The sequence below is a fragment of the Hippichthys cyanospilos genome, chromosome 21 (genome assembly GCF_059441005.1).
Source record: "Hippichthys cyanospilos isolate Australia breed blue-spotted pipefish chromosome 21, RoL_Hcya_1.0, whole genome shotgun sequence".
In the NCBI taxonomy this organism is placed as follows: domain Eukaryota; kingdom Metazoa; phylum Chordata; class Actinopteri; order Syngnathiformes; family Syngnathidae; genus Hippichthys; species Hippichthys cyanospilos.
In genome coordinates this window covers 15,025,005-15,097,093 of record NC_142389.1, presented here as the reverse complement: position 1 = coordinate 15,097,093, position 72,089 = coordinate 15,025,005, and the positions used below count along the sequence as shown (strand labels likewise).

At 42.0% G+C, this 72,089-nt stretch overlaps 3 protein-coding genes, 1 long non-coding RNA gene and 1 other non-coding gene across 13 annotated transcripts in view; 4 read left to right on the top strand and 1 right to left on the bottom strand.

The window, feature by feature from the left end:
• Positions 1–9,851, top strand: part of top2b (DNA topoisomerase II beta) — a 178,050-nt gene extending 168,199 nt beyond the window's left edge. For 2 of the 3 annotated variants that reach the window (XM_088404453.1, XM_088404451.1), the window contains 2 exons: positions 5,425–5,513; positions 9,198–9,851. In XM_088404453.1, coding sequence (XP_088260579.1) covers positions 5,425–5,513; positions 9,198–9,341 — 233 coding nt within the window. In that variant the 3' untranslated portion in view covers positions 9,342–9,851. The remainder of the gene's footprint in view (positions 1–5,424; positions 5,514–9,197) is intronic. The other variant, XM_088404452.1, reaches the window with a different exon arrangement.
• Positions 9,852–12,539: 2,688 nt separating this feature from the next.
• LOC148406719 (uncharacterized) lies at positions 12,540–18,324 on the top strand. The gene is made up of 4 exons (XR_015864056.1): positions 12,540–14,558; positions 17,277–17,445; positions 17,528–17,607; positions 17,691–18,324. It is a non-coding gene; the product is annotated as an uncharacterized LOC148406719 (long non-coding RNA).
• Positions 18,325–25,541: 7,217 nt separating this feature from the next.
• Positions 25,542–41,876, top strand: LOC148406718 (ADP-ribosylation factor-like protein 4A). Of its 3 annotated transcripts, none has more exons than XM_088405231.1 (2): positions 25,542–25,644; positions 28,671–32,229. In XM_088405231.1, the coding sequence occupies exon 2, from the start codon at positions 28,738–28,740 to the stop codon at positions 29,344–29,346; it is 609 nt and encodes a 202-aa protein (XP_088261357.1). In that variant the 5' UTR covers positions 25,542–25,644; positions 28,671–28,737; the 3' UTR covers positions 29,347–32,229. The 3 variants fall into 3 exon arrangements, 2 of the variants coding, with proteins under 2 accessions (XP_088261357.1, XP_088261358.1); XR_015864022.1 differs by lacking the exon at positions 28,671–32,229 and adding an exon at positions 41,572–41,876 and having other exon boundaries at positions 25,552–25,644; XM_088405232.1 differs by having other exon boundaries at positions 25,554–25,644; positions 28,730–32,229.
• Positions 41,877–64,656: 22,780 nt separating this feature from the next.
• LOC148406717 (U11 spliceosomal RNA) lies at positions 64,657–64,788 on the top strand. The gene has a single exon (XR_015864086.1). It is a non-coding gene; the product is annotated as a U11 spliceosomal RNA (small nuclear RNA).
• Positions 64,789–70,867: 6,079 nt separating this feature from the next.
• LOC148406716 (tRNA selenocysteine 1-associated protein 1-like) overlaps positions 70,868–72,089 on the bottom strand; it is a 7,665-nt gene continuing 6,443 nt past the window's right edge. For all 5 annotated transcript variants that reach the window (XM_088404233.1, XM_088404232.1, XM_088404234.1 and 2 more), the window contains 3 exons: positions 71,579–71,777; positions 71,473–71,503; positions 70,868–71,354 (listed from right to left, as the gene is read on the bottom strand). In XM_088404233.1, the coding sequence (XP_088260359.1) occupies positions 71,194–71,354; positions 71,473–71,503; positions 71,579–71,777 (391 nt within the window). In that variant the 3' untranslated portion in view covers positions 70,868–71,193. The remainder of the gene's footprint in view (positions 71,355–71,472; positions 71,504–71,578; positions 71,778–72,089) is intronic.

Genomic DNA, 72,089 nt, shown 5'->3' with positions numbered 1-72,089 from the left:
CTGTGGACGTCTCCTGTTAGCCATGGCTTCTGGTTGGCCCGTGTGGTGATCCTCTTGATGTGGGTCACATCGTCCATGCATTTGGTGATGTAGGAGGTCACTGTGTCTGTGTACTCCTCAATATCTGTGATGCCGTTGTAGGTGGCTGCTTCCTTAAAAATGTCCCAGTCTGTTGAATCAAAGCAGGTCGCCTCCTGTGGCCCCACCCTTACTTCTTTCAGTGCAGGTTTGATGACTTTCACTCTTGGTCTGTATGAAGGCATTAGCATAATAGTGAGGTGGTCAAAGGCACCAATGTGGGGGAGGGGGATGGCTTTGTACGCTCCTTTGTGCTGAGTGTAAACACAGTCCAAAATGTTATGTCCTCTTGTTGCAAAGTGAATTTGTTGATGAAACATCGGGAGAACAGTTTTGAGATCAGCATGGTTGAAATCCCCAGCGAGGATGATGAAGCCGTCTGGTTGTGCTGTTTGTTGTTCACTGATAGCCTGGTACAGTTCGTTCAGCGCCGCACTTCTTTTGCTGTTGTTAGTTAGGGGGATGTAGGTAGCGACCAGCAGGATTGAACTTATCTCCCTTGGCAAGTAGAAGGGGCGACACTTCACGATCATGAATTCCGCCAGAGGTGAGCTGTGTTTGTATACTACAGTGGCATCCCGACACCACACTTCGCGGATGTAAACACACACGCCGCCACCATGCGATTTCCCCCCCTCTCCGAGAGCCCTGATACTTAAAAATAATAATAATAAACTAGAATAAATAAAGTAAATAAGAATGAAAACAAATTCACGCAAGACATTGCAAAAACTTGGCACACAGGGCAATGCAGCTAACTTACTTGCTGAGTGCCAACCAATGAAAAAAAAATAATTCTACTTAGATTGCACATACTGCACTATAACAACAGTCCTGTAACACTACCTACAACAGTTTTGAAGTTTTTTGCAAGAAAAAAACGGTACAAAAGGAGCAGAACCACTCGAAGTATGGACTTAAAGTCAAAATGTAATTTTTCGTCATTTCAAACCCAATTTATTCCAATAGTTGCGGATTTTACAAAATGGGGTCTCAATTTGACAGTTAGCAGGGTATATATTAGGAATCAGATGAAAAACCCAATGCCATTTCACTCTGGTGCTGATGGGAGGCTGCTCAAAGTACCAGAATCACTCGAAGCGAGTATGGACTTAGCAGTCAAAATGTCATGGTGGCCAGTTTGCGATCACCCAGAGCTACCCACATGGCCAGCTCAGATTTCAATACATAAACAGAGGCAAGCAAGAGCACTCACCTGGCTTGTAGAATGGCAGAGGCGGAACTAGAATAACTGGTACTTTGTCAGAGAAATCTATGAAAGAGACTAAGACAAGCCCAGCTGCTAAGCACCAACATAATAACTCAGACCAACCAAGACTGACTTTTCTTTGCTGGCAAAGGGAGGGCTAGGCTTTCTCATGTTCGCCAAAACCATCAAAAAGCCCAGCCGTCCACGCCTGCTTTTTATTCATTCAGGAAAGCATTGCACATTACAAGACATAACAAAAAGCGCCAGCTGGGCGCTGCCAACAGCTGAACCAAGTTTGCAGTTCACACTTTCCTGCGTCTACAGCTTTATCTAAGGACTGATGAACTTGGACTGCATAGATGGATAGATTGATGGATAGCAATGCATACGATTCTAGTCAAGAAATATACACATAATGATAACTTAATATATGATTTCCTTCACATACGTGCAGCATTTATTTCCTTTTTTAACAGCTGTTAAAATGTAGTTACTGTGCCAAGATATCGATAGTGAAGCATTGAGAACACAGTACTGTATTTAGCACAGTATCGGCCACTTGATTGTGACGTTGAAACTTTTTTTTTTTCTGTCAGACGAGTATCGCCGCAAATCGAGGGACACACAACGTAAAAACAAGAAAGGCGCTATAGGAGAAAACATTGACTGGTACATCCCAGAAAAGTGACAGTTAGCAGTGGTGTTTTCCTTTCCGGATCAGCTGTTAAGTGCACAAGAAGCCTACTCCCACCCCTCGTGCAAATATTTGAACAAGTTAAATGCTGGCAGTTAACACCCAGCAACCAAAAGCTTACAGAATGAGCGTAGCAACGCGATTTTTCGTGTTTGGTGTGAATGTAGCATTGTCTTGGTTTATGCTTGATGCGTGAATGCTTCGTGCGGAAAGAAGACACGCGGAATCTCGCTGGAACGGATTTTGTGGCACATTATACTCAGTGCTCAGTATTCTCCCATACTGGTGGCAGTAAATATAGTCTACAGTTTACAAACAAGACTACTCTATAACAGAGGTGGAGAATGTTAGTAAATTCAAACAATCGAAAATCGAAAAGGATCACTGAAAGTGCTTGATTTGACATACAGTGGGCCCCCGTGTTACGGATTTAATCCGTTCAGCGGCTACGCTCGTAACTCGAACTGCTCGTATGACGGGCAATCCAAACCTATGTTAATTCGTGAACGCGTGCAACGCGTGCAAAAACCTTAGGTAAAAACATCACGACTTTATACACATATTAAAAATGAGTAACATAACCTACTGTACAGTTAAATTAAATAACTAAAATATACAAAGGAAAAATGACATTTACCTTTGGGGCGACGTGACTTGAGCTGGGTGGAGGCGGAGGAGAGCAGAGACCAACCTGCAGAATTTATTGATTTATTTTCTTAAACGGGAACTTTTCTCAAAACTAGAACATATCACCGGCGATTTCCTTCTCTTTAATCCATAATAGAAGAAGCCTCTCAATTTTCTTGTCGATCGAGGTCCGTCCCCCGGCAAGGAAAGTCTTGCCCTTAGAAGATTGCCGAGCGGTTCCGTCCATACTCACGAGCAAGGTTAACTATGCATGCGCCTCCTTCGTATTTTTTTATTATCTCCTGCTTGGTTTCTATTGTCATCATCCTCTTACTTCTTCCTTTACCGCCACTTACAATTTGAGAAGCCATGTCTAACAGATAAAATTTGCAAAGTCTTCACAACATTCCTTCCTTCCGTTTTTTGACTCATTTTCTCTCCTTCCTTCCGTCCCGACCAGCTGTGCCATCAAGCTAGATAAAGGCGTTCGGCCAATAGCATATCGGCATTTCTGTGATTGACGTGACGCCGGCCAATAGCATCTCCGTGAGTGAGACCGTGACTGACACCGTGACTGAAACAGTGACTGTGACATTGTAAGAGCAATAGCATATCAGCGTTACCGTGTCATGCATGAGCAGATGCTTTCGTAAATGTATCAAAGCGAGGTCAAGTGTATGTACACATTGACTGGCAACGCGTGGCGAATTCATAGTTAAAACCATCACGAATTTACACACATATTTAAAATTAGTACCATAATCTACTGTACAGTTAATATGACAAGCATGGATAAACATAGGATAAATGACATTTTCCTCTGAGGCGACGTGACTTGAGCTGAGTGGAGACGGAGGTGAGCAGAGACAAACCCGCAGAATTTATTTATTCATTTTCTTAAACAAGAACTTTTCTCAAATTAAAACATATCACCGGCGATTTCCTTCTCTTTAATTCATAATAGAAGAAGCCTCTCCATTTTGTTGTCGAGCGAGGTCCGTCCCCCGGCAAGGAAAGTCTTGCCCTTAGAAGATTGCCGAGCGGTTCCGTCTATACTCACGAGCAAGGTTAACTATGCACGCGCCTCCTTCGTATTTTTTTATTATCTCCTGCTTGGTTTCTATTGTCATCATCCTCTTACTTCTTCCTTTACCGCCACTTACAATTTTAGAAGCCATGTCTAACAGGTAAAGTTTGCAAAGTCTTCACAACATTCCTTCCTTCTGTTTTTGACTGATTTTCTCTCCTTCCTTCCGTCCCGACCAGCTGTGCCATCAAGCTAGATAAAGGCGTTCGGCCAATAGCATATCGGCATTTCTGTGATTGACGTGACATAACTAATATTACTTAGTTTGTTGAGAATTTGTTCTCAGGACTGGTTATCTGCGCCAATACTCCAGTAAAAGAGTACGCAAGTCATCACGTTGAACTTCACATTTATTTTGGCTCATGTATGGTGTATTAAGTAGTATCTGTTGAATAATAAATCAACAACAATGTTAAAGTCAGTCAACTAACATATAAACACTTGCCGAACTTTAATCTGTGAATTTACTGAATTTTTAGCCGACATTAGTGGGTTAGCAACAACTAACAACTACTAACTATAAAGTGCAACCTCTACACAAACGAACACATAAACAGAATAAACACTCATCGCTTACTAAACATAGGCAGTAGCGTGCGTTATCAACATAAATGATAATAAACTTTAAATATGAGGTTATGTTGTCATTCACTACATCACTGTAATGAGCAGAATGACACACAGAGAACGTAAAACAGGAAACGGAAATGCAACGCGACCCGACAAATTAAAAGCATGCATTTCAAAATAAGATAACAAACGTCACAAACACTAACGCTTGAAGAATTCTTAACATAATTATTAACAAATATTCCTTAGTTATTTGATGAATACAACAGTACTGTATAATGTACTTTTTTGCTTTTTTAATTTTTTTTCCATTTTTGCACATTTTTTAATTATTTTTTAATTTGAAATATTTTTAATTTTTCCTGGAAAAACCCGCGAAGTACTGAGAACGCAATATCTGAGACAGCGAAGAGCTCATTCAAATCATATCTGAATAAATATATGTTTATTCAATGTTAATTCAAATCATATTTTAATCACTATTTTAAAGGCTAAATAACACAAACATATTTTAAGACTTAGTTCAAATGTTGCTTTTCGTGCTAGACACTGAGGCAAATTGTGTACAGTATGCATTTCAGTTCATGAAACCGATTCTAAAACACAGAGCAAACATTGACATCCCAGGCATTCCAGTTGGGTGTCTTCATTGAGGAGAAAGTGTTTCTCAGTGCAATAAACGAAGAAACTTTTGTCTTTTAATGTTGGCTACTGCATACTGATGCTCTAGCACTCATCCAGGTATTCCTAGGTATGTGTACGTATGCTTGTTGCCTATTTAAGACCCATGTTTCCAAATATATGGCACAATAAACATTTCTCAGAAATTTGGAAGATTTATTTGGGTGAGGTAATAATCTTTAGACAACAATGACAGTTGACAGGTGGTGACACAAAATTGTTCAATTGTGCAACACTGGAAATTAATTTACATTTCCATTGGTCGTAGTCCATTGTTTTTCAAATATTTTCATCATTCAGCGGTCCGTCAGCAAAAAGGCAGTCCTTCAGACAGTAAGTACCAAAGAACAGCCCTCCTCTACAATTATAAAACACCACTTGAAGCTGTCGCAAACCAAGGACTTCCCTGTTCATTAATAAAATCACAGCAGCGTTTTGTCTGTTAGACTTTTGGTTGACTTGTTAAATTCTTTGCAGGTAAAGGCCAAGGAAGAAAAAAAATGGCATCCGGCTCCGAGGATGATGATTATAGTCCAGTGAAGAAAATGGCAAAATTGGTAGGCAGAGTGAGTATCTTTATTATTGATAAAAAAAATGTTTATTAGATTATCTTTATTAGTAATGAGGAAATTACTATAGTATTAGTTAAATAAAGAAAGTACTTTTTAATCACTATTATGAATATAAAATTAATGTATTCATAATTCCCCTTCCGTACACAGAGAGGCAAATGTGCTACAGTCAATGAAAGCCAGTGAGGGAAGAAAATGTTTCTTAATAAAATAAAAAATATATCATTAGCACATAATCAGTTGCATCATTTGTAAATACAGTCTGTAATAATTTTTACATAAACATACCATTTTCTTTGTAGACCTGGAAACACCTCATCACATTGCAAAACGCGTACATGTTTTGAAGACTTTTCTTGGCAAATGTATCTGCAGTCCACCAGAAAGGGTAGATAGAGTAGGACATGTGAGATTTGATAGCGTATTGTGTAAGTCTCTGTCACAGGTGTTCCCAGGGCAGAAACATATTTACAGCGTGTCCTGGGTTGTACTCAGGGCCACCTCCTGGTGGGACATGCTTGGAACACCTCACGAGGGATGTGTCCAAGAGATATCCTAACCAGATACGCCAGCCCCCTCAGCTGGCTTTTCTCAACGTGGAGGAGCAGCAGCTGGAGCCCCTCCTGCACAACTGAAATTCTCTAAGGGAAAGCTTGGACACATGCAGATGACACACTGCAGATGATTTCGGCCAGTTGTATTTGAGATCATGTTCTTTTGGTCACGACTCACACTTCATTCCGTAGGTGAGGGTAGTAATGTAGAGGACAGGTCAATAGAGAGCTTCGCCTTTTGGCACAGCTCTTTCTTCATCACAGACTGATAGAGACTGCATCATAGCAGATGCTGCACCTATCTACTTGTCAATACCCTGCCACATCTTGCACTCACTAATCACCAAAACCCCAAAATACAACTCCTTCACTAGGGGCAGGATCTCATCCCTGACTAGTGTAAGGAACTCCACCTTTTTGCAACTTAAGATTATGTTCTCTAACTGTTTAACACTCAGCAATGAACCGATCCAGTGAGAGTTGGAGAATACAGCTTGAAGAAGCCAGTACATCATCGGCAAAAAGCAGAAGATGCAATGGCTAGATGACAAAATCAGACCCCCTCACCCTTCGAATTCTGTTCACAAAGGTAATGAACAGAATCTGTGACAAAAGGCAGCCATCTCACTGGAAATGAATGCAACTTACTGCCGGCAATACAGACCTAACACTGACATCATGGTTCAGGGGAATCGAGCAGCTCATATCAGGGGATTTGATACCCTTTACTCACAAAACCCCCCACAGAACTGCCCGTTGAACTTGGTTGAAGACCTCTAAGACTACAAAATATGTATGCTGGTTGGGCAAACTCTCATACACCCTTGTGGGTGTAGAGTTTGTCCACTGTCTATATATGGGATGAAAAACACGCTGCTCCTACTAAATCCCAGTCAGGTTTGATTTCCTCGCAGACTCTCCTCTCCAGTGCCCCTGAATATATCTTATTAGGAAGTAGGGTTGGGCACTGAGAATTGGAAATTGAGTGGGACCGGGTCATCATTCATTCTGTCGGAATCACTCAGATGTTAAATAGCTAATGTTAAATTTTGTTTCCTAGTTAGCCGTGTGAAGGAAGTACGGTCAAAGGAAGACCTTGTGCACACATCACATATGCCCCTCTTAGCAGTAACCCCTCTGCACAGCAGTTATACCTCGCTTGCCGGTTCTCTGGTGCCAGAAATGCACTTGTTGGAGAATGGAATCGAGAAGCACTTAGCAAGGCATAGCTCTGCTGTGCTTTCGACTTTAGGTGGATGCATGGGTTTTGTTTCTTATTCCATGAGCTGTACTGAACAATCACCATGTTTCAGGCTGCTCATGGGTCGTGGATTGCTCAGTAAAACTAATGTGCGCGTTCATCTGAAGCCTGGCAGAGAAGTAGTCGTCTCAAGCGGGCGTGTAAGTTGCGTGTAAGTCACTTTTATGGGATATTTTCAGCAGCTTTTCGTGAAACAAGTCCTTCACTAATATGGGTACTTAGAAAAGTTAATGAGGTTTTTTCTTCTCAGTATCTATTTTCTGCACCAACTCGTTATGTTCCAAATTGAGGTCAGCAAGCCCCATCTCCACTATACAGGCCACTATACTGTACATAGCTTGAAAGTATTTCTTATCAGTGATGTCCACCTGCTGTGGGTTCAAGGTTTGCTCCCACGACAGGCACCAGCCATATTATAGCCACAACACTCCGATCAGCCACCTACACAATATAGGTGCAAAACATGGTCCACTCTGGCTCAATCTCCCCCAACTCCTCCTGGGACGTGGGAGAAATTCTGCTTACTCCATCTGAGGACTCTACCAACTCACAAAATGTTTGGTTCTGTAAAATCCTGCATCCTCCACCACAATCAGGCAACGGCACCGTCCCTCTCTTATTTCAGCAGCAAATCTAATGATGTGACCAAAAAAGTCTATCATCAAACTGCCATCTTGAGTGTCTTGGTACCAAGTGCACGTATCGACACCCTTATGTTTGAACATGGTGATCGTTCTGGACAATTCGTGATAAGCACAGAAGTCCAGTAATGGAACACCGGTTCAGAACCGGGAAGGTCGTTACAATCACGCCCCTCCAGATCTCACTGGCATTGCCTCTGTGAGCATTGAAGACCCTCCCAGCAGAACAAAGGAGTCCCAGGAAGGATTGCTCTCCATTACACTCTAAGGATTCTAAAAGGGTGTGTACTGTGAGCTGCTGTTTGGTGCATAGACACAAAAAAGTCAGAACTCGTCATCCTAACCCAGTGTTTCTCAACTACATTTTGCCAGGCCTCCCCTAGAAAAGAAAAGCCCCCCCTCCTCCCCGTCGATGCACTGAATATAAATAAGATTATTGATGAAAAATTTTTAAGTATCCCTACACATGTATCCTTTTTAACATGAACAAAAGAAAAACGCAATGTAAATCAACTTTCAACAACTGTTAATTATTTTTATCGCGTTTATACGGGTTATAGCTCTAACACGAAAAAAAAGAAGCAAGTGCACCAAAGTGTCTGAAACTAAAAGAAAATTATGAAAATTATATCTTTATTGCAGTTACATTCCACATGACAAAAACAAAGCCTTTTTCCTGGGATCATCCGCGCCCCCCGTGGCATCACCTCGCGCCCCCCCAGGGGGGCCCGACCCACTATTTGAGAAGCACTGCCCTAACCAAAGCTTCTCGTCCATCAGGGTGAACCCAATATACAGGCGGTAAGCCAAAAAGTATGCCCACATCTGCTCTGCGCCTCTCACCTGAGTGGAAGAGATTTTAACCTCTCCTTAGAGCTCTGGTACCAGATCCCTAGCCATGCACGGAGACAAGTCTATGTCTAGTTGGTAGTTGTCTGGTTTGCATACCAGATCTGGTTCTTCCCTGTCAAATAGGTGACCTTCATGTCACTGGAGCTTCTGATGCTAGTGTGCCATTGCTTTGCCCATATTTAACTGTTCACCAAAGTCAAGTGTTATCATTGATTTGGTCTCATCTTTTTGGCTGTTTGCGGACTATGTCTTGGTTTAGGCATGATAATAAAACCACAAAAGTCTTATTATTGCCAAATTGCTAAATGTAAGTTTTCACAGTAATAAAAGGAGCAGTAATTTCTGTGTTTTTTTCTGTGATTGACAACAGAGGTCTGATAATCCTCCATCCAATGACAAGAATGACAGCAGCAGTCAGGGTGCCATGAACGCTCCCTTCCGGCCAGGCCGTGCAAAGAAGGAGGTCAAGTACTTTGCAGAGTCTGACAACGATCATGACGACATGTTCGACTAAATCCACCTTTGACAATGTTCACTCCCCTTATGTGGGACTCTTTTAATTAGATTTGTATCTGTTATTTTTAAATTTTCTTTTGTTATTGGTATTGGTTTAATCTTTTTAATGTGTAGTTTGTATGTTTACAATTTATTTTTAGTGTTAATTGAAATGTTCTGTATTTGTCTAAGGCAGCTTTTAGAAATTAAGAAAAGCTATTAATGGGAAAAGGAAAATGTAACTTTTTGAAAAGTTGAGAGTAAAGAATGAAATGTGTCACCTTTGCTAATTTTGGATTATTCAAGACTGGACAGTGTTGTACTGCATATGGAGCACTATTAACACACTCATAACAGGTGTCCACATAAATGTACCTCAAACATTGTATTACTTCTGCAAGCTTATTAGAAGGAAGTAGCTTGGTGTTTTTTTTGTCTTTACTGTAACAGTCTTTACTGTAACAAAACATTATGAACATTGACCATTTCAACTCCAACAAAAAATTGGCTAATAAAACTTAATAACACATGTTTCAACCTGTTTGAATGAATGGCAGCCTGACAAAAAACAGAGGTGGACATTCTGTGGGACTGACGTCCTGTCTGTTGGTCTGTCACACGTATTGTTGACGAATGACAAAAAAAAAGACAAAAGTGTAAATATCAATGGCCTGAAAATAGGTTTTAAGATAAATAAATATCACAATATCATACCTTGTACATTTGCAACTTGTAACATTTGCAAATTGTAACTTTTTTTCCAGCTGTGGAACGCCCAGCGTGGCAAATTCCGTCTGTCTCCCCCTGTCTGTCATATTTGTTGTATGTTGTTGGACAGTTAGAGCTCGTTAAGTCAAAATTTCATACACTAGAACAGGGATCATCAACGTGGTACCCGTGGGCACCAGGTAGCCCCCAAGGATCACATGAGTAGCCCGCAGGCCTGTTCTGCAAGTACCGTAATTGTCCAAATATAGGACGCATCTGTGAATGGGACGCACCTATACACAGGTCAAATTCTGGTATTTTCTATGTTACCGTGCATAGGACACACAACTGTTTGCCGACAATGTAAAAACTATGGCAAAACAGAATATACAGTGGAATGAAAAAGTATCTGAACCCTTTGGAATTTTTTAATTTCTGCTTAAAATCACTATCAAATGTGATCTGATCTTTGTCAAAATCACACAGATGAAACAACAGTGTCTGCTTGAACTAAAACCACCCAAACATTTATAGGTTTTCATCTTTAATGAAGATAGCATGCAAACAATGACAGAAAGGGGAGGAATAAGTAACTGAACATTCACATTTAATATTTTGTGGCCCCCCCTTTGGCAGCAATAACTTCAACCAGATACTTCCTGTAGCTGCAGATCAGTCTGGCACATTAATCAGGACTAATATTTGCCCATTCTTACAAAACCTTTGTAGAAAACGTTTTTTTTTACAAAACTGCTGTAGTTCAGTCAGATTCCTGGGATGTCTAGCATGAATCGCTGACTTGAGGTCATGCCACAGCATTTCAATAGGGATCAAGTCTGGACTTTGACTTGGCCACTCCAGAAACTGTATTTTGTTCTTCTGAAACCATTCTGAAGTTGATTTACTTGTGTGTTTTAGATCATTGTCTTGTTGCAGCATCCATCTTCATTTTAGCTTCAACTGTGACAGACGGCCTCAGGTTTTCCTGCAAAACATCCTGATAAATTTTTGAATTCATTTTTCCAGTAATGATTGCAAGTTGTCCAGAGAGAAGCAATAGTGCCAAACTCTCTGCATGCCAAACTCTCTGCATCCATAGACTTCTCAGACTGTCAATTGATGAACATCCAGACTTTTAGAGATGGTTTTGTATCCTTTGCCAGCTTTATACAAACCTACAATTCTTGATCGCAGGTCTTCAGACAGCTCCTTTGAGTGAACCATGATGCACATCAGACAATGCTTCTCATCAAGACAATTTTTCCAGGTGTGTGTTTTATAGTTGGCAGGGCAGCTCTAAGCCACTCATCAGTGATTGGGCACACACCTGACTTAAATTGCTTGGTAAAAATTGGTTTTAATTGCTCTTTAAGTATGCTTAGGCAGAGGGTTCAGTTACTTATTCATCCCCCTTCTGTCATTGTTGCATGCTTTCCTCATTAAAAGATGATAACCTATAAATGTTTGGGTGGTTTTAGTTAAAGCAGACACTGTTGTTTCATCTGTGTGATTTTAAGAAAGATCAAATCACATTTGATAGTGATTGCATTCACAAATGTGAGAAATTCCAAAAGGGGGGACTCATCTGTGCATCAAAACTCGGCTTATGTGGCTGACAGATCAAACTTATTCGAATGGTGTCGAATTAAATATAAAAAAAAATCGTACTTTTAAGATACCATTTATAGGACGCACAGATAAGATAAAAAAGTGTGACTTATATTTGGGGAATTACGGTACTTTACGCCCGCAGGCCTATTTTACAAATATCTCACATTGTAATTTGAGGGAAAAAAAGCACCATTTAGAGCATAGGTGTCGAACTCCATTCCTCGAGGGCCGGCATCCTGCATGTTTTCCGGTTTTCTTCCCCCAACACACCTGATTCAAATGATTAGCTCATTAGCAAGCTCTGCAGGAGCTTCAAAATGATCCCAATCATTTGAATCAGGTGTTTTTGAGGGAAAAGGTTCGAAAACATGTAGGGTATCGGCCCTCGAGGCCCGGAGTTCAACACCTGTGATTTAGAGTGTGATTTATTTTCATGATTTGGATAATATGTATTTTTGTATTAAATTGGGGATTTTTTTTATATATATATTCATGGTGCATCTCTATGAAAGAAAAATAACTGTGTGCTGGTGTTTTTCTTTGTATCATGCAAAGGAATGAACGTTTTATGTCCTGGCATAGTGGGATGTTGCGGACCCAAATGCAGGAAGACCGGAGCCAAAGTGCACTAAAAAAAATTGTAATTTAATATGAAAAAGACCGAAAACCAAGGTTGAACACGAATATATATTAACAAGTAAATAAAGTAACAAAGAAAAATAAACTTACAACTGAAAACTAGACCTGAAGTCCAGGAAAACAAAGGAACAGAACTCACAAGGTCGAGGAACCAACAAAACTACATCAACATTGACACTTGATCAGCAACAGTTAGACAGACAATGACCCAACAAGAACTGAAAAGGAACTGGAAACTACTTATACTCACATCAAATGAGACAAGACGGAATACGTGGACAAACAATTGGAAGAGGGAGCTGACACAAGGGAAGCAGATTAATGCACACAGGTGGACACAATCACACTGACAAGGACAGGCATGAGGGGAAAAAAATATGAACTTCAACACAAATGACATGAACAGAAAAGAACAGAAAATAAGATAAGATAACAACCAAAACACAATAAACCACCACCATTAGATGACAGGACTGAGGCCTGGGCCTAATCCTTGTAGCTAGTCTTTTGTTGTTTACATAGTTTGAATTATTTCATGGATGGCTCGGTGGAGTAGGTGGAGTAGTGGTTAGCACGTCATCCGCACAGTTCAGGGACCCAAGTTTAACCCTTTCACCACCAATGTTTTTTTTTTTTTTAAACTAAAACTCATGGCTATATTACTTGTTTGTATGTCTAGGGTCCTTGGAAAATTAGTTACAAAATTCCCACTTCCATAGATTAGGTTACAGGCCCTGGGGTTTTTCTTGTCCCATTAGTATTTTATAATGAGAATATAAACATGCCAGAGAAGTGAAAATAATCACCAAATGCCTAAAATACATAGTGATGGAATAATTGTATATTGTGGCCAGGCGAAGAAACCACACGTTGCTGTGCTAGTGGAGATCTTTACTCTTCGCATGCCATCACAAAAAACTGATCAACAAAGTCCAAAACAGCAAAGACAAAGCCAACAGGTTCAAAGCATCAAAGGATCATAGAGACATGCCTACTGGGTGAGAGACATGGTCCTAGTGTCCGCCACACAGCTCCCCCCCGAACACCCAGAAAGGCATAACGGAAAACCCCACAGGGTATTCACCAGTCTGGCACCCTGAGACTCAGTCCGGTCCTGGGCGGTGTATGTGACACCAGGGCCCCAGGTGCGACAGGAGTAAGGGTGAGACGCTCAGCGTGAAAACCATGAGGTAGCGTTGGCAAAGGGATGTTCTGAAGTTCCGCAGGAGCCGGAGTGGCAGTGCTGACCCGCATGCTGGCAGGCACAGTGGCCTCCGAGGGACGGCCGGTCACGGCTGCGTCCCAGACTGTGCCTGGGCATGAACCTGCTGCGGCACCAACACCAACTGACCCGCTCCGATGTATACTCGGACCATACCTGCGGGCATGGTGAATCGGAGGGGCGGCTGAATGATGGTGGCTGGAGGTCTACTGCTGAGGCCGGACGGACATCGGTAGTAGATGAGGCCGCCCGGCTGGAAGATCCCGGTCAACGGCCAGGGACTCCGAAATTGGACTGCACAGCCGTTCTCACCGGCGCCCGTACCAGCCTGTTGTTGGCTGGCTCGATCCCTGGTGCGCCAAGGGACTGGGCGACGGGTGAGAGGACCCTTGTCGGGGTGCTGGCTGGCTGACGTGGTACCAGCTTGCTGCATTACCTGACGTATAGTAGGCTGGTGGAGGAATGTCACGATGTGGGACGTCTGCGGTGATTCCTCGCTGAAACATTCTGACGTCCGGGGTCACCCATGTGGCGAGACTACATCTCCAACAGCCTGACGAAACTTTCTAACGTCTGGGATAATAATATGGCAAGATGACCCATCCGGGGTCACCCATTCTAACGTCTGGGGTCACCAATGTGGCGAGGCGAAGAAACCACACGTTGCTGTGCTAGTGGAGATCTTTACTCTTCGCATGCCATCACAAAAAACTGATCAACAAAGTCCAAAACAGCAAAGACAAAGCCAACAGGTTCAAAGCATCAAAGGATCATAGAGACATGCCTACTGGGTGAGAGACATGGTCCTAGTGTCCGCCACACAATATGTATATATGTTGTCATATAAAAACACATTGCTTGCACACCTCTTAACCCACTCACGCACACACACACGAACACACAAATATACACACTCACACTGGGGGGGCACTGATAGCGCCTGAAGAATGTGCGTACAGCCAGACTGGCCGGTTGCGTCAGCGTCCTCCCCGGGATTGTTGATTGACGGCATCCGTAACCAGCAACAGAAATTGAGACGGAGAGAAGAAATGAACTGTGAGTATAGTCTTATCTTGTTGGCATGCTTGGTGAAGTAAAAGGGAGGTTGAAAGCCCTGCCCATGGCCAAAAAAACAAATAGGGATGTTGAAAGCCCTGCCCGAGGCCCAAACGACAAAATAGAAAGCGGAGCAAGAGGCTTGCGCTACCGATACCTAGAATAAGAAAACCTAGAAGTTCTAGAAGATTAGGACAAGAAAAATTTCCAGTCGTGTGCGTCTTAATAAGTGATACCTAGAATAAGAAGACCTAGAAGTTCTAGAAGATTAAGACAAGAAAAGGTTCCAGTCCTGTGCGTCTTTAATGGCCTCATTATATTTTGACATAACTGTTGTGGTATGATAGAAGGTTTGTGAGACGCGAAAAGTGATTGTGAGTGTGTATGCAACAAGTCCACCAGAATGAAGCAACAGTGTCATCCCTACACAATGTTGCCTGATTTAAGTAGGTTTCGGTGATAAGCTGACGTTTTTGGCATTTGTTTTGGGGATCTAAAACAAGTTTGGCCTGTGATGAGGTTGCGCTCGAGAGGTTTTCACACAGTTTGCTGGTGTGTGACTGTGTCTTGCATGTTCGTATGTTAGATAGTTAGAAATAAAGAGTGAAACTGGTTTAAATTGGGCTAAAAAAGCATCCTTAGATCGTGCTTTATCTAGTTTGCATTAAAAGTCAAAATGACAAATTTTAGATGGTATATGGTAATGACAAATTTTAGATGGTATAAAACCTGAAGTTTGTGGGCAGAAACTGAGCCATTCACAGGGTTAATTCTCAGAAAAAAGGGGAAATATTGAAAGTAAAAATAGAAAAATATATTATGGGATTAGGAGACAAAATTTAGATTTAGGAGATTGAAAATGTTAAATTGATTGGCAATAATTAATCAGTGCTTGAAACATAAATAAAGTACAAAAGGCTTTTGTGTTATATGTGAGGCTATACCACGAGAGGATAGCCAGATGACGTTGAGTCAATTATAAATAATGTGTTTAAATAGCCTAAAAATATTTAGGCATGACTGTTGTGTTGTGTACGAGAGTTTTAAGGAGTATAGACCCAAAGAAAAAAATATAACAAAGAAATTGTGAAATTGATAAGACTACTGATTTAGTTAGAGAAAAATTTAGATAAGGAAATAGTAGCAGCCATTAAATGGCCAGTAGAAGTAAAAGAAAAACAGCGAAGTAGTCACCAAACAACAGCTGCGATGAGGATCGCAAATAATGGAACAAAGCAGGAGTGTGGAGAACGGGGAGCAATCTGAGGCCTCTGCTTCCCTTTTTACTGCAACTGTGACTTATTTTGTAAATTATCCTCCACTTTTTGGAAACAGGGATGTTGCTGTTCTCTGCCAACCACACCTGTGTAAAATTTGAGCTAACTATCTGGGTGTCGGGACATGAATTGAATAAATGAGTGATAGGAAGTTGTTTTTCATGAAACAAGTAGCAAATCCTGCATGTTAAAGTGAAGGAGGCAGAGAAGCAGAATTAGACCCTGCTCATTATCACAATTATATTAACTATAATAATTATAATAACAGTAATAAATGTCATTTTCATTTTAAATGTATTTTTACTAAATATTTATAGTTTATAAATTAAAATTATACTCCATATTATATCCTATTATATCCCACATACACATTGCAGTTGCAATGTGTATGCAGTTGCAATGTGTATGTAGTCAACAGATATAAACATCTTTGACTGTAGGCTTTGTGAATTATTAATTGTGAAGAACTATTGTCAATGTTCACATTGTTCAAAGGACGACAGGCTGAGCAGGATGAGGCCTTGGTGGACATGATTGTGCAGGACTGCCAAACATTTTCCATGGTTGAAGACAAAGGCTTTAGAGCTTTAGTTCATATGTCCTCCCCACAAGACAAGCAATCAGAGGCATGGTGGATGACAAATATAAAGATGCCAAAGCAAAAGCGAGGGCAGAGTTCCAGACAACTGTGGCAGTCACCCTGACTACGGACATGTGGACATCTGTCAATATGGACATTATATATACATGCCATTATATAGATGAAAAACACCAACTGCTCAGAAGCTCGGTCATCCGGGAGGGGCTCAGCGTCGAGCCGCTGCTCCTCCGTGTTGGGGGAGCCAGCTGAGGTGGTTCGGGGATCTGGTTAGGATGCCCCCACGGAGGCCTCCCCGGTGAGGTGTTTCAGGCATGTCCCACTGGAAGGAGGCCCCGGGGATGACCCAGGACACGTTGGAGGGACTATGTCTCTCGGCTGGCCTGGGAGCACCTGGGGATCCTTCCGGAAGAGCTGGATGAAGTGGCCGGGGAGAGGGAAGTCTGGGCTTTCTTGCTCAAGGTGCTGCCCCCGCGACTTGGCCCCGGAAGACAGCGGTAGAAGATGGATGGATGCATTGAAAAACAACTGTATCCTTTTAGGGGTCAGGAAATTTCCTCATTCACACACAGCTGAAAATTTGAAGATTGCCAAAGAAATTTTAATCAATGAATGGGGCCTAACAAATAAAATTCACTGTCTTGTGACCGATAATGCTGCAAATATGGTGTCTTGTGCTAGGCTACTACAACTACGCAAAATGTCTTTGGCTACAATTGAGCTTTCAGTGCAAAAGCATCTAGGATGGTTAGGATGATTCAGCTTAGAATTACAGAAATGTCCACATTACTACTTCATCCTTGTGCAATTCTCCAGAGCCTAAAACTGTTGCTCTTTTTAAAGGCAAGGTGCAATTTTGAAAGCATTGGCGGTGGTGATCATTCTAGACCCAAGGTTTAAATCTCTTGCGTTTGGGAACCAAACACATGCACAAGAGGCAGTTTCTCTGCTGACAGCTGAATGTGCTGGACTGCAGACTAGTTCAGAACAAGCCGCATCTAAGACATCACCGGTAAATTCCCCTCATTTTTATCAGTGCTTTCATGTAGCCCAGTCAAAGTACTATGTCTATTTCCATATATTTTTGTTTGCAGTCTACAACGGAGGAAGCCCCTGGACCTTCAACCCAAGAGGCTGAATGAGAATCTGTGGGACCTTCTGGACTGCAAAGTTGGTGGGTTGCATAAGTCTGAAATCTCCTTTGAGAAAAATACAAAAACAATGGATTCAAACTTCTTCTCTCATGATTTCTTGCAGGTGCAACATAGACTGTTTGGAATGCCTCAGGTGATGCAGCAGGGGAAGTTCAGCGCTACTTGTCTGAGCCATACCTTTCCAAAGGAGAAGACCTTTTAAAATACTGGAACTCTAGCGCAGCAATATATCCCCATCTCTCTGAGCTGTTAAGGTGTATTCACATATGCCTGCAACTTCAGTGCCATGTGACAGGAATTTCTCCAAAGCTGGAGAGGTGGTCATCAGTAAAAAGAGGAACAGACTGAAACCACAGTACTGAAACCAAATACAGTACTGCAGAAATTATTTTCTTTTAGAATAAAAATATGTAAAACACACAAATACCCATTCCAGTGTTTCAAGCATTTTATATAATTATCCATCAATCCATTTTCTATAACCTCTTATTCTCACAAGGGTCGCAGGCTTGTTGCTGCCTATCCCAACTTAGCTTACTTGGTCAGTAGGCAGCGGACACCCTGAACTGGTTGCCAGCCAATTGCAATTTTATAAAACTACCATCACAGTATCTTGTTGCACAAGCATTTTACTTTTTTGTTTTGTAAGAATGATATAATAGTGTCATACATTTTCATTATACTTTACCCAAATGTCAAATATAAATGCAATATTTTATCCAGAAGATGTCACCATACTGAATTGTGTCAAATGCTTTCAAACGCTGACACATTTCGACACAATTGTCTCATATTGATGCAGTGTTTCAGGAAGCATTGTCGTGACTCAACACGGATTCATTTGAATGCTTTTCGATACTGACCCGTTTTAACATAACTGTTTCAGACTGATTCAGAGGCGCTTGCAGCAAAAGTATCACAATACATGGTTCCGATTACCCTTTTTTTTTTTTAATGAACAATATAAACATACATTACAGAGTCAGCAACATAGTACAATATTAATGAACAGTATGAAGAAATAATATAAAAGGTACAAAATAAGTGAAAAGAAAATAAACATGGTCGGGGGTTGTATTAAATAATTCCCCAAAATATAACAAAGTGTGTTCACTTTTTTGGCTTCCTATTACAGTTAATATATCAATGTACATTTCAAAGTCAATTAAAAAAAAATAAAATTAGGAATATGAATGTGAAATTTACCAATTATTACAATAAGGTTAGTCATATAACTCAAATAGTTATTATTACATTCAAAATTTCTGATGATATCTCTTAGCAAAATTGTTATGGAATGTCCAGTTCTATTACGAATAAACATCTCAATGTCTTTCCAAAACAGAGATGTGACGAGACAATGACAAAACAAATGTGTAACTGTTTCAGGTTCAGTATTGCAAAAATTACATTTAACTTAAATTTCAGCAAATTTGGAAATAATCATATTACATGGGTAAATGTTGTGTAAAATCTTAAAATGAATTTCTTCAATTGTGTTTGAAATACAGAATTGAAAGAGGTTTAACCATGACTTACGCCAATTAATATTGCCTAATTGTGAGTTCCAAAAAGGTTTCCCTCTGGGTGAAATCTTGTTACAATTTTGAAGTTCAGTTCTTATATGTTTGTTTGTACATTTTTTGTCTGTTAATGCTATGCCTCCAACTAGTAATCCAGGCATCTGAACATTAACACCTTGCTATCCCAAATGACATTTCACTAACTCAATTAAACCTGTGGGAATAGCCTTTGCAACATAAGCAAATTCCTTGTATGAAACCGGAAACATTTTGGCTTTAAGGAAATCTACATAGCTATAAAGGTTACCTATGTTGTCAAACAAATCTGTAACAAATATTATACCCCTTTCAATCCAGTTCTTTTTATATATACTCTTCTTTTTAACAGTGATATTACCATTGTTCCAAATGATATGCTTATGAGGTGAAAAGTTATGAAGGTAACACAATTTCCAAGATGACAAAAGCTTGCTGATGGAACTTTGAAAGTTTTACTGGCAATTTAGAAACATTATAATTGCATCCCAATAGAAACTTTAAGCTACCTATCATTTTGAATATGTTGTGAGGTATGAAATTCCATCGTGATTCTGGGAGTTCCAGACAATTTTTAAGCCATTTGATCTTAAAGGTAAGGTTTAGATTGACAAAATCTAAAATCTCCAATCCTCCTTGTGCCTTCTCCAAACTGAGTATATCCTTTTTAAGGTGATGTTGTCTGTTCTTCCACACAAATTTGAGAAACAGATTATTAATTTCCTTACAGAACCCATCATTAACAAATAGTGACAAAGCAGGGTAAGTCTCGATACACCTTCAGCTTTTGACAATAATACTCTTCCATAAATTGAAAGATCTCTCTGGAGCCACATGTTAAGAATTGACTTGGTTTTCCTAATTTTAGGAATAAAATTTAGTTGTTGTCTCAGAGTTAAATCTTTCGAAACATGAATACCAAGATATTTGACACATTGTTTAACAGGAATACCAACCTTGTTTCTCGTTAGTCTCAAATAAGCATAAATTTTTGCTTTTGTTGATATTGAGCTTAAGCCCTGAAGCTTCAGAGAAAAATCTGGAAAAATTTGGCTTTGGCACAGAGTTCATTTCATGGATCAGGCTGCTTTATGAGTCCCCAACCGCACGTATCATCACAAACCATGTCAGCTCTCCCACCTTCACTCTGCATCAGGGTACCAGGCATGGTTGCCCTCTTTCCCCCCTCCTATTTGCCTTGGCTGTAGAACCGTTGGCCATTTGGCTTCGATCCGAGGAAAGGATCGAGGGTATCTAGATGCGGTATCACTCATAAGCTGTCCCTTTACGCTGACGATTTGCTGCTTTATCTGTCAAACCCCTCTACATCGGTCCCCATTCTCATAGACATATTGACTCAATTTGGCAAATTTTCAGGTTACAAACTGAATTATAGTAAAAGCGAACTGCTTCCGCTCAACCATCTGTCTAAAAGATCTTTAGCTGCCCTCCCATTCAAGATTACACCACGTGGGTTTCGTTATTTAGGCGTGTTCATCACCCCAGCCTTTGATAACCTGTTTGAGGCGAATTTCCGTCCTTTAGTGGAGAAATGCAAGCAGGACTTGGCCCGCTGGTCGGCTCTTCCTCTCTCTTTGTCAAAATGGTGGTGCTCCCTAAGTTTATCTGTTTCAACACATCCCCGTCTTTATAAGAAAACGTTTTTTCTGTCAGCTAGATCGTTTGATCTCATCATTTTTGTGGTCGGCCAAGCCCCCTCACATCAAAAAGGCTTTGCTACAACTACCAAAATGTCAAGGTGGTCTCGCGCTACCTAATTTTATTCAATACTACTGGGCATGCAATGTAGTGAAACTTATCCGCTGGTTGGACGGAGGTCTCAACACACGTCCCTCCTGGACCGAAATTGAGTTGAGATCCTCGAGGCTTCCCCTACATTCCCTCCTTACCACATGATTGCCACTCAAAGTGAACGTCATCTCTCAGAACAAGGTTGTCCTTAGCTCGCTGAGAATCTGGACCCAATTTCGTAAAAATTATGGCCTGATTGAACCATCAACTCTTGCCCCGATTGTCCGGAACCACCTATTCACTCCGGCCAGTTCTGACCTTACCTTTGCCAACTGGCGAAGCAAGGGCATGGTGCAGATCCGGGATCTCTACATAAATGACCACTTTGCCAACTTTGAGGAGTTATCCGCCCGGTTTCAGCTCCCCCAATCTCACTTTTTTCGTTTTTTACAGATCAGGCATTTCGTTCAATCCGCCAATTCCAATTTTCCCAACAAACCGCCTGAATCCTTGGTTGACCAGGTGCTTACGGTAGACGTAGACCAAAGGCGAGCAATTTCCATAATCTATAATTTAATGGGATCCTCTAGCCCTCAATCATTAGAGCTTATAAAACAGAGATGGGAGGAGGAGCTGGGTGTGCCGTTGTTAGCCGAACAATGGGCAATAATCTGCAAACTTGTACATTCTTCCTCGGTCTGCGCAAGGCATGGTTTAATTCAAAGTAAGATTCTTTTCAGGGTGCATTACACAAATGAGAGGCTTGCCAAAATTTACCCTGGGGTTAGCAATAGTTGCAATAGATGTGACCAAACGCCCGCTAACTATACTCATATGTTTTTTTCCTGCCTTGCACTTACTAGCTTTTGGCATCAGATATTCTGTACTTTATCAGTGGTACTCGGAGTCGACCTACACTTGGACCCATGCACTGCACTTTTTGGTAGTCCCCCCCCCCTCAGTACCTAACCTGTCGGTCGCTAAACGGCGCGTACTGGCCTTTACTACTTTGCTGGCGAGGCGCCTAATTTTATTTAAGTGGAAGCACGCTCTCCCTCCGACGCACAACAGCTGGCTTCGAGAGCTTCTGTCCCACATCAAGTGGGAAAAGATGAGGTTTTCACTCTCTGGCGCAAGTTCTTCCTTCAGTGAGACATGGAAACCCTTCTATGATTATTTGGAAAATGTCGTGATTTGCCCAGACAGCGAGTAGATGCCCCCCCCCTTTTTTATTTTATTTTATTTGTTTTTTATTTTTCTTCATTAATCCTTTGGCTACAGTCGTACTTGTTGATACACTGTGTGTTTTTGGTTGTTTCATGTTACGTCTGAGTGCGTGGAGTGGAATGAATGGATGTTTGGTGTTAAAATGGTTGCTGAAGATGCCTGTTTACCAAATGTTTTTTTCCTCATGCAATACCTGGTATTGTATTCCTTAAGTATGTTTACTCATTTATCGGATGTGCATGTATGAGGCTTTGTTACATGCTGTATTTCAGACACCATTGTTTTTCGAAATGTTTGAATAAAAAGATTAAAAAAAAAAAAAAACACATACCTTGGTTGCTGAGCATAGCATCCAGTGAGCATTCAATCATGTTGAGTTCAACGTGAGGCCTCTAGATTGGCTATTGCAGCTGTCTATTAACGTTCACATATACATTTGTGCATGCGAGGAAACCCACACTTAGCTCCATGAGAGCGTCCGCGATGCGGAGTGGGGTTCTCAAACTGCGAGACATCAGTTTCTGAGCAGGGCTGCTGAGCATGCCCAAAGTTGGTGTGTTTCTCCACTGCAGGATGGCCAGCCATGGGTCGTTGCCTACATTGACTGCCTTCCTGCAGATGTTTTTCACCATTTTTACAGCTGACTTGGCCTTTCCATTCGATTTGGGGTGCCTGGGAGAGGACATGACATTGGCAAAGTCCAACTCTTTTGCAAATTTTCTGAGAGTCTCACAGTCAAATTGACTGCCACAATCACTTATGACCCGGTCTGGTTGCTCATGACGTGCAAACTGGGCCTTGCATCTCAAAGTAGTCGTCTCCACTGATAGATCTGGAAGCAGTTCAATTACCCATAAATCCAAATAATTGTCGACAATAATCAAAAAGTCTTTGGCTCCCTGCTTGAACAGGTCCATGCTGAGGAACTGCCATGGACATGTTGGAAGTGAATGGGACATCATCGTCTCCCGCTTCTGCTCGTAAGAGTATACATTACATGCAGAACACTGGCTCACGTAGTCTTTGATTTCCCCGTGCATGTTAGGCCAATACAGTGTGTCCCTGGCTTGCATGTAACAGGCGTCCCCACCAACATGACTGGAATGAATGTGTCTCAACATTTCAGTACGTAGTGATTTTGGCACAATTACTCTCTGGGTCTTGAACAACACCCCATCTTGCACACTTATCCCTGATAGACCTGATAGCCCTGATTGCTAGCAGGGTTTCCTCACTGCAATCCGGCCATCCCCAGAGAACCACCTCTTCCGATAACTGAAGGCTCCCATCACCCTCAGTGTGCACAGTGTGCACTCTAATCTGGTTAAGACGCTAGCTGGTGACGTGGAGGTAGTCGGTTTGGTTAATTTGCTCGGCGGCCTCATGTGCTCAATGCAAACTGCAGATGGTCTGCTTCGCATATTCCATGTCTGTCCCCAATGATGAAGCTGTGTTCCTGCTCAAAGTGTCACTAATGTGCATATCGGGACCAGGCTTGTACACCGCCTTTAGATTGTATGCCTGAAGTGTGACCAACATGCTTTGGAGATGCTTGGGGGTAGAATATATTGAGACGAATGGGTTGTGGTCAGTTTCAGCAATTGTCTCAGTTCATCCAAACAGGTAATAGTGGCAGTTCATCCAAACAGGTAATAGTGGAACCCCTGGCAAACATGATGGTCAAGCATTCCTTCTTGATTTGTGCATAACTCTGTTGGGTCGGGGTCAAGACATGTGACACGTAGCTCACGGGCTGACCCTCCTGCATCAAGCAGCAACCAAGCCCTTTCTGACTCACATCACTTTGTATGACAACTGGCTTTTAGTAACGTCATAGTATCTCAGAATTGGAGCAGCTGTGATGAGCCGCTTATTCTCTTCAACCGCTGCATCGTGTTTGAGCAGCCAGTGCCACGGGACCTCCTTGTCCAATAGTCTCCGGAGTGGCTTGCATACCTCTGAGAGGTGTGGCTTGAATCTTGCCAGGTATGTTACGAAACCAATAAACCGTTGCAGGGCCTAGGTGTCTCCAGGGTCTTGTACATGTCTTGTACTGCTCTGACATCACATGTAGCCCCCTGAATCCAGCTGGCACCACTGAATCCCACTATGCATTTTTAATGTAAACAATTCACATTTTCCCACGTCCCTGAACTGCTCCTTTGCTCTCCGCAGTGTATGTCTTTCTCGAATATGACGTGACGAAAATGCATCCAGAATAATTTTAGGGTCCTTCCCTGGCTCCGTGGAAAGTCCCAAGTTATGTTTATATATGGCGACATTCACTGCCCATCACTCTCCGCAAACTTGCAGCCTGTACCTCCTTTGCTTTGTCCAGCAAGCCCGTTGCAAGTAAGTAGTCCTCAAATTCCGCTCTGAAGTCATTCCACTTGCTTGCGAGATCTCCACTCATCCTTATCATCTCTGGTGGTAGAATGTTGGCAGCCATCTTGGGGTTTTTGCTTAGTTTATGAGGTTCCACGGACGCTTCAATCGCCTTTTCCTGACTAGCTTTCTGAGTTATTATTTCACATTTTCCATCAAAATAAATTCGTAGCTTCCCTTAGAGCTTCTTAAAGAGGTCTTATTCCAGCCACTTTTGACACCATGTTTAAGCGCACAATGAGGAGACCAGACTCGATTCAAGCTTGAACATAACTGTATTGAGTTTTCCGTCATCAACGTGTTGTAAGTATTGCCTCCCACAGTTGGGGCATATTGCCACTGGGGGACGACGACCACAAAACAGTGACTCCTCCCCCCTGTGGCGGAAGGGGAACCCCGCCTGAAAGGCAACCCACAGTGAGCGGGGAATGTGACAGGTGTACAGTTTTGCAAAACATAATGTCTAACAATGCTCTCTCCAGTGATATTACCACTAAAGGCGGCTTAAACGACAAAACATTTTTTAAAACAATGGGGGGAGCTGGATGTTGAGCGAGCGAGAGCTAGCAGTTGAGCGAAGGAGGAAGGGCTATCGTGAGCGAGCAATCAGAGATTCAATTTTTTTTCTGTGCTCAAAATCTTTTTGCTCACTCAAAATCTTTCTTTGTAGCTCGCGTTTTTGTAAAAAATATAATTCAAGAATGCACTGATGTGTGTGAGAAAGGATTTGCGCGTGTGAGTGTGTGCGTGTGTGAGTGTACGCGTGCATGTGGCGTACATTTGTCAGTGGTCTTTAAACTGTCGTTACTCAAAGTGTTACTGCAAAACACTGTTGGACAGTATAGTACCGTTTCTTTTTCATCTGATAAAATTGCATAATCTAGCTTTTCGAAATTAAATTCCATGTTTTTTCTTCATTTTAGTGACTTGACTTGACATTTAAAGACAATGTACTTTGAAAACCCCAACCGGAAATTACAAAGTTTATTCGTATTTTGACATTTCCGCGAAAGGCGGGGACTAGGGAAACTCGGGTTTCCTCTGCTGACGTCAGAACTAGATGCAAGGAGTGGGAATTACATATTTGACTCCTGAACACCAGCGAACAATTATGGTCTAACAGTCTCTATCAATGTAAGTTTTTCGCCTGTTATACGATTGCGTCAACATTGTTTATTGTACCTATCGTCAAAGGAGCGATATTTATTAGGTTATTGAAGCTTGAGCTATGTCTATTGCTGGGTACAGTATACTTATTAAATGTCATGTTGCCTGTCGGGGCTTTAGGGTGGATTTTATTAAACAACTTTTACTACCAACTAGAAACGGAGGCAAAGAAATAAAAACGTGGTTCTCTACCGAAAACACGATAACCTGTCGCTGGTGTGTGTTGTGATTATGGGGCTGCTATCAACCGCCACGTTATCGCTGTTCGTCATCAACCATGAACTGGGTGTGGAAATAATGCTCTCCGCGGGCCCGCGCGTGTTTTTTAGGTGCAAATGCCCAAAATCACTCTATAAATGGCTTGAAAATTTTAAGCAGGTTTTACTTAGTTCTTATAACATTTTGATAGTCTTTAATTATGAGTTGAGTGCTTGGTGTGGCTTCTAACAACTTGTATATTTTAAAAGGTGTCTTCTAATACAGAGCAACAGGTGATGTGAAAGACTTAAGTAAAGTTGGCAAGATATTGGCAGATTCGGACTTTCGTGATCAATACCTCTCAGCCAAAACGTTGTCTAAACACCAAAGTTGCCTTTGTTCCTCCTTCATAACACGGACTACCAGCTACAATGTAAAAAAAAAAGACATTTGTAAAATATTTAAACCGTTTGTTTCGCTGAAAAGATGCAATTGATCTCTATGAGCAGCGGAGGCTTATGGCGTTATATTTGTGCCACAATTACGCGCGCGCGGAAAAAAAAATTTGAGCGTTGAAAATAAAACTGAGCGAGCGAAAACTGATTTTGAAAAAAAGTTCTTGAAAAGAAGTTTCTCGCTCAAAATTCCTTTTTGCTTGCTTGCAATAGCATTCTCGCGCTCAACATCTCGCTCTCGTTCGCGATTCTCCTCCCTCCCTCGCTCAACGTCGTGTTTGCTCAACATCGAGCTCTCACTCACTCGAGTCGTCCTCTGCGCTCGCTCAGTTATGCTCACGCGTTACATTTGTGCCACAAAACCAGCCAATCAAGAGCTTGTAAAAGCACATTGATTGACAGCTTGGTATCCAATGAGATTGCTTGTTGCGTTCACCCGGAACGAGCAAACGAGAGTGCGTCACATCGACGTGGGCTTATATTATTATAAGTACAAAAACTAACAAGGTATTTCTGTCAAATGATACAATACAGTAATAAAAGTAATTCTCCAGCCCAAGTCCGTGTTGACGCACTCTCGTTTGCCCTTTTCAGGTGAACACAGGACAAACGAGAGTGCATCAACGGATAGCTTACAAGCAATCTCATTGGATACCAAACTGTCAATCAAAGTGCTTTTACAAGCTCTGATTTTGGTTTTGTGGCACAAACGTAACGCGTGAGCAGAACTGAGCGAGCGCAGAGGACGACTCGAGCGAGCGAGAGCTCAATGTTGAGCAAACGCGATGTTGAGCGAGGGAGAGAGGAGCATCGCGAGCGAGAGCGAGATGTTGAGCGAGAGAGGGCTATCCCGAGCGAGCAAAAAGGAATTTTGAGCGAGCAATTTCTTTTTCTGTGTTCAAACTCCATCGGCGCGCGCTCAAACTCTTATCATTACGCGCTCAATAGTTTTTTTCTTGCTCTCAAAATCTGTTTTCGCTCTCTCAGTTTAATTTTTTTCGCGCGCTCGTAATTGTGGCACAAATATAACGCCATAGAGGCTGGGCGAGTGCGCAAGGGACCGTCTGCAAATTACTAGATGAGGAGGGGAAAAAAAACAATAACGCCACAATTTGTGATTATGAATTCAACGAACACATTAAAGAACACATTAAATTTTGGATAAAAAAAAGTGTTTGTTTAATTTTAGACAAGTTTTGTTCTTAAAAATCATTAATAAACTAAATATTCATCTATAGCTCCAATATTGTTTAATATAAGGAGTCCAAAATCACTGGGCACATTAATGACATTTTCATGATCACACTACAACACTCGTTTGTATGGCTTGATCAATATATTGATAAATATTGATCAATAATCATAAAAAAATCCTTAAATTTAGGCAGAGGAATTTAGTTGAAAAGGAGGAAATGTAGCATGAAGGGAATGACATCACTGATGTGTGTGGCGGTTTTGGAGTCTCTAACCCAACCAACGGCAGAGCTATTGATCAATATATGGGTAATTATTGATCAATAATCATAAAAAAAATTCTTAAAATTAGGCAGAGGGATTTATTTGAAAACCAGAGAATGTAGCATAAGGGGAGGGATGCCACTGATGTGTGTGGTGATTTTGATATCCCTAACCCAACCAACAGCAGAGCTATTGATCAATATATGTGTGAATATTGATCAATAATCATAAAAAAAAATCCTTAAAATTTGGCAAAGAGATTTATTTGAAAACCAGAGAATGTAGCATAAGGGGAGGGATGCCACTGATGTGTGTGGTGATTTTGGAGTCCCTAACCCAACCAACAGCAGAGCTATTGATCAATATATGTGTAAATATTGATCAATAATCATTGATCATTGACATTGTAGCTTGTAGTCCGTGTTATGAAGGAGGCATAAAGGCAACTTTGGTGTTTTCAACGACGTTTTGTCTGAGAGGTATTGATCGCTAAAGTCCGAATCTGCCAAATCTTGCCAACTTTACCTAAGTATGTGAAAGTTAGTGCTTTGTTTTACACTTCTTTCTGTGATCCCCAAACTCATAGAGCTTCGATTTAGGGACATTGTAAAACATTGATTTTTATTTCACCCTCTGTATAGAAATTAGCATAAGATATCCTCCTTTGACATTGTGGAAATGCTAATTGTGAATATGCAAATGGGAAGCTATTCACCCTGCTGTTCTATTTTCCATTCATCTCCCTACTAGGGTAATGTCAAGTTGTGTAGTCCAAGAGAAAACACACACACACACCCATTCATTTGTCTTTTTGTAAATCATTCAAGTGCTTAATGTTTCTATGCTTTGATTTATTATACATTACCATCTTTACCCCCACAGGCTCCTGCTGCTGCACAATAGAATCAGCCTACTGAATATTAAGTAACATCTTGTTTCAGATACAAAGATGGGGAACAGATTATCAGAATTCACCTGCCTCCTGTCTTTCCAGCCTTTCCACATTGTCGTTCTCGGATTGGATTGCGCTGGCAAAACCACAGTGCTATATCGGCTGCAATTCAATGAGTTTGTGAACACCGTCCCGACAAAGGGTTTCAACACAGAGAAGATCAAAGTGTCGCTTGGCGATGGTCAGCCGACGGCATCCTTCCATTTCTGGGATGTAGGGGGTCAAGAGAAGCTGCGACCTCTGTGGCGTTCATACACCCGTTGTGCCGACGGCATTGTGTTTGTTGTGGACTCTGTGGATGCTGAGCGCATGGAGGAGGCAAAGACGGAACTGCACAAAATCACCAGGCTGGCAGAGAACCAAGGTGTTCCCGTGCTGGTAGTGGCCAATAAACAGGATTTGAGGAACTCGCTGAGCATGACTGAGATGGAGAACATGTTGGCTCTTAGGGAGCTTGGCTCAGCCACACCCTGGCACCTACAGCCGGCGTGTGCTATAATCGGTGAGGGCCTGCCCGAAGGCCTTGGGAAACTGCATGCAATGATCACAAAAAGGCGCAAGATGCTGCGACAACAGAAGAAGAGGAAGAAGAAGAAGAAGAAATAAAATATGCCATGAATGAGAACTTTTATGAACAAACCCTAACAAGCTCTTTCCAATTATTATGTAGTCTGATATCCTCGTGAAACATTTGTTCAGGTCACTTAGCATTAGGCTTCAATAGAGGACAATCAGGTCAATTTCTCCATGTGGACTTTGGATACTTGCAGTCCTGACAAAAGTAGGGACAGTCAGCCGATGAGAATACAGTATTAAAATGAACTTTTTTTTTATCAAGTCAAGTTATAATGTTAAAGATGACAAGTGTAATGCCAGTCTTATGCTGCTAAAACAATCACTATTTTATATATTTTGACTTTACCAAAGCTTATTGAATATGGATAGGGAGGCACCTTGTAGGAAGGCAATCAAATGCATATTTTGTGTCTATATAGGAAATGATGTTCACGTTGTTGCACAAAGATTATGGGTTCTAAACATTTACGTAATTCAGACAATGACCCAAAGGATACACAATATGGTATTATGATAAAAAGCTCCAAAGGTTAGTATGACCCCTGCTGTTGTGAGAGCAGGATCTTAAACAATGTGTCAATTCGCTTAAAAATAACACAATTTGCGCTTCTGATAAAGTATCCAGTCATGCTCAACATTACTGGCACCCTTTACTTTTTTCATAATCTCTACAATATCTTCAGAAATAAATGAAAGTACCACATTTATATTATCAGGGTCTTTTAATCTGATGTTCAAAGTAGTTTAAAAAAAGAAAACTGCTTTTAAACTTGTTTGATCATTTCAAAGAAATAAACAGAAAACACAGCTTGTCCAGCAATAATGGCTCTCCTCTTTGGTTGCACAGCCTTTGGTAGTGATAAACCTTTGAAACGTTTCTTGTAGTCATCTATAAGCTTCTTGCACTTCTAAAATTGGATTTTTTCCAACTCTTGGCGAAAATTTCAAGCTCTTTAATGTTTGTTGGTTTCTTTTCCCCATTTGCAAACTTCATCATACCAAAGATTTGAATAGGATTTAGATCAGGAATCATTGTTGAACATTTTAAATACCGCTAAGAGCCCTACAGCATTATGGATTCTCTACCTTTCTTAACCATTGAAAGGGGGTCTTTTCCTAAAAGGCAGTCTGTAAACAAGCTGTTGACGTGCAGGTCCAAAAACAAAAGTTTTGCTTTATCTATCCACAGCATATCTTCCCAAAAGGATTGTGGTTTGTGCAGATACTCCTTTTTAAGTCTTTTCCTTCGTAAAAATGTCTACCTTAGCCTTCACCCATAATTCAAAGTAGTGTTTGGCTTAGTGTGCAGTGAATGGTGCATGCTGAAACTATAACCCCTGACCATTTCAGATTTGGCTTCAAAGTTTTGGATGTTAGATTTGATGTTTTTTCCACCATTTGCATCATTTAAGACATTTGTCATCAATTTTCTCTATTTCTCTATTGTCCATATCCAAAGGTTCTTGACAAGTTCCATACTGTTGAAACTCATTGGTATCATTATGCACTTTTCATACAAGAATACCAAGGGCTTTGGAGATGGCCTTATAACTAGTGGAGATCTTGTGTTTGCGAAATATCACACTTGTGATGGTATCACACAGTTCCTTTGTATTCACCATTGTAACAAAAAATCAAGGAATATTGGGTGGCTTTATAAAACATTGAAAGGATGCCAATACCAGTGACACATGCTTTAATGTTTTCCTTTTTTTCCTCTGTTGCTTATAGTTTAAAATACTTGTTCAATATTTGCCCTTATTTAAAAACAAACTCCATAGAATTAAAATGTTTGACTTATTTTTTTTTCAGTAGATAGTTCACATTATGTACATTTAATTCAAGGGTGCCAAGAATGGTGAGCAGGACTGTAGCTGTTCCTGGACTACTACTTAAAAACACTATTGTTGGCAACTTGACAAACTTGTATGGTATGATTGTGGCTTTCTTGTTAGCATGGGAAGTTGTTAAGCATCCTAATTAACTTTTTTTTCCCCCTCTTAATTTCAAGTATAATTTAATGATAATTTCTAATCATTACAAAATGGTCAGTTAGCATTCCTAAACGATTTTAAACTTACACATGCTCACTCACTATTGATATTCTGCTTTTATCATCATTGCTTAATTGCTCAGTAATGTTACAAAATTCAAACTCACGATCATTGCTGTTTAGCTTTGAAGTTGCTAAAACTGAAATTCATATAATAGTTACTGCTACCGTTTGCCAGGATGAATCAGTTCCATATTTGTCCAACATGTTATTATTGTTGAGTATTGCACCATTTTACAGCAATTTTAGAATTGTGACATCCTTAATGTGATGTGATAAAGTGACTGAATGTGATCATTGGCAAATGTTGTGTCTTTATTGCCAACACAGACCTAGCTGTGCTTGTGTTCTCTGTCATGGTTATCGTTGCAAGCTGCAGGAGCAACCCTTGGTCAACCCAATAAAGCTGGGGTGTCCAAAGTCGGTCCTCGAGGGCTGCTGTCCTACATGTTTTCCGGGTTTCTTTTCCTGACACACCTGATTCAAATGATCAGTTCATCTGCAAGCTCAGCAGAAACTTGATAACGATCCTGATCATTTGAATCAAGAGTGTCAGGAAAAGAACCCTGGAAAACATGCAGGACAGTGGCCCTCGAGGACTGACTGTGGACACCCCCGCAATAAAGCATCAGTCCCCAGAGAAAAGCTGACATTCGAGGTCTTGCCTCTCTTATGAAAATACTGACGTGTGTTCATTAGGGCTGGTGTGTCTCTATGCACTTTAAATTATCCTATTTATGACTTTATAAAGGACTATAACAAAATTTGTTACGAACTGAATAATATTGCCTCAAAAGATGTATTTCATGCTATTTATTTGTTTGTTTCACATTGTTTACAATAAAGCAAATAGAAATGGAGACCCAGCTGGTTTTGTTTCATTTATTGTATAAGATAGTTGCTACTCAATTGAGATGGTAGTCCAAGCTGAGACATGTAGGTCAATGTATAACTCATAAACTGATGTGTTGGGAAGAATTATGTGAACCATCTGTAGCAAATGCAATGAGGACACGTGGTATGGATGGGTGGTATTTTGTATCAATTATGCAATATGCAATCAAATGCAACACAGAATGGCTAATGTAACTTTTATATGAGGAGCATTCTATATCCTCATGCTTTATGCTTTAACCATTCTTCAAAATGTGCACATCTAAGTAAGCTCTTGAATTTATGAGGATAGCAGGTCTTTTGCACTTGGTGCCTGGGGATAAAAGTCACATTTTCTGAACAAACTACTTTTTATTTATTTATTTATTTATATATTTTAATATAATGCCTATTCAGAACAAATGTTATTTTAAGGCACTTTCCTTAAACTCGACAGAGTATGTGTATGAGTATGATTCATTCTCCTCACACGTTAAAAAAACAAAACAACAACTGAACATAAGCTTGCACTTCCATAGCTGATGACTCCAAAAGGACTAAGAAAATGTTTGAGGCCACCATCTTCTTGAGTAATTTGGGCTTGGATTGGGGCAGCCGTGGCTTAGGCGGTAGATCGAGTTGTCTAGTCACCGAAGGGTCGCCCATTCAAATCCCACTCTGTCTGAGTCAGGTGCCATTGTGTCCTTAAGCAAGACACTTTACCCACCTTGCCTCCAGAGGTTGATAGGATGGGCTGTAGGCGCAATATGACTGCCTTGCCTCTGCCAGCCCACTACAGGGCAACTCTGACAAGATAATGCAGTTTGTGAGTGTGAGTGCATTAGTTAAATGAGTTGTCAGTGTAAGCGCCTTGAGTACCTGTGGTAGGTAGAGAAACTATTTATAAGTGCATAGTCCATTTACCAGATGGCAAAACTGGAGAGGGACAGTTGCCAAAGAGAAAGAGCAACATTTTAACGAGGGTTTTTTTGTTATTGTGCCAGATGTACAATATTACACCCAGCCCACATTGGCTACCAAGAAACAGAAAGGCCTGACACCAGAACCAAAAATATAAAAATACAAACAGAAACTTGTCATTTTTCACCAGCAATAAATCTATATTTTGCAAAGACAAAAATGTCAGGCCAATAGAACACATGAGGTTGATGTTGTTTAATGTCAATAAAGAAAGATAATCAAAAAGTTTACAGTATATAAGAAAATGAAATTGACTTTTCCACATCATTCACACAAATCATTTCACACAATCTCTTCTGATAAATGCATTTGTTTCAATGGCCAAAGGGAGAAAACTAGAGCTCAACCAAGTACCGTAAGCAAAGATCATTTGGAGTTATAACATAGTAGAGGAATTGGGTATACAGTACACTAGTATACTGTAATGTTACAGGTTCCAATTGCCTGGGATCCCAGCTAACAGTTGAGTTGAGCCCACCTGAAAAATACAGGTGGTGGGGAGGACAATGGGGAAACACCCATGCAGTTGTCAATTCAAATTCTCCTCTCATTTATTAACACAAAAGTGATCCTTTCTTTCCCCAAATAAATCATGTTCACATCATCACAGACATCGTTTTTCATGGTCACAATTTGTGAATTCAGATATTAAAAAAAAAATCTCAGTTCATTCATCTCATCCTATGGACTCTCGATTAATATTTATCTACCCAATTAAGAGTTGCTGCTTTTACATCATCACTCATGCTGTCAAAAGAAGTGGTCAATCAACTCATCTAATAATGAAAATCAGCTGCTGTTTTAGCGTGCCCTTCCCCCGATGCCAAACTACCAAACTCAAACCACTTCAGACTGCAAACTCATAGTTTACTGCATATTCATTTAAATGCATTGGGTTTATTTCAACACATCGCTTTCAATTTGGAATAAATATAAAAAATAGACTAACCTGAAAAATACAGGTTGTATGGAGGACAATGAGGACACACCGATGCAGCTGTCAATCTCAATTATCTTCTGAAGGGAGGGTGCGCATTCCCTCTTTTCAAGAGGAGCCTGTGCAACGCAACCTGACGCCTAAGGTTCCGCTTCAAAGTTTCCTACCCCCACTATACAGTACATGTAAGTAAGTACCTGCCTTACTTTCCCGGGAAAAGAGACACATTTTTGTGCTGAAAATTAAATACTAATGAACAAAATCTCAACTACATTTAGGCTAGGCCATAATTCATAGGTTGGTTGCCCCAGTGATGGGTATGTGAGTACACGACAGGGCCTTCGCTCTCTTGTTGACCTTCATAAGGGTCTGGGCTCTGGACTGTGAATATCCTCTGGCTGCAATTGAAAATCCTGGTTAATCTGTGGTCCCACTGGAACATTCTGCTCCTCCTCGTTCTCTCTTCCTTGATGGTCGGCAACACTCTGTGCTGGTTGTTCAGTCATTTGCTAACCATTTAACTCTTTCAGTTCTTGTCTTTTTGGTTGCGTAACTATTGGAATCCTTAACCAGTAGTGGCCTGCATTTCCCCTGCCCATTTTTCAGCATACCCGCTTGGGGTTTCAGCTACTTCAGTGGTCATGAGGCCAAAAAGGAGATCCACAGGAAGGCGGGGATGACGGCCGTACAGCAAGTAGTGGGGGGAAAATCCTGTCGCCTTGTGTTTGGTGCAGTTGTAGGCATGCACAATGTGAGGTAGATGTTCTTTCCAGTTGGCCTTTGTTCTCCAACGGGGAACTCTCCTCAACATTTGTAGCAGAGTGCGCTTTAGTCTCTCAGCAGGGTTGCCTTGTGGGTGGTAAGGGGTGGTTCTGGGGTGACTCAAACCTGACCACTGCCTGAGGTTCCGAAACATTTCGTTTTCAAACTCATGGCTTTGATAATGATGAAGTTTTGCTGGGTATCCGAACCTCGGGATGAAATCATTAAAGAGCCGGTCAGCAGCCGCCTTTCCAGCCTTGTTACGAGTTGGATAGGCTTGCGCAAAGCGAGTGAAGTGGTCCATTACCATTAGAATATATTTGTATCCACCTCGACTCAACTCCAAGTGAAGGAAATCTATGCACACTAGCTCCATAGGGAAGGTTCAGGTAATGCTTCCCATCGGTGCTTTTTCATGATAACTATCTTTTTTCTGTTTGATGCATGGACATTTCTTGGTGATGTACTCTTCAATTTCTCTGGCCATGAACGGCCAATAGAATCTTGTTCTTGCCAGGCTGAGTACTTTTTCCACACGGACATAACCCATCTGGTTATGGAGGTGGAAAAGCACCGCCTGCTTGTGGATGGCAGGGAGTACTAGTTGTCTTCTATTTGTGGTCCTTCTATATAGAAGTCACCCTCGATATGTAACTTGTCCATTGCCTCAAAACTTTCCATGTACTTGCATCGGTTTTCCCTTTGGCACTGTCTGGTAGTCGAGTGTCCTTCCTCTTTAGCTCCAGAACTTTTCCAATGACCGGGTATGCTTTTTGTTGTTCAGCTAGCTTTCGGATGTTAAATTAAGGGCAGCTATCCAGGCTGCATCTCCCTGCTGGGCTCTCTGGCTGCCTTCCTGTATAGCTCCTAATTCTTCTATTAACAACTCTGCAGATCATGCTTTCATGAGGGTGTCCATGTCAAGTGGAAATCGGCATTGTGTCAGCATCGATATTTGCTTTGCCAGGCCTGTACTTTATGTCAAAATAAAAATCAGGGAGTTGTCCCACCCAACGATGTCCAACTGCGTTGAGTTTTGCAGTGCTTAATACATTTGTCAAGGGAATATTGTCAGTGTAAACTGTAAAATGAAGGGCATAAAACAGATAATCCTTGAACTTGTTGCAGATCACCCATTTTAAAGCCAGGAACTCCAGTTTACGAATGTGTTGGTGATAGTTTTGTTCTGCCGGAGTCAGGGTGCGTGATCCATAAGCAATGACCCTCAGTTTTCCTTCTCTGTTTTGGTACAGAACCGCTCCTAGGCCTATTTGCGAGACATCTGTGTGGAGTATGAAGGGGCTGGTGAAATCTGGATAAGCAAGCACAGGGGTTTGTGTGAGTATATCTATCAGGCGTCCCAAGACCTCCTGATGTTCCTCATCGCCTTTCAGTGGTGTCCATGAGGATTCCTGGGCAGGTTTTGTCTTTCCTTTTGTGGTTCCAGGTTGGGATGTGTCTCACCTCACCCGCAGTAGGTCGTAAAGCAGCTTGGGTATTCGTGAGAAATCTTGCACATATAACCTGTAATAACGCAAGAATCCAAGCAACAGTCACACTTCCCCCACGGTTTGTGGCCTTATGTCTTTCAACGCCTGAACCGCTTCTATGTTTTTGGGGGTCCACCTTCACTCCTTCTGCAGACACCAGCCGACTTGGCGAAAAAGCTCACATTTTTCAGGCTTCTATTTCACTCAATGTTGCTGCAGGGCCTGTAGGACTTTACGTAACACCTGGAGATGTTTGTCAAATGTCTTTGAAAAACACAGCACATCATCAAGATAAGGGATGCAACGGTCTTCCCTAAGTGCATTAAGCATTTCGTCCATACTCCTTTGGAAGGCAGCAGGCACATTCGACAATCCAAATGGGATTCTGTGAAGGAAATCATATATTAGGTTGTTATCATTAAGTGTTTATTTCTTGTCTAGAATAGTGTGCATTGCTATCCATGTGTGCAGTCCTAGTTCATCTCGCCCCAGTCCTTAGATAAAACTGTTAACGCAGGAAAGTGTGAGCTGGGACCTTGAGCCAGCTGTTGGTGGCGCCCAACTGGCTCTTTTTGTTATGTCTTGTAATGTGCAATGCTTTGCTGAATGAATAAAAACCAGGTAGGGGCGCTTGGGCAGTTGAATTAGTGCCGGGGAACGCACGAGTTCTTTCCCCGAAGCTTTTTCCCTATGGCATGGTATAGAAAAGTCAATCTTGGCTGGTCTGAGTTACTCTTTATGCTGCTTAGCAGCTACGCTTGTCCTAGTCTTCTTTTAGAGATTTCTTTGACAGATTCTGACCCATTCATACAATCCCCAAGGAGTGGCGAATGCCATCAGCTGTCTTGATCCCTCTGTGATGAATACTTGATGATAAGCTTTGCCCTGATCTAGAATGGAAAACCAGTTGTACCCACCCAGTGAATCTGTTAAGTCCTGGATGTGTGGTAGTGGAAGTCGATCTGGCACTGTTTTGTTGTTTAGTAGCCGATAATCAATACAAAAATGTAAGGTGCCGTCCTTCTTTTCCACACAAATGACCGGGCCTGCGTACGGTGACTTGGACTTCACAATCCATCCCTTTATTAACTGTTCCAGAATGTACTCCTTCATTTTTTGGTACAGTGGTTTCGGGATTGATGCATATGCCTTTTGCACAGGGGTATCGTCATTAAGCCTAATCTCCATTTGCAGAGTGGGAATGCAGCCAATGTCACTGCTGTCACGTGAAAACGCTGCTGATTCCTCACGGAGTACTTTCTTCACCGCTTCTTGCTGGTCAATACTCAGGTGGCTTATGTCGACAGGCGGTAGCCAAGGCTGAGTAGAATGGCCTTGCTAGGAGGAGAGATTATTCATGTCCACTGATGTTCCTCCGCCGTGTATCTGGCAACCCCGCGGTCCGACTGTGGCATCCGTCTCCAGGATTTTGTCAATGTGTTGAATGGTGCCCAGAAGAGATCTTTTCGGCATAGTGATGTCATGTTTTGAGTGGTTAGCTATGGGAACTTTCACATGTGGTCGTCTGTTGCCCTGAATTTGAAGAACACCTTCCCCTACTTCTACCTGCTTCATCACTATGTTCTCTTCTGCAGGTTCATAGAGGATTAGAGGGTCAGATATGTCAAAACTCGGCGGGACTCTATGCAACACCAGCACGGTTCTTCCAGAATCATCACATTGTCTCTTCCCACTCTCACAGTAACTAGATCACAATCAGTTTTCTGCGAGACCCGAATTAAGTTTACAAGGGCTGCAACTTCATCAGTTTCCATACGCAGTGCTCAACATAAAAGTTTGATGACTGTGGCAACTGGCTCGCTAACGCCCTGCCCCTGCACAATTGCTTCCAGCACATTTGAACCAACCAAGGGCTGTGACAGTGATAATTGACTAAAAATGGAACTTGAATAATCAACTGCGGGTCTTCATTACCAGCAAGATTCACTGTAAGCTTGACCCACTCATCATATGGGATGGCTTGACCATTGACGGCATAAACAGTGAGGTCCACATCGACCAGCTCCTGTAGTGGCCTCACTAGATACTTGGGGATATATTTTTCAGCCCATTTACGGTCAATTATGCTCACTTGTGAGCCAGAATGAAAAAGAACATCTTGTGGGTAGCCGCCTGTTATACACTTGAGCAAACTTTTCTTCCCGACCAAAGGCACTCTCATCTCTCGACTTTGCTGACTGGCATCTAAGTGTTCTGTAGATTCCCCACCCGTTGGTCTTATTGTCGAGGACTTTGATTGTGTGCCGGTCTCTGACTGTCCCTCGACAGAGACCATGCTGCGTTTAACTGAAATCTGGCCCACTTTAAGCACCCCACTGGTTGACAGCCAGTTCGTCCACAGAGAAAACAATGACTACATTCAGGCTTGTTTTCTTCAGTGCACTTCGACCAAAGAGATGTTTTTCTTTTAACTTGTTGGAGGGTTGAGCTAGTGGATACTGGAACTGCTTTTTGAAACTTGCCAGTGGAGCGGGATGCTGTCGAGCTTCCACTCGCCCTGCTGGTGGTACTGCTCCAGTCCCATTATTTCCACTCGCCTGCTGTTGCATAAGTGATGCCACCATCTGCGTCAAGTCCTCAACCTGAGTTGCAAGGTGATCTGTTGAGTTTGGCTATCACTGTCTTGGCTGGTTGGAGGAGGCTCCTTTAAGATGTCATTGTTGTGCCAGGGCTCCAGTACCACTTTGGTGCGGTTAGCATAAGTTGTTTGTTGACATGGGGCCTGGTTGAATCGACGATGGTGCTCGTTTTCATCATTTATTATTAGCATCACCTGGCTAAGGACTTCTTCATCGCTGACGTAGTTGTTAGTAATGAGGGGTCTTAGTCTATGATACAGGTCGGCATGTTTCCTGCCAAAGCCCTGATAAATTGTGTGAAGAAAAACCTCTTGAACCGTTTATGGGTCATAAGTGATGTCTGTGCTGGTCTGTCATGATCGGAACATCAATTTTTGTTTGAGTCCAATCATGCAATATAGAAACTGCTGCTCTTGTTCAGCCAGCCTGGCACACATCAATTCTTGGAACATCTCAGTGCTTGCTTTTTCTCCCAGTTGTAACCTGAGAAAGCCCTTAAGTTCAGAGACAGTCATATCATCTTTGTTGGACAGCATGTCTCGGAAGGTTCCTGGCCTGACAATCCTCAACACGCCCCAAATTATTTCTGCCTCCGTCAAAACCTTCTTTTACTCCATCTATTTGTCTACTCAGAGTCTAGCTTATATTGGAATTTAGGTCTCCTATATGACCACCATGTATTTTAAACTCCCGACAGTGGAGATAGGCAAGATCCCTTAGGGGCACCATCCTCTCTAGATTTGGCTGTGCAGGCAATGAATGTGTTGCGGCCTGTGTACCACTTGGCATTTTGCATTGCCTAAGCCTTTCCCCAACCTGAGCAAACATTTTTCTTATCTTTTCAACTGCCGGTGTGGTTATTTTTGTTGTTGTGTGTGGGCGAAGTTGTGTTTGTGTGTCTGCATTATATGAAAGTGAGGGCGTAATCTGTGATTGTGATGCATAATCAGTTGGATCCAAGTGGGACAGCTCGTGTTTTAGGCCCTCACTCTTTGTAGTAGTTGGCAAGTCAGATGAAGACCGATATTTGACTTACATATTGATTCATTCAACATCAATAGTGGGTCCGATTGGATGTAAGAAAGTACATAGTCAGCTTAGTCTTTGTCGACACTAAAGCTGAGACAGTCTCGATTTTCAGCAGCATGCTACTCATTAGAGGTCTGCACTGGAGCATGAACAAGTTCCATTTGATGCTCCGGATCAGCAGCTCTTTGCGTGTAGCCAACATTTGTCTTGTTCGCTAGTTTGGTGGCTGGTGGATGTCTGGCCCCTGGCTCTGAGCAGTGGGGTCCTCTACACTGTGGCACCTCCTGGGTCACAGACACGCCTTGTCAACCGGATATCCCAGGATATCCAGGACACACCCATGCAGTTGTAAATCCCAATTCTCTTCTGAAGGGAGAGTGTGCATTCCCTCTTTTCAAGAAGAGCCTGGGCAACACAACCTGACGCCTAAGGTTCCGCTTCAAAGATTCCTACCCCCACTATACATGTAAGTAAGTAACTGCCTTACTTTCCCGAGAAAAGAGACACATTTTTGTGCTGAAAATTAAGTACAAATGAACAAAATATTTGTGTCACATTCACAATAAATGTATTGATAAATATAATGCTATTGTGATAAGTAATAATGACAGTTACATGTTTTATGTCTAGTTATTTAAATTTTTATATTGATTATTTTTCAAACTGATTTTAGCAGTTGTACGGTTGTTGACCAAATTGAAATTCAGTGATCCCATGAATCTATTACAGAACACCAAAAATGTCACAGTTCTTATGCTCCATTTCTGACGAAGAAACACTGTACTGTTTTAACATAATATAATTAAAGAAATACATTGGTTTTAGGATAATGACAATACATTTTCTCTATTAGTGTAGTCAAGTGTCTTGAACATGGGCAATTTGTCTGTATTTAACTTTAGATAAGGATTTTGGTTTTCAAATGGTTTTCTTGTGCGTTTTTGTTATAAAATTTGAGGTCACTTTGATGTAGTAGATAAAAAAAAGAAAAGAGGCAAAAAAAAAACACTCACATTTATACATGTTCTGGGATTTCACAATAGACTGTCTATGTCCGTGAAAAAACCTGTAGATTTTAGTAGAATGTTATGTTAAACCTCAGGGGTCCTTGGCAGCTCAACAACAACACAGAAAAGTACACTGGGAAATAGTTCAATGGGTCACATGATCCTAAACCTCTGACTTCCAAGTAGTTGTTGGAGAAATTAATTAAACCTTTTATTTTTACTGCGTAATAAATCAGTAATTAATCAATGGTGTGCCAATCAATTATGACATGTTAAATGAAGTCATTAATACAGAAATCAGTAGTACTCAGTTGAGTAAATCATGTGTAACAATCAATCATGAGTTAGCAATTATATTGATCAGATGTTCTTAATTGTTGAAATGATGTATTATTGTTGTTGATTCACATAGTGATTATACATTTGACACCTTTTTATTAGATATTAGGGTAGCAACATGTCCCACACATATCAGGTGCGTTCCGGGTCATATTAGTGATAACGGTTGTTGATGTTTTTTCAGGGCCCTGTCAAACAGCATCCAGGGCCCAGGGTCACCTGAAGGCTCCCCCGGAAAGAAGAAGTTGGTTGAGGAAGTGTTGTGGACCTGAGCGACTTACTGGAACATGTTGCTGCATACAGCATTGTGCCACTCACACACAGGCTGGCACTAAGCTTTCACAAATGTGTATTACAAGATTCTGGGTTCCGGCCGCACACATGCATTTCCCCCATGCATTTCTACCCTTTAGGGCCGGAACCTTCATGTAACCTAGGGATCTCTAAGATAATAAAACTAGGAGGAACGGGGAAGGTCCTCAGAGCGTGGCAGTACTGCATCCTTTTGTGGTCCTGTCTCATTCTCCTCATGCATGAGCAGATATGTGCCTTCTCTCTTCCTTGTTTTAGTTATTGGATTTGGCGAGTATTAGCTCAGTGAACCTAACATTTTTCTTGGTCCTTCGAGCCGGATTGCAATATACCTGAGGTTTCCAGAGGCCGAGTCGACAACCAGGAATACCGTTCGCACGGCAGCAATCACCCTGTTTGGGGACTGGCTCTTGACTCCGCATCTGGGGACCGAGGTTTGACGCAAAGCCAAAGGGGTGAAGGCATCGTATGGTGAGTGACACAACGACACACTGGGGGTGTGTGGGTGTGAGTGTAGTTGCGCGTCTTGGTGACTGCAGCAGTAAAAGCCTTGACGATACTAGTCCCTATCAAGTAACGAGACAGAGTAGTCTATAAAACTGGAAAAGGGCGGCGGTGTCCTATGTACTTAAACTCCGCGTGTGAATGTGTGTGTGTGTTTGTGGGTTGTGTGAAAGGAGACAGAGGTCTCATGTAAACAAACAGATGGGATTGTGAGTGACAACTCTTAGTGGAAGCAAAGGCAAGAATACTCTGCAATTTTGGGTAGAAGCTTGAATATTACCACTTCGAGAGCTTATTGTCACCCCGTTTGGCTGGGTAACTCAGTCTCTAGGAAACCCTAGGTTCATCGACAGACTGAGCCAAATTTATTTCAAAATGGGGAACCGGTTCAGTAAAAAGTGGAATAAACAGGATCCAAAACAACAGCTTGCAAGCAAAGATTGGAAATTCATCGAGGGCCAACCCCCGATGAAATAAAGTATTTAAACTTGTGGATAACTAAATACAATTTCGCTGGCCAGCTTAACACTCAAAAATGAACAAATCTGTGGGATAGAAAAAAGACAAAGCAGAAAATCTAAATAGGAAAAGTAAATTGGAAGTGAAAAAGCTGTAGAAGGCATCACATCCCATAAAGCTGATTTGAATGTATTTTTGCAACAAATGGAGGACCTTAGAGGGTCCTACCACATATATGGTATAGAGGTCCAGTAGGTCTGGATGGCCGCTTTGGGGGGTGATTGGCTTGGTAGAAGAGGGGACCCAAAGAGATGTGGTGTTACTCTGGAGCATGATGCTAGAGAACTTGCAAATCGTGTGGGTAGACTAATAAGAACATACGAGGGAGAGATTTAAGCAAAGAGCTCATTTCAATGCTATTGGGAGAGCAGTGCAAAAAGAAAGTGAACCTTTCGAGGAATATAAAGCAAGCATGGTAGAGTGTTTCAAAGCAAATGGTGGCTTTCCTGTGGACCATAGTCCAGGAAGCGTTTATGAGAAGCAATTAAAGAATGCCCTCCATGCCCACTCGCAGCATACAGTCCGCCAGTGGGTAGACAAACATTGGGTAGACAAGGTCACTGGGACGCTTGAACAGTATATCAAGCTATCCATGCTGTAATCCATGTTGTAATCAAAAAAAGAAAAAGACAGAGACTTTTGTGGTGAGTGTTGAGGGAGGAGAAATTTACTTTCAGGGGAAAGGTCATAGACTATACTAGGATCATTAATTTCTTAGGCTAACTTTCTTTTATCTTCATTACATATATATTTCTTTTTCTTGCCTTGTAACAAATTACATGTGTTTTCTGTTGTGGAATCATGCTGATTTGACGGCTATAGTTTTTTCTTTCTTTTATTCACTCAGATGGACTGAATACTCCTTTTTTTAACTTATGGGAGAATTAATGATCATATTGCTGATGAATTCAATTCAATATTGCTATTGAACTGTTTTTTCTTAAATTACTATTGTTGTTTACCCATGCAAAAAAGGCATTGCATATTGTTTTGGAACGTGCATGTTGTTGCTATATGGGCGCCTTGTGTCACAGACCCATACACTTTACTTAGCTCATTGAGGGCTGATGCAAAATTGTTCACTGTGGTGGATATCAGCAATGTGTTTTTTTTCCTTCCTGGTAGAAAGAGACAGTAAATTTTGGTTTGCTTTCACTTTCGAGGGGAATAAGTACATCTACACTCGGTTGCCACAGGGGTATTGTGAAATAACTAAGTAATATTAGTTAATAACTATGCTAAGAATTATTCTTAGAGTTCGTGACGTTTTTTAATCTTATTTTGAAATGCATACTTTTAATTTGTCGGGTTGCGTTGCATTTCCGTTTCCTATTTTACGTTCTCTATGCGTCATTCGGCTCGTTACGGTGACGTAACCGTAAACCGTAAACCGTAAACGTAAACTCATGTTTATAGTTTATTATCATTTATGTTGATAACGCACGCTACCACCTATGTTTAGTAAGCGATGAGTGTTTATTCTGTTTATGTGTTCGTTTGTGTAGCGGTTGCACTTTATAGTTGTTTAGTTGTTTATAGTTGTTAGTTGTTGCTAACCCGCTAATGTCGGCTAAAAATACAGTAAATTCATAGATTAAAGTTCGGCAAGTGTTTATATGTTAGTTGACTGACTTTAAGATTGTTGTTGATTTATTATTCAACAGATACTACATAATGTTTATGGTTACTGCGGCTATATGGGGGCGTACATAGAAATCTAGGAACTGATACCCTACTTCGCGGGTTTCAGACTTCGCGGGGGGTTGACGCCACTCATTAATTGCGAAGTAGGAGGGATCACTGTTTCCCAGGTCATGACAGCCAGCATGTCCACCTTTGTGCCTCCAGGGGGAAGTCAGGTGGTGCTTTATGTTTATGACGTGTTGCTCGCCTCACCAGATGAGGAAACGTGTAAGATAGACACAGTTGCTCTTGGTTCATCTGGCTAATGAAGGCCATAAAGTTAGCAAAAACAATTTGCAGCGTTGTAGAGAGCAGGTGAAGTACCTGGGGCACAATCTAAGTGGTGGGGGCAGGGCAATATTAGAGGACAGGAAAACAACTGTTTTGCGAGACCCCAAACCTTTAACAAAAAAGCAACTGTTGTCATTTTTGGGGTTCACAAATGATTGCAGTGTATAGATCCCGAATTATGCTGAAATCACTGCTCCTCTCTAAACTGATGTATGGTGAAAGCATGACAATGTCTTCGCCTGTAGGACCCCTGAGGCTGAGAAGGCGTTTTGTGAGGTTAAACAGGCACTAGTTTCAAGCACAGCCCTGGCGATCCCAGACTATTCTAAACCTTTTGTCCAGATGGTAGATTGCAAAGGTAACTACATGACGTCATTGTTTGCACAAATTTGTGGTGATAAGATGAGGCCTGTCTCATATTACTCCTCCAAATTAGACAGTGTGGCTTGTGCACTTCCTCATTGCATAAGGACTGTGGTGGCGGCCTCTATGGCCGTGGAATGTAGTTCATCGATTGTGCTTTTTCATCCTCTGACTTTAAAGGTTCCACACGCAGTTGCCGCACTGCACTTAATCCCCGCCCACACTAGTGCCACTTCCTGAAGATCGCGGCAAACGCGATTGTCAGGCGCTGGCCGAGAGCACAACAAAATGCAGATCCGTTTTAAAAGATCAACCACTGCCAATGGGGCATGTGCTTTTTTGTCGATGGGTCCTCAGGAAAAAAAAAATGGCTTGGGGAAAACGCAAACAGGCTATGCTGTGGTTACACCAGAGACTGGGTTGAAAGCAGAGCTGCTTCCGGCTCACTTTTTGGCTCAGGCTGCTGAGCTAATAGCGCTCACACAGGCTTGCATCATTATGAAGCGGGAAACAGTGACAATCTATACTGATAGCCAATATGCCTTTTCCACTTGTCATGTGTTCGCGCAATATTGGAAAAATAGGGGAATGATAACATCCACAGGGAAGGCCATAACACATGCTGAATTGTTAAAACAATTGTTGAACGCAGTGCAACTACCCAAACGCAACCCAAATTGCAATCTGTAAGTGTGCAGCACACACAACTGGACTGAATCAAATTTCACGGGGAAATGCTTTCGCCGACAGAATGGCAAAACAGGCAGCCGAAATGCCCTTCATAGGGATGGCTGATGAAATAAAGTTGCCTCAAAGTGCCATTTTGCAGGATGATCTCCTAATTGACATGCAGCAACAAAGTCCTGCCCAAGAGTAGAAACAGTGGGTTGCTAAGGGAGCTAAACTAAAAAAGGGAATTTATGTCAGCACAGATGACAAGCCCGTTTTGCAAAAAAAACCTCTATAGGTGGGAGACCATTCTGAGTCACGGGAAAACACATTTCTCAACCGCAAGAATGGTCAGGGTCGTGAACCAACATTTCTCAACTTATGGGTTCAGTCTATACTCTAAAAATTTCTGTAGGGCTTGTATGATCTGTGCACGACACAATCCCCAGGAAATGTTTGACCAAAGCGGGGGCAATACCCCTCAGCAACCTACCCATTTCAGCGAATCCACATGGATTATATAGAGCTAAGTAAAAGCGAACAGAAAAATATTGCCTTGTTATCATAGATACGTTCTCAAAGTAGGTTGAAATCTTCCCAGCCAAACAGCCCTATTCGTTGACTGTGGCCTAAGAGTTGTGCAAAGATATCATACCAAGATAGGGTATCCCGGAAACCATCTATAGCAACAACGGTACACACTTTGTGAATAAAGAGATTGACAAAATTGGCCAAATGTTCCACATTGCACTAAAGCATCACTGTTCCTACCACCCGCAAAGTGCAGGATTAGTGGAAAGAATGAATGGCACAATTAAAAATAGACTAAATAAAGTGCATGGAGGAAACAAGCCTGGACACAATTTGCGGACCTCGTCAAATTACACATTAACATCACTAGTGCCTCAGGGTTAACACCCTATGAGGCTCTTATTGGCAGGCCATACAAACTTCTGCTCTTTTCCACACACTGGGAACTAGACAACAAGGCTAATTTAACCTATATGCAAAAAACCCTAGAAAAAAGAACTGAACTAACACCAGTAAGCAATTGCTTACCAGGAAACGATTGCACTTCTTCTCGACAGGACAACAAAGTTGTTCCAGGTGACTGGATCCTGGTGCGGAGCATCAAACGAAAGCATTGGCATTCACCACAGTGGGAAGGACCGCACCAAGTGTTGCTGACCACACCGACGGCCGTGAAAATTGCAGCGCGACACACGTGGATACATCTCACACACTGTAAAAAGGTGAGCTCATTCGATTTACCCAAGAAGGAGGGGTGAGCAAAATCTGACCAAATGGTGGGAGCAGACATATAGTGTCTGAAAACACCGACTGCCTGTGAAGAAATTAAAAGACACCCTTCCTGTTTAGGGGTACATCGAGCGACATGGCCACACTGACATGGGTGAAAGCCGCTGTGAATGATCCAATCATAAAATGGAGCATCCATCCATTTTCTTTCGCTACTTATCCTCATTATGGTCGTTGGCTTGTTGCTTCTATCTTAACAGTCATCGGGCAGTAGGCAGGGGACACCCTGAACTGGTTGCCAGCCAATCGAGGGCACACAAAGACAAACAACATTCACATTCACAATCAACACACATTCACAATCAACACCAAAAGGCAGTTTGGAGTGTTCAGTCTACCTACCATACATGTTTTTGGGATGTGTAAAAAGACTGGAGTGCTCGGAGAAGACCCACGTTAGCTCAGGGAAAACATGCTCCACACAGGAAGGCCAGAGCGCTATAATTGATCCCATGACCTCTGAACTGTGAGACAGACCTGCCAAGCAGTCTTCCACCATGCCGCTGAAAAATGGACCAATACATCTACAGTATTTAAACAAATTCTTTATAGTTTACCAAAGTTAATACCAAAGTTAACCAGGAACTCTTTTCTGTAGTGTCACTGAAGCAGCAAAAAGTGTTTTTTGTTTGTTTGTTTTTTGTCATTGTAACCCATCATTCAAGTCCGATGGCTAACAGTCTTCAAGCTGAAACAAGTGGACCAAGTGGACCCTTATCCATTTTAGGAGTGTATATTCCGCACAAGGGCTAAACTTTGCAAATTTTGCTCAAGCTGATTGATGGCAGCGTGTACCCTCGTCAGTGTGAGATTGAGAAGCGTGTGAACAATGTGGACGTCACAGTGGAGGACAGGATGTGCTGATAAGGGAGGAGGGACTGTTATCTGCCTGACTCAGTTTCCTGAGAAGGTCTGGTAGCAGGCTACTATTACCCCACTCTTATAACACCACTTATAGCACCGCTTAGAGCACCACTGAACTCGTTCTGGTAGTGGGACGATTTCCTTTTTTTTTCATATTGAGGTTATTTGTAATACCCTGACTTTATAGTAATAGACTCTGGGGTAGAAATGAGCCAAACTCCCCAATATGTGCTTTAAAATTCTTTGTAGATTTGAAGTTGGAGTGAACCTCTTCTTTTATAAGCCCCAATTCTACATTTTTCAGATCAGAATGAAAATTTTCTGATCTGAATTCAAATTTTCTACTATAGTTCAAGTCCTCACATAATTGCCAAATCTTCACAAAAGTGTACCTTTTCATTTGAACAAGTTGCAAGTGTTCTGGGCACATCCACACATATGGTTAGGTAGGCCTACAAATCTCTGCTATTTCCCATATGATATAAAAATGTCTCGAACTAGTCTTATCCTTTATATCTCCTTGTCCTTCTTGAGCATCGCTCTTACTTTGACACGAGTGTGCATTCATTTATCCAGGAAAGCATGGGAGACCCTGGCTACATGGTGTATACAATGTAGCTGTTTGAGGTCATATGTGAACATTTAAACAGGTAAAACATTTACCATAGCACTGATTCTCTTCCCCAACAATAGCCCTGCTAAAATGACGTATCAGGACAATAGCATGGTTAAGGTGGAGGGGGCTTTTTAGGGAGGCACCATGAACTGGTTGCCTGTCAATTATATGGCACACCGAGACAAACAAGCTGCCACACACCCAATCACACCTAAGGACAATTTAGAGTGTCCAATACACCTACCATGCAAGTTTTGGATGTTGGATGTTTGGAATGTTGGAATGCTGTCAAAGTCCCTGCGGAGAACCCACGAGGACAGAGAGTATGCAAACTCCACACAGGAAGGCCAGAGCGCGCTGCATTTGAATTGGGGACAAGCTAACCAGTCTGCCACTGTGCCGCCTGGTACAAAAGCAAAAAAAAAGTCAACAGGCTACAATGCTGTGAAAAAGTATTTTCCCCTTCCTGATTTCTTTGTTTTTCCTTTTTGCATATTTATCACTCGCAAAGGTTTCATTTCATCACACCGAGACAACACAAAGATATAGAGAAGACAGTTTCTAAAAGATTGTTTTATTTGGGTGTAAAATACAAACCTATCAAACCCTATGTGAAAAAGTAATTGTTGACTACTCATACTGGTGAGTTTGTGTCACATTTGACAACAATAACTGAAACCAAACATTTGGGATGATTGGTGATGAGTCTTTTACACCGCTGTGGAGGCTCTGCCTCTTTTGGAGAATGTAGAAAATAAAATTCATCTGGAAAACTGTTGGGTTTAAAGTGGGCTCGATACCCCACAAATGACCCAAGGAGAGGTGTAAATAATAACTCAGGAGTCAGAGATTTAGTTTTACCACTGCAGTGGGGAGAGCTCGAAGGAGACCATGACCGTGTGTTAGCCTCGTAGCAAAGTCTTTCCCGAGCTCTTCGGCTGCAGTCTTTTATTGAAAAGTTGTTGCTGAGTCGTGGTGGGTCTCATGATTCAATCTGTGGCATCACATGGCTATTGTACAAATGGCAGGTTCCACTCGCCCTTTGAACATTGTTGACAACTCACACATCCCAATGTCTATGCATAGACAATAGGGAGCCGGCACGGCTCCTGGAGCACATGAAACAATGCCGCTTCATCAGTGCAACAGCCAGTTTATAATTAACTTATCTTACAAAAACTTACATTTTGATGTCTTGTTTGCTCTAATGAATCCTCACAGGTTTTGTGTTTTCAAAAGACTACAGCTGGACTTAAAAAAAAAGACGAAATGCTGCAAACAAACATCTTTTTGTCTTTGTTAAAAAGTAAAGACAAAAAGCACTGTGTTTGTCATGTTTTGTTGGGTTTTGTTACCTTCCCCCGGTCATGTGGTTGTTATTTTCCCCGGGTCATGTGCTTTTCGGTCACGTTCTTAGCTCCCTCATGTCAGCCCTTCCTGTCCATGTCTCATTAGTTAATCTGCTTTCCCCAGCCTCTCGTTCTCCTCCCAGGTGTTTCGCGTTGTTTTGATTATTTATCAGTCTACTTAAAGTCCCCGTCTATGTAGAACCAGTTGTCGCGTCATTGTCTACTCTTTTCTGCTCTTGCCCGTTTTGCCCATATCCTCACGTCGAATTTCCCTGTCTCCCCTCCGCTGTTCCCCGTCAGTCTGTTTTGCTTCCCATTCTTTTGCCACCTAGTGCGTTTTTTTTTTTTTTTTTGCCTTAAATGTTCCTGCCTTATTTTTTGCTATTAAACAAGTTATTTTGAGTCCATCCGCCCACGCCTGCAATTTATTGGTTCCACGTCCCACGTCACGCCGCGGATGCTGCCTCTCAGCTGGGAGAAGAACACTCTACTACTGAGCCATGCCGCCCCATTCAAACCCACCTTGCTCTGCCCTTCCTGTGTGGAGTTTGGATGTTCTCCCCAAGCCTGCGTGGGTTCTCTTTGGGCCGGCTTCCTCCCACACTCAGGAATGTGTATTTGACATGCTAAATTGTGAAATTGGGTGTGTGAATGGTTGTTTGTCCCTCCGTGCCCTGCAATTGGCTGGCAACCAGTTCAGGATGTCCCCTGCCTACTGCCCATAGTCCACTGGGGTAAGCACCAGCAGGTCTGAGACCTTAGTGAGGATAAGCGGCTCCAGAAAATGGATGGATGCATGGATAATTATAGTTGACCCGTGCTATTTTGGGCTAACTGGGACCAGGCCAGTGCGCAGAGCAAAATTCTTGCTAATTGTTTTTTTAGACATATAGCAGGAACCTGTTAAAGAGAAATTAAGAGAGAAAAAGAGAGAAAGTTCTTTTAGGTATTGCACTAAACAACAATTTCTCCTTACTGAAGGTGGCCAACATATGGTATTGGTAGTCATTCTTTGCGCTGCATTTCAGAGTCAAGGTTTTATTGAACTGAACTGCATTCATTATACCAACGTATGATAAAACAGCAATGTTTAAAACAGTGGTTCTTAATCTTGTAGGAGGCACGGAAACCCCACCAGTTTCTTATGCTCATTCACCGAACCCTTTTTTAGTAAAAAAATAAAATATGATTTTTTTTGACTGGTGCATGAAATGAATGGTGGATCTCTGTGGCGGAGGCTCCACCGAACCCCTGAAACTGACTCATCGAACCCCTAGGGTTCGATCGAACCCAGGTTAAGAACCACTGGTTTAGAATTATTTATTGTGTTATATAAATATGATTTTAATGAATAAATTCCTAGCACATAGTAGATAGCAAAGGAAAAGATGTCTTTCCATTCAAGTAACCAATGAACACATCGCAAAGTATCATTAAACATTTTGTCCTGTTTGATGTGTATTCCCTCTAGTGGACATGATTTCCAAATGCAGTTTAGAGCCAAGAGAACACACACTAGGTAGACATTGTGGCTTCTGATAACTGTTTTTGTTGTTGTTTTGTTTTGAGCTGGTCTGCTTAATTTGGATAATTAAAGTAAAGATGAAAAAAAAGTCTATAAAAATGCCTTTTTTCAGTTAAAAACTAGTAGGAAATGTGTTCAGTTATATCATCAAATTCAACTTTATTTTTTAATTGAAATAAGTCAGAGAGGACACTGTCTTTAATCCATGCATCCATCCATTAGCCACTGCTTATTACGGGGTCTGGTCGCAGGGCAGGGAAGCCGAGACGTCCCTGTCCCTGGCGCCTTAAGCAAGATCCCTCAAGAGGATCCCCAGGTGTTCCCTGGCCAGCTGAGAGATATAGTCTGCTCCAGCATCTCCTGGATTGTCCCTGGAACACCTCCCCATGGAGGTGTCTGGGAGGCATCCAAACCAGAGGCCTGAGCAGCCTCAACTGGCTCCTCTCAACTAATTAGCCCCAGGAGGGGCTCAGTCGAGCTGACAGAGCTTCTCACTCTACCTCTAAGGGAAACCCGGACACCCTGCAGAGGAAATTCATTTTTATTGTTTGTATCTGGGATCTTTTTCTCACAATCACGACCCACAGCTCATGACCATAGGTGAGAGCTGGAACGTAGCTAGATTGGTATATGGAGAGCTTCGCCTTTCGGTTCAGCTCTCTCTTCACCATGACAGGCAGGTACAGCGTCCGCATCACTGCACTGAGCCACCTGTTGATCTCCTGTTCAACCCTACGCTCCCCCATGGACCAAGGTATTTGAATCCCTCTACTTGGGACAGGACCTCATCCTTGACACAGAGAGGATATTTCACCTTTTTCTGACTGAGGACAATGGTCTCAGATTAGGAGGTGCTGATTTTCATTCCAACCACTTCACACTTGGCTGCAAACCCCTCCAGTGAGAGCTGTAGGTCACGGCATGAGCAAGGCCAAAAGCACCACATCATCTGCCAAAAGCAGAGATGCAACGATGAGACCCTCAAACAGATCTCCCCCTCAATGCTTCAGCTGTGCCTAGAAATTCTGTCCATAAAGACAATGAACAGAATTGGTGACAAAAGGCAGGCTTAGTGGAGTCCAACCCCTGATGGAAACAGATTCGACTTATTTCCGACAATGCAGACAAAACTCTGACAGTGATGGTATAGGGACCGAACAGCCCATATCAAGGGGTTCGGTGCCCTGTACTCCCGAAGCACCCCCACACAGGACTCCCCAAGAGACATTGTTGAACGCCTTTTCCAAGTCCACAAAGCACATGAGACCAGTTGTGCAAACTCCCATGCACCATCAAGGATCCTGATGGGGGTGTAGAGCTGGTTCACTGTTCCACGGCCGGGACGAAAACCACACTGCTTTCCCTGAATCCAAGGTTTGACTTTCTGAACACACCTGAATAGACCTTACCGGTGAGGCTGAGTGATCCCTCAGTAGTTGAAACACACTCTTCTTAAAAAGAGGGACAACCAACCTGGTCTGCCAATCCAGGGGCACTGTCCTTGATGTCCATGCAATGTTGTAGAGGCATGTTAACCAGGACACACTTACAACATCCAGGGTTAGTGGTGCACTGCTTCCGTCTCCTGAAACATCAGATGGTAGACCAGAATTTTCTCAAATCCATCGGGAAAGTCATTTTTAATGGCCTCACCGAACTTCTCCCACACCTGACTTTTTGCCATACTCCACTTGGCCAGCCAGTACCTGTCAGCTGCCTTAGCTCATGAAATCTAGATCACTTCAAAAGAAAACATGCTCAGCATTTGATTGCATAATTTTTCAGGAATGTCTAGGTTTCTTTTTCTTTTGTCCTTGATTGCTACACTGTTTTGTGTCTTTAACATGTCCTCCCACTGGATGGCGTCTCGGAACAGTGCAACAACAATGCAGCCGAAAACATATTGTCATATGATTTTGTTAGTTATTCCATGAAAATAAGTGATGTGTGTATTTGATAATTAAAATCACTGTATGGTAATATGAAATATCTCAAAGCTATACAGGTATGTCATGATTAATCTTTGTTGAATGGAACACTATCTTCTGGCACCATACGTAATAAAGGTATCTTTTGACTGTGTATCTTTATATAGTGCTTTTCTATTATCCTCAAGAACTCAAGCGCTCAACTAACAACTCAATTACCAAATACACTCACAGTGCCGATAAACTATGTTATGTGGCCACAGCTGCCCCAGGACAGACTGACAGAGGCAAGGTGGGTGAGGTGTCGTGCCCAAGGACAAGATGGGACAAGGACTTGAGCAGGGGGATTAGATCGGCAGGCTAGCGGAGTGTGGAGTTCAGGCAGGATCAAAGCACTAAACCCCAGGTCTAATCGGCAGACGATCGGATAGTCGGAGGAGAACAGGGTCGATACACAGGCAGACGGGCAGGAAGAATTGCTGGAAAGCTCGGTGTGCTGCATAAAGACAATCTGGCAATGTCTGAGAAGGAGAGACCAGGTTATATGCAGAGCAGTTGATTAGAAACAGCTGTTGGTGTATAGGGCTGGTTGGCAGGTGTGTTGAGGCAGAGAATGAGGTGACTGAGTGATGAACTGTGACTTGAAGTGTCCTTGAGCAAGACGCTGAACCCCCAGTTGCTCCTGTGTCATCAGTAGGTAAATGACGAGTTAGTGTACCCAAGGTAGAAAAGCATTATTTTCAAGATTCACTTCCCCGAGTAGAAGACTACATTCCATGATTAAGCAATAAATAAATAGCAATAAACAACAGAGACAATGGTGCTAATTTTTTAGTGCAAGATATTGTTTATGCGTGCAGTAGGAGGCAGATTAATTTGTGAGGGATTTGTTGAGAATCCAGAGGTCTTGTGGGTAGAATTTGTTTGCCAATCTGGCAGTTCTGGCCCTCCAGCGCTTGTAGTATCTGCCTGATGGCAGCATTTCAAACAGGTCGTTTTGTGGGAGTGTCCTATCCTTGGTGATGTCGCGTGTTCTCCGCAGAACCCTGGTGTTGTAAATGTCCTGCAGTGAGGGCTGCACCACAGATACGCTGTGAGGGTTAGGGTTAGGGTTAGAGCCTTCCTGTCTTGTGCCGTGCAGTTGCCGTACCAGACTGTAATGGGCGCGTTGAGGACACTTTGGATTGTGTATCTGTAGAAGTTGTCAAAAGTCTTTGATGACATGCCAAAATTCTTCAGTCTCCACAGTAAGTATAGTCTTTGTTGGGACTTTTTGATGATCTGTCGAGTGTTGTGGGACTAGGTGACATCCTTGCTAATATAAATGCTGAGAAATTTGAAGGATTTTACCCTCTCCCCCTCAAGCCGATCGATGAATAGGGGTTTGCGCCGCTCCACCTGCCGCCTTGGGTCTATAATCAATTCTTTGGTTTTGTCCGTGTTGCCAGCTCTTTCCCTTTTGCTATCTCAGCCCCACCAGTGATCAGCCCGATGACTGCAGTGTCGTCTGCATACTTAATTACGCTGGTGTTGTTTTGGGAGGCAACACAGGTGAAGAGTGTGTAAAGCAGGGGGCTCAGCACACAGCGCTGGGTGTTCCTTTGTGCATTTGTGGGCTCTGACTGATTGGGGTCCTCCAGTGAGGAAGTTCAGCACCCAGTTCTTAGTTCAGCTTATTCATGGTTCATCTCAGACCTTGAAGACTGAAAATATTCTGTTTGATTATAGTATAGATTGTTTAGAACAACATGAAAATATTTAATCACTTGAAAAACAAATGGAGAATGGGATCAGAAAAAAAAGCAAGCCTGACAATTGTGGTGTTTTTTAACATTTGGGAAATTAACCTTGTTCAAATCCAAATGAAGCACAACAGATGCTGTTCATGCGTCCCTCTTTTTTTATTTAACATTAACTTACATACAAGAATGTTTGATTACAATAATTTTTTGATTATTGATTTTTATTGATTGTAAATTATCCATGATATTATTTGGCAAAGGCTGATTAAAAATCAAATGCTGGGGCCATCATGTATAGAGTTTTAAAATTACTTTGACAGCTGTATGTTTAAATGGAACATAGGGCATTGAGATTTGCGATTTGTCTCAAACACAACTAAAGTGAAGAGTCCCCTCGATTGGGTAAAAAGGCTGTTTGCGTTTGATCTCTCTTTGTTGCAGAGAAGTGGGGCAAATACTCCTTAAACAGAATGTGAGAGGAATTCTGATGCCAGAGGGGCAGAGTTTTCTAACGCAGCTTGCACCTGCTCTGCTGATGGGTAAAGGACAGCGATTCCTCTCCTCTCTTGGCTTTTGCTCACAAGGTGAAAAATTGGTTCTCTTTCACACCCTCCTACTCTACTCCATAGCAACAGTTCCCCTGGAGAGCCACAATGTAGGTCAGATTTGTATACATACGCATGCGGGCTTTTCGGGCTTTTGATGTTCATGCGCAAATCACACCCTTAAGGAGTCAACTTCTTTGTAATGATTCTAAAAATAATTAACAAACAAAACAAAACAAAAAAAGTTTCACGGACCACCCATTGGATTCACTTTCCACTTGCGACTCTTACCTTCATATATTTGGTTGAGGGTTTATATATATATATATATATATATATATATATATATATATATATATATATATATATATAGTCAGCCCCCGGCTTACGAGCATCCTGATTTGCGAACAATTCGCCTTACGAGCGTGGATCAGGGAGATTTTTGTCCTCCGCTTAAGAGCAAACCTCTCGCCTTACGAGCATTCCGACAATCCTGCCATTGAGTATGTAGATATGTTCTCGCCTAACTGCGTCAACATATTCAGCAGTTGCATCATCTACAATCATTAACAGATACTTGTAGCGGTAACGTGAACGCTATTGGTCTTACAACCTCACACTGACTGTCTCACTCACGGTGTCTAAATATATTACCATTTAAGTATAGTGTTTGTACAGCTAGAGGGAAAAACAGCTGACATGAAATTAAATGTGCCGATTGCAGGACAAAGAATTGTCATTGGTTTAAATGTGTGTTTTTTTTTAATTAATTGTCAATACATTCCAACCGTTTAAAAAAAAGTGCGAATAATTATCAGTCAGTCAAGGAGACGCCAATATGCTATTGGTCGATTAAGGTCACCCGGTCTCACTCACGGAGATGCTATTGGCCGGCGTCACACGTCAATCACAGAAATGCCGATATGCTATTGGCCGAACGCCTTTATCTAGCTTGATGGGACAGGATGGAAGGAAGTAGAGAAAATGTGTGAAAAACGGAATGTTTTGAAGACTTTGCAAACTTTATCTGTTAGACATAGCTTCTAAAATTACTAGCAGCGGTAAAGGAAGAAATAAGAGGATGATGTTTTAGTATCTCCGTGATTTGCACCCTGACTGAAAGAGTTACTGTAACACTGTAAGACCAATAGCCTATTTGCGTTGCCGTGTCGGCATCGAGCATTAATCTCTGCATCCTTTTACGGGTGGAAATTCAGTGCTGTTTAATGATCGTGCTACATAACTGCATGTCATGTTAGACGGCAACCTCCCGACATGCTTTGAGACAGCGCCCTTGTTGCAATACTGTGAGTTGAAACCAAGAGTGAACTAATGTTCGAATAAGCTATAAGTATGGTGCCTAATTAAAACAACACACACACCCTCCCCTCCGCCTCCACTCAGCTCAATTCACGTCGGGAAAAACAGCTGCCTCCACTCAGCTCAATTCACGTCGGGAAAAACAGCTGACATGAAATTAAGTGTGCCGATTGCAGGACAAAGAATCGTCACAGGTTTAAATGTGTTTTAATCAATTAGATGTCAATACATTCCAACCGTTTAAAAAAACGTGACAATAAGTATCAGTCAGTATCAGTCAGACGCCAATATGCTATTGGTCGATTAAGGTCACCTGGTCTCACTCACGGAGATGCTATTGGCCGGCATCACACGTCAATCACAGAAGTGCCGATATGCTATTGGCCGAACGCCTTTATCTAGCTTGATGGCACAGCTGGTTGGGATGGAAGGAAGTAGAGAAAACCCTGACTGAAAAAGTTACTGTGACACTGTAAGACCAATAGCATGTCAGGTATATAGTGTTGACTTCTACTTACCTCAGCTCAAGTCACATTTCACCAAAGGTAAAAGTCGTTATTCCGTGGTATTTGTTATTTAATGAAACTGTACAGTAGATTATGTGACTCAATATTAATATATATACATTATGTGACTGAATATTGTGACTCAATATTAATATATACATATACAGCGTGATGTTCTCACATAAGGCTTCTGCGCGCGTTGCACGCATTCACGAATTAACATGGGTTTGGATTGCCCGCTATACGAGCAATCCGAGATACGAGCGTAGAGCGTAGCCGCTGAACGGATTAAGTTCGTAACCCGGGGGCCCACTGTGTATATATGTGTATATATATATATATATATATATATATATATATATATATATATATATATATATATATACAGTGGGCCCCCGGGTTACGAACTTAATCCGTTCAGCGGCTACACTCGTATCTCGGATTGCTCGTATAGCGGGCAATCCAAACCCATGTTAATTCGTGAATGCGTGCAACGCGCGCAGAAGCCTTAGGTAAAATCATCACGCTGTATACATATATTAATATTAAGTGACATAATCTACTGCACAGTTGCATTAAATAACAAATACAAAGGAAAAATGACTTTTACCTTTGGAAAGACGTGACTTGTGCTGAGATAAGCAGAGATGAGCAGAGATGAATGCTCGAAGTCAAAACGGTGAATCAGATATGCTATTGGTCTTACAGTGTCAAAGTAACTTTTTCAGTCAGGGTTTTCTCTACTTCCTTCCATCTCAACCAGCTGTGCCATCAAGCTAGATAAAGGCGTTCGGCCAATAGCATATCGGCACTTCTGTGATTGACGTGTGACGCCGGCCAATAGCATCTCCGTGAGTGAGACCGGGTGACCTTAATCGACCAATAGCATATTGGCGTCTCCTTGACTGACTGATAATTATTCGCACTTTTTTTTAAACGGTTGGAATGTATTGACATCTTATTGATTAAAACACATTTAAACCTGTGACGATTGTCCTGCAATCGGCACACTTAATTTCATGTCAGCTGTTTTTCCCGACGTGAATTGATCTGGGTGGAGGCGGAGGGGAGGTTGTGTGTGCTGTATTTACTAGGCACCACTCTTATGGCTTGTTCGAACGTCAGTTCACTGTTGGTTATAACTCACAGAATTGCAAGAATGGCGCTGTCCCAAAGCATGTCGGGAGGTCGCCAACTAACATGACATGCAGGTTTGTCAAGCAACCATTATATGGCACTGTAATACCAGCCGTAACAGGGTGAATTGTTCAACCCCTTAAGTTTATACGGCAATGCATATAGGCTATTGGTCTTACAGTGTTACAGTAACTCTTTCAGTCATGGTGCAAATCACGGAGATACTAAAACATCATCCTCTTATTTCTTCCTTTACCGCTGCTAGTAATTTTAGAAGCTATGTCTAACAGATAAAGTTTGCAAAGTCTTCAAAACATTCCGTTTTTCACTCATTTTGTCTACTTCCTTCCATCCTGTCCCATCAAGCTAGATAAAGGCGTTCGGCCAATAGCATATCGGCATTTCTGTGATTGACGTGTGACGCCGGCCAATAGCATCTCCGTGAGTGAGACCGGGTGACCTTAATCGACCAATAGCATATTGGCGTCTCCTTGACTGACTGATAATTATTCGCACTTTTTTTTAAACGGTTGGAATGTATTGACAATTAATTAAAAAAAAACACACATTTAAACCAATGACAATTCTTTGTCCTGCAATCGGCACATTTAATTTCATGTCAGCTGTTTTTCCCTTTAGCTGTACAAACACTACACTTAAATGGTAATATATTTAGACACCGTGAGTGAGACAGTCAGTGTGAGATTGTAAGACCAATAGCGTTCAAGTTACCGCCATAAGTATCTGTTAATAATTGTAGATAACGCAACTGCTGAGTATGTTGACGCAATTAGGCGAGAACGTTTCTACATACTCAATGGCTGGTTTGTCGGAATGCTCGCAAGACGAGAGGTTTGCTCGTAAGCGGAGGACAAAAATCTCCCTGATCCACGCTCGTAAGGCGAATTGTTCGCAAATCAGGGTGCTCGTAAGCCGGGGGCTGACTGTATATATATAGTTGAGGGTTTTTAACCAAATTTTAAGGTGAAGAGATTAATTTGATCAGTTACAGATCTTAATTTATAATTGATCCCTCCTTTTTTATTTCTTGACAACACAAATTATAATTAATAAAACTAACAAAATATTGAAATATTTCACTGGTCTGGTAAACGAACTGAAAATAAATATTTACTTCAATATTTCAATGTTTGAGATGCATCTGTACAATGGAGTTTTTATTGACATTTGTTGAGATGTAGACAGAATTATGTGAGCCAACTATATCAAGTGAGGAATAATCTTCAAAAGAAGGATTCCTCTACAATTTTTCAACAGATGCACGTTACATGTAATTTCAAGGTAAGAGTGGCAAGTGGAAAGTGAATCCATTGGGGGGTCCGTGAAACTTTTTTTGTTTTGTTTTGTTTGTTAATTATTCTTAGAGTCATACAAAGCAGTTGACTCTTAAGGGTGTGATTTGCGCATGAACATCAATTATTCAAGGATGAAAAATTTAGATCCTAAAATATACCTTCTCAGACAAAATATAACTGTCAAAGACTCGAAAAGAGGCTGAGGAATGTGATCCCTCTGTAGCGTGTTTCAAGCAATGGCACATCTTGGAGCCACTTTTCAGAAAAAAAAAGAAAAACATTTGTTCTGCTCAGGCTTGGTTGTCATTGATGAAAGTTAGGTCGCAACACAAATGCGCATAGACAAGCAAGCAACATTACGCATCAGTGATTTCTTTTTCACATTTCTTGTGATTACTACTTGTTCGCATGCACACCATTACGTACATCTCTGTTAATAGATATACAGATATAGATTGTGACATAGTGAGTGTGCGTCATGGCTCAAAAAAGGTTGAAAAACACAGAATGCATTACAGTTCATTACAGTAGGCCTTAATCCTGGTGTACTGTGTAGGTATTTAAAAAAAAATGGCTAGGTATTTTAAAAAAATGGCGGATCAGGAGTGCATTGCCTTTTTGGAACTTGAATAAATGTGCTTTTGACTCATGTTTTCTTATTTTTTTGGAGTGGGTATCTGAATTTTAAAACAAAATGTGTGCACAGGCCATAGCAGCTAACATAGGTATTAGAAAAAGGTGTTTATTGCGTACCATTGTAAAATGGCAATTAAATACTTCTAGTAAAAATAACTTTGTATATAGTTACCTTTTACAGAGTTCAAAACATAACATAAAAGGAAATTTACAAATATATTAAAACCCAATTTAAAAGGGGGGTATCATCAGAACATATCACAGTTTATATGTTTAACACAAAAACCTATCAAGTCCGAGCCTTGTTCTCTATTACATCATACCAAATACTAGACTATTTCGCCCCTCCAGACCACCAGAGGCGGTGCTAAAAGCACGGAATAAGCCTTCGCGCAAGCACAAGACAAGAATGCATACCAACAAAAACGTCATGTATATGACACCGGGGACATATATAAAAGGCATCGTCACCCGGTAGTCTGTCGAACCTACTCGTGCGAACAACGCAGAGACAGGGAATCAGAGTGACAAGTAACTCTGGTGGTCCTCCGGGGCTCATAGAACCGCTGTTACATACGTAACTGTCGTTCTATTTCGCCCCTCCAGACTGCCAAAGGCGGTGCAAAAAGCATGGAATGACGAATAACAGCAAAGTCACGAAGAGACCATGGTACTCACCTCAACCTCATATATTTGCCCCTGAGGAGCCCAGGACCACAGGCAGAGAGTGGGGGGCTGCAATATCCATACAGTAGAACCTGGCAAAAGTGCCAGGTGACGACCAGGAAGCAGCAGCACAAACATCCTCCAAGGGAACCCCTTTCAGCACAGCCCAAGAAGTTGCGACACTCCTAGTAGAATGGGCGCGGATTCCCGAAGGCAAGGGGAGTTCCAAATCACCGTAAGCATGCGTGATCACGTCTACAATCAAGTGAGACAAACACTGTTTGGAGAGCCTAAGGAAGGACCCCTGTACGAAACGAAACCCACTTGAGAGGCACCTCACACAGGGGTTCATAAGAAGGCCGGCACAAGGAGACAAGCACCACATGCAGGTCCCTGGTAGGCGTGCGTGGCGCACTGTAGGGTCGGATACAGCAAGCACAAGAATGAATGAATGAAAAAACAAGCGGTTGGCGTCCTAACGAGTCGCCATCAACCGACGTGGTCTCTTGTCACAAGGGCAAATGCATGTAGACATGCCTCACCAAACGACAAAACCAACTCAGTATCACCTTTCCGTGCCACAGACATGGCAGCGAACAACAGGTGCGAAACAGAGTTGCCAATGCAAGCCAAGCGCGCACAAGCATTATAGGCCTTTGTAATCAGGTCATCCGCCATACGACATTGTACGTTAGGACAACGCCGCGTTCTCCGAGCGAGCTCGCCTGGTGACAAGAGCAAGGAAGCGACATCCTCCTCCACAGCAGGCATGCGATCTAACCCAGTGCTAGCAGCATCCTGCAAAGCTGCCAATGTACGCCCCTCAGAAGTAAGGCGGGCAAACGCACTCGTATCAGCCCAACAGGACAGCAAAAATCTAAATAATGGCCACACTGCGGAACAACGAAGGCAACAGAAGGGCGGCCACGTCGGAAAAAGGGATTAGTTCGGGGAGACTGGGGACAAGGAATGTCCACCTGTAGCTCCCACAAAGCAGCGCGCAAAAGGGACATAAGCGAGTCCGCATCACCCAATACAGTGAGGGACGAACCTCTATCAGAAGGAGGGGAACCAACAGTAGAGTCCCCAGAATCGAACTCAGATCCACAGAAGCATGAGTCTGAAGCAGAGATAGAAATGGCATCAATATCCTTGTAAAGGTCCGGTGCAACAGCGCCTTGGAAAGAAGACGGCTTGAGGCGCTCCTGCAACAGTGCAGACATCCCTTCCAATTGAGAACACAAATAGGCAACCTCCTCCTCTAATCCAGAGGCCCATTGCTGACCTGAAAGCGTGATCACGCGTTGAGGGAGCAGGTGGAGCTACATTGGCAGAGCGGCGTTTCACGCCACGTCTGCGAACGGGCGGCAAGGAGACCGCCAACGCAATAGGAGCCATCCCTTCCAATTGAGAACGCAAATAGGCAACCTCCTCCTCTAATCCAGAGGCCCATTGCTGACCTGAAAGCGTGATCACGCGTTGAGGGAGCAGGTGGAGCTACATTGGCAGAGCGGCGTTTCACGCCACGTCTGCGAACGGGCGGCAAGGATTCCGCCAACTCAATAGGAAGAGCCATCCCTTCCAATTGAGAACGCGAATAGGCAACCTCCTCCTCTAATCCAGAGGCCCATTGCTGACCTGAAAGCGTGATCACGTGTTGAGGGAGCAGGTGGAGCTACATTGGCAGAGCAGCGTTTCACACCACGTCTGCGAACGGGCGGCAAGGAGACCGCCATCGCGATAGGAGGAGCCACGGACTTAGTCTCGTTGGACTTCAAAGGACCAGTCACATCATCCACGGCCACACTCACCTCTGTGTTAACGTGCGCCGAGTCACGACAACGCAAACAGCGTCCACCCCGTGAGTCTGCCAGCACAACGCAACAGCCACATCATCGTTCTAGTTCATATATCAGCACATTTTACTGAGACACACATTTGTTTATGTTAGGTCTTACACTTTTTTTAAATCGCTTGTGCCCCTTCAAACTATAATAGCCTTTTCTTATAGCGAAAAGCTTCTGGATACTGTAGCAAAGTTGGCCATTATATGTTATATACATCATTTGTGCCATTTTGAATTCAACTAAGTCATCATCAGTAAGTAAGTAAGATCATAAGTTGTTCAAGACTCACTCCAGAGCAGCAAACATTTTTGAAACACTGCAACTGTTCATTAATATATATATAATGTAAATAATATAAGACCAAGCACAGAGCCTATGTAGTATCTTCAGCTGAATTGATTTTTTTATTATTACAGTAAATTGCACATCCTGATTTCTATCATCCAGGTAACTTGTTATCCATTTATATACCATCCTTTTATTATTTTTTTCCATTCATACAATATGATCTATAGTAACAAATGTTTTCTTTAAATCTATGAAAATCAAAATTGGGAATTATTTATTATAAATATTAGTCGCAATTTCCTACAAAATCTCCAATACTTACAATGAAGTGGACTCGTTCTTCTTGGAACCATATAGATTTTCACTTACAAGATACTTCTTAAAAGTGAATTTATCAATGAAATTATTAAGTGTGTGTATGTGAATAGAATTTTTCTAGATTGTTTTTGCCAATTGTGGTAATATTTATTTTGCTCTCCACTTTTACAGTTTACTTTTGCCATTGTCATTTTGGATGGGGGGGGGGGACGTATCACAAATTGATTCAAAAGGTTGTACTGCATTACATCTGCCATCATATTTTTTAACTAATGTCGGATGAATATTACAACAGTCTGTTGACCTTTTTTCATAGTTCTATTGCACGTATTGGATTTTTTTTTAAATTATATAAATACATAAGATAAACGTTAAATGCATTATTCGCTCTGTAATACAGGATCGCTCTGTGTACGCTGTCGGAACAAGGCGTTTTCCATAATATTTTTACTAATTTTATATCAATAATACAACAGTCAGATGACCTTTTATTTTTTCTAACGCTTTACAAGAATTTAGTAGTTCTATTTCACTGCATTATGTTAATATGATCGATAGAAATTACGACATAAACGTCCGACTCATTTCACCCTCTATGTACCTGTCGGGACGAGGGTGCTTCTTTTGGTGCCTTTTATTTTAAACTATACGCCGCTATCCTGTATTCTGCAGTCATTAATCGTTTTGCCAGCCAATCATCGGGCTACATTTAGAGACCGGCAGTGACCAATCAACTCCAGAAATTATGCTACGCTTGCTAAATTACCCACAATGCATTACGGTAGCGTTTGCATCGTTCACATACTGTACAGTCACGAATTATGACACTGCCGCTACTACGGGCATTGTTATCAACATCTTATCATTCACCATCACTTTTATACAATGTTAATGTAGGTTTTCTTAAGTTTATTTATGCATAAATTTATTTATGCTGACTTTGTCAAACCTCAACTGAGAAATGTTTGACCTTTGTACATTAAAGCAGCGACCACATGATGTCGTCAAAAGGGCTTCAACAACTAAATGTTTCGAGAAATGTCCTTAACGGGCGTTGCTCGCGGAATCTAGATCAAAAGATTTCGGAAGCATAATTTTTCACATGGGACTGCAACTTTTCACTGATGCTGCGTCCCAACTTACTTGGTGATATCAATAATAATTGTCCTTAGTTGTTATGGTGAAGATCACCTGATCATCGTAACGAATAACAAATGCTATATTGGACATCTTTACTTACAAATGAAGCAATGCCTGTGAAAGCGCAAATGCACCAATACTAAAATATTCCAAATTTGAATATATACGTGAAGACTAATGTCACAGTATTACAACTTTTCAAATATTGAAGTAATAAATTACGCACTGTACACAAGTCCGTAAGCAGCTCTCCCTTCTTTTGAAGTCTAGCGCAACTGCTGTCATGTTAGCAGCAGTGATGATGATGATAATTATTATTATTGCATTTTCAATCAATCAATCACATTTTATTTGAATAGCCCTTAATCACCGAAGTCTCAAAGGGCGTCACAGATGAAAAGAGGTCATGTCGAGATTTTTTTTTTTTTTTTTTTTGTGGGCCAATACAAATGAAGTTTGAAGGGTTCTACAGTTGAATAAATCAGACACTGGTCATGCTTTAAGTCTTTTTTATTTTTTTTAATTAATTCAGTAATTTATTTATTTTTACCTAAAATGCTTTGCACTGGTTGGCCGAAAACATATTTCACATGGGGTGCATCACTGAAAAAACGTTGAGAACCATTAGAAAATAAATATTTTGGTGTTCTCAAGGTAACCCAGCCAATCTTCAAGTATACTGTACCCGAGACAAGATGTTGCTTTTCCCACAAAGAAGAAGAGTGAAAGTTTGGTTTTAATTTATCCATCCATCCATCCATTTTCTATAGCCGCTTATCCCCACAGGGGTCGCAGGCTCATCTCAGCTGGCTTCAGGCAGTAGGCAGCCTGGGACACCCTGAACTGGTTGCCAGCCAATCGCAGGGCACACAGAGACAAACGACCAATCATGTGCCCAGTCACACCTAAGGACAATTTAGTATGTCCAATTCACCTGCCATGCATGTTTTTGGGGAGTGGGCGGAAGCTGGAGTGCCCGGAGAGAACTCACGCAGGCTCGGGAAGAACATGCAAACTCCACACAGGAAGGCCGGAGCCAGGTGGTTTTAATTTATCATTTGATAAATTAAAAAACAATCTTTCACTCTTCTTCTTTCATACTAACTTTACAGTCATGCTTTTAAGGCAGGCTGGCTCTAACTAAAAATTTGCTTGACATTACATAACAGGAACAAGAAGCAAATACTCATTAACATTCCAAGATCTTACAATTTCTTTACATTTTTTGAAAGTTTTTTTTTTTTTTTTTTTTTTTTTTTTTTAATGCATTGTGTTTATGCACTCCAGGACTATCTGAGGAAAGAGGGAACCAACAACTGCACCAGCAACGGAAGGGAAAGGCTACGGCCTCCATCAATTAACTCAGGGTGAACCAAGGCCAAACAACAAACAAAACAATCTGTCTTTGCAATAACCAAACTAACCTAACAAACAAAACAACCAAAAGACAATAGGCTTACCTCTCTAGCTCCAAAAACAGGAGGAAAGAAAAATGCACAACAAAAACGGCGGTTCACCCCTACTGCTCAGTTTCCATAACTATTAGTACAAAATATCAGTACAAGTGCATGGCTGGTTGGGAGCGAAGGAGGACGAGGAAGTTGTCTGCCGTCTCAGCTCAATATATAGCAGGTGTGCGACCTGCCAATCAGCAGCAGCCAATCATGGGCCTTCCTGGAGCCGACCAATCCTTGCACTGCTGGGGCACACCTAAAAAAAGATGCCAGGAAACACAGGGAAAAAGAAACAAAGCAGGCCGGTACCGGAGAGCAAGACCCTTCAGCGAACCCACCCGTAACAATATAAATGTGCCAGAGAAGTGAAAATGATCAGGAAATGCCTACAATACATAGTAAACAGTGTACACTTGTAGTAACACACATATTTAGCACATATTATGGATATATTTCCGCAGTACTGGATGGTTAATTTAGAAGGAATTGTACAATGCAAGCTACCTTGTTGACAGTGTATGTTGTGTATGTCAATGTTGTTAAATGCCACTAGAATGTGTAGGATAGGTGTGTTATGAACCGCTGGGGTGCCAGTGCATCTTATCGCTACCATTCCTATACCCACTGCCATTCTTTGAAAAGCACAGGGACACATTGCCCCAACAGGAGTGAAAGGGTTAAAGCAGGGATGCCCGGGTCCTGTCCTCCAGGACCTCTATCCAGCCTGATTTCCATGTAACCCTCTACACCTGATTCAAGTAACCATGATTGTTCAGCAAGCAACCTTTGCAAAAGTCTGAGAACAAAAGCACCCAAATAAATGAAGTTGGTTCTCTGAGAGATTTTTGGCTTATGAAAACAAGCTGGCACCAATGCGAGACTGAAAGACAGAACAAGGCTATTGAGGAAGAATTATACTCTCATCGACATGAAATGACAGAATTCACATTGTACTATTAATTAATACACATAGTTGGTGAACAATTGATTTGAAATAATCTACTATCACTCAGTGGTAGTTCATTTCAAATCAGTCATCTTTCAAAATATTGTTGTGCATTTATATTATGAATAAAATGGTTTATATCATCTAGAAAAAATGGCTATTTACCCAAAAAGATTTTAAAATTATATATTTTAGAGATGTAATTTCAATACAGTGATATTTTTGCTCAAGGTCCTCTTTTGATCACGTCATTGTGATTTTCAAATTTAAGAGTTTTATTGTCAAATGTATATATTATTATCCATCCATCCATCCATCTTCTACTGCTGTCAGCTGTCGGGTCGGGTCGCAAGGGCAGCAGCTTGAGCAAGGAAGCCCAGACTTCCCTCTCCCCGGCCACTTCATCCAGCTCTTCCGGAAGGATCCCCAGGCGCTCCCAGGCCAGCCAAGAGACATAGTCCCTCCAGCATGTCCTGGGTCCTCCCCGGGGCCTCCTTCCAGTGGGACATGCCCAAAACACCTCACCGGGGAGGCGTCCGGGGGGCATCCTAACCAGATGCTCGAACCACCTCAACTGGCTCCTCTCAACGCGGAGGAGCAGCGGCTCGACGCTGAGCCCCTCCCGGATGACCGAGCTTCTTACCCTATCTCTAAGGGAGAGCCCAAACACCTTGCGGAGGAAACTCATTTTGGCTGCTTGGATCTTGTTCTTTCGGTCATGACCCCACAGCTCGTGGCCATAGGTGAGAGTTGGGGGTCACGGCCTGAAGAAGCCAACAGCACCACATCATCTGCAAAAAGCAAAGAAGCAATGCTGAGGCTCCCAAACCGGACACCCTCAACGCTTCGGCTGCGCCTAGATATTCTGTCCATAAAGGTAATAAACAGAGTCCAACCCTCACTGGATACGAATTTGACTTACTGCTGGAAATGCGAACCATGCTCTGACATCGGTCATACAGGGTCCGAACAGCCCGTATCAGGGCGTCCGGTACCCCATACTCCCGAAGCATCCCCTCACAGAGATCCCCGAGGGACACGGTCGAACGCCTTCTCCAAGTCCACAAAGCACATGTAGACTGGTTGGGCGAACTCCCATGCACCCTTGAGGACCCTGCTAAGGGTGTCGAGCTGGTCCACTGTTCCACGGCCAGAACGAAAACCACACTGCTCCTCCTGAATCTGAGACTCGACTTCCTGACGAACCCTCCTCTACAGCACCCCTGAATAGACCTTACCGGGGAGGTTGAGGAGTGTGATTCCTCTGTAGTTGGAACACACCCTCCAGTCCCCCTTCTTATAAAGGCGGACCACCACCCCAGTCTGCCAATCCAGGGGCACTGTCCCTGATGTCCACACGATACTGCAGAGGCATGTCAGCCAAGACAGCCCAACAGCATCCAGAGCCTTCAGGAACTCCAGGCGGATCTCATCCACCCGGTGGCCTTCCCACCAAGGAGTTTTTTGACCACCTCAGTGACCTCAGCCCCAGAGATGGGAGAGCGCACCTTGGGGCCTGAAGGCTCTGCTTCCTGTCAGAGAAATCTCAGAAAAGAAGACTAGGACAAGCCTAGCTGCTTAAACAGCAAAAAGAGTAACTCAGACCAGCCAAGATTGACTTTTCTATGCCGGGCATAGGGAAAAAAGCTTGGGCAAATGTAACTCGTGGGTCTTCCAATGCTAGTTTTTCACTGCCCAGCCGTCCCCCCCTGGCTTTTATTGAGCAAAAGCATAGCAGATTACAAGACACAACAAGAGAGCCAGCCGGGCGCCACCGGCAGCTGGGCCAAGGTCCCGGCTCACACTTTCGTGCGTCAACAGCTCTATCTAAGGACAGGGTCAAGATGAACTAGGATTGCATAAATGGGTAACAATGAACTAAGCACATAATGATAACAACCTAATATATGATTCCCTTCACACTTCCTCAGAGGAAGACGTGTCGGTGGGATTGAGGAGGTCTTCGAAGTATTCTGCCCACCGGTTCACAACGTCCCGAGTAGAGGTCAGCAGTGCCCCATCTCCACTGTACACAGTGTCAATGGTGCACTGCTTCCCCCCTCTGAGACGCCTCACCGCTGGTGTCCACCAGCGGGTTCGGGGATTGCCGCCACGACAGGCACCGACCACCTTACGGCCACAACTCCGATCAGCTGCCTCGACAATGGGGGCGCGAAACATGGTCCACTCGGACTCAATGTCCCCCGCCTCCCTCGGGAGCCAACTTAACAAGCCAACTTGGCTCCGATGACGGGGGAGGTCTGCTGGGAACGTCTGTCAGAGTCCCCTGTCAGATGGAGTTTCAACTCCCACCTCCGGCAGAATTTCTCCCACGCGGTGGAACACGCAAACCCCTCCACCACGATAAGGTGACGGCTCACGGAGGGGATATTATATTATTATTATACCACACAATGAAATTCTTATTCTATTCACTTCCCGAGCAGCAGACATTTATGTAAATAAATATGTAGAAAGAGTGGTAAAGTTTCCCACTTCTCTCCTAGTGTTGCAATGGTACCATACAGGCTGTAGGCAATCCACTAATTAGGGCCGCTTATAAAAAGGAGGTACCTGTGTCACTCCTACAGGCACCACTTCTTAGCTCCTAGGTCTGCACACTTCCGGGGCACCTTGGTTGGCCACTTCTGGACTCATGCAGGTAATGTGGGCTGCTCTATTTTATTTTGGTATAAAAGACAGCGGCTACATTATATTTATATATAGCTTCAAAGACTAGCAGTTGTCCACATGTTATTTTGGGGGAAAAAGGCAGGTTCCTTACAAATCAAAACTTAGTAAATGTAAAAAAATAAATCATTTTGAATCAGAATACCCAAAATCAGAATCGAATCGTGAGAAAAAGATTGCCACTCTAGTTTTTGGAAATCAAAATGTTATTGTCCATTAACTCTCATTCAGCAAAATTGACCACCTACTAACATTTTTTACAATTTAGTCTACCATGTTTGTTTTGGTCTCGCAGGTCATCTTTCCTCGTTTTTCTTCCGGAGATCTCATCATGAGATTTTGTTTGCAGGATACTGAAAAGCATTTTGAGTTGCAGAAATTAAGTTTTGGAAAAAATGTACTAGGCTTCCACATCTTTATTTCACTCAGATTTTATGGTGTCTATACAATTAAACTCTCTGTAGGCTGAAAACTGTTATTTCCATTAAAAGTCTTGGCATCCCTTTGTTCCTAAAACACTGCCCTGTCGTTATTTGTGTAGGTATCCAACTTCATATTGAGATCTGATGTATTGAATGTGTTTAAGGTGCTCCTTTAATTTTTGTGAGCAGTGTATATAAGTGTCAAAATTTCAGGGGTTTTCAGTATTTTAATGGTGAATCTGAATGCACAGTATCTATAGACAGTACATGTCACCCAAGGGTACTATTGACTCTTTTGTGGAGAACCACTATGACGGTGGTTCAAAAAGGTTCACTGCCAGCACTAATTACAAATTTATTAAGGATGGCTGTTGTGCGCCATTAAAAAATAAAATTCTGAAAGAAAACACTGTCTTCCAACAAATTTGTTGGGTGTGTCAATGTTGTGCACTGCATCCTTGAACAAGAATCAAAACCCCTCCTGAGCTGGTTTCAGCACTCTTAAGTTTTGATTGCACGTTAAAATATAAAAACAATGTCATGCAAAAAAAATGGAAACAATGTCAAATTAAAATTTATTGTGCACAGAAGAACTAAACACCCATTTATATAAAAACATACCAATAACAGAACATTTTTAATATTGTATTTAAAGATGACAAGCCAAGATTTGATAGGGAGAAACCTTGGATACAAATTTTATAATGAATCAAGAATTAAAAATGCAATAAACAAAACAATACCACTAGTTTCACTTAAATCTCAACTACTACTAAATATCTAATTCGTCCTAAGAAAAGTCCATACTGTCAAAGTTGCAGCACTTTCTTCAAAAAGGAGACCCAAACAAAAAAAAAAATTCAAGCAGAAACCGTGTTCACTATTCAGGTTAGTAGCAAAGCGGGTCAGGTATGGTTAACATCACTTGGTCCTGTTCTAATGAGAACTCTGCACATTTCCACTGACAGTCAATGAGCGCATCGTACAATTCTTCACTGCCCTGTATGAAGCACTTGTTTGTTTCTGCAACATCCAGCTCTGCTGATGGATCTGCAAGACAGACAAGTTTCTTACTGAACCACAGCATTTTCTCACGAGACTGCAATTAAAGTTTACATTGCTCATGAACAAACATGTTCATCATGGGCAAGTGTCAATCCGAACGAACCTTCCAATCCATCATCCTGAAGATCAATTTCCTAAATAAAAGAAAGATGTCATACTTTTTATTTACATAATATGGATGCTGGGTTGAAAAAAGGACCAATGCTTACCTGTGCTTGGGCATACTGCGAGTAATCATACTGCGGATATGTATAGCCATATGCTGCTGCAGTCTGATCGTAACCCCAAGCAGAGTAATAATTAGGATACCCCTGCTGTTGGTATTGGCCGTACTGGTCGTAGGTTGGCGTGTAGGTGCCGCTTGTTGGCCATGCTTTGGTTTCAGCCTGCAGGGGCCTGTTCCTTAAACTGCACATAGAGAGAACGGCATACTGTGGGTAACTAGAGGACATACTGGCATTGGGTTTCAGTTGTTTTAGGGATTACATACTTCAACTATAACACGATGCTCAAGTTTGGTCCTTGAGAGGCTTTTTTCTGTTGAGGCTGTTTTCAATGTTCCTCTACTCCAACCTGTTTGATTGAAACGATCATCTAATCGCAAGCTTTGCCGTAGCCTGATAGATGCTCTCGAGGACCATACTTGGGCACCCCCTGAACTAGAGTATAGTTACCATATATGTTTAACATTTTCACATACTGACATTATTCAGACACCTA

Coding starts and splice junctions, on each gene's coding strand:
- LOC148406718 (XM_088405231.1), top strand. CDS start 28,738: ATGGGGAACAGATTATCAGAATTCACCTGCCTCCTGTCTTTCCAGCCT.